This window comes from Erpetoichthys calabaricus, chromosome 5 (genome assembly GCF_900747795.2).
Source record: "Erpetoichthys calabaricus chromosome 5, fErpCal1.3, whole genome shotgun sequence".
Taxonomy (NCBI): Eukaryota; Metazoa; Chordata; class Cladistia; order Polypteriformes; family Polypteridae; genus Erpetoichthys; species Erpetoichthys calabaricus.
In genome coordinates, this window is record NC_041398.2 from 26972649 (window position 1) to 27044737 (window position 72089).

A 72089-nucleotide genomic window follows, 5' to 3' on the forward strand; every position below is an offset into this window, starting at 1 on the left:
TTATGAATAGTTAATGATCAAATTTAACATGTAATCGACTGCACTGTGCTTTTCAGCAACATTATACTAACTGTGAGATTCAATAATCATCAATTGCCATACCATTAAAAGGTTTGCTTATTTTTTGTACTCATTGATAAAAGTGATGCATTTTCAGATCGATCAATATACCTGGAGCAACATTAAATTGATTCCCTTCCCTTTAAATCAGAATGACAAAATATATTTGCAATAATTAATAGCAAACTGTTCCACATGGCATAATGGAGTGATTACATATTGTCATATTACTTTGTAGGACATAGTTAAGATGGTGCAGGAAGTGTTTCTACAAATGTTGTGAATTTCCCCTTGGGATTAATAAAGTATCTATCTATCTATCTATCTATCTATCTATCTATCTATCTATCTATCTATCTATCTATCTATCTATCTATCTATCTATCTATCTATCTATCTATCTATCTATCTATCTATCTAAATGGAGTAGATTATGGGCAAGGCTAATTGCTATGGGAATATCATAAATGAAATAAAAGAATTCCATACCTGTATTAATTTCATAAAGCAGAATCTTATCAGCTCCTTATCTAGAAAATCCCCACTGAAGTAACCATCCACTTGGATTTGCCTAAAAAGATCCATCCAAAACTGAAGATTCTGTTTTCTTAGTATGCCCCACCAAAATTCAATACGCTGATTTGTTCTGCTTTGACCATATATAAAACTATTTTCTGCAGCATAAAAAATCAGTGTGATTTCTTCTTAGAAATGTTTGCATGTTTTCAACATACACATTTTCAACCCCAAGATCAGCTCGAACAAGGCATGGACAGCCATTCCTTTTTTTAACTGCTTGTGCAAAATAATTTGCAGTTATTCCAGCCTTTCCACTGTTACTTGCTTCCAACCATATAATAAACCTTGAAAAGCCATCAATGCAACCATTTATGAAAATACCATAGGGTTTTAATTTATCATTGGAGTCTATGTGCCATGTATTGTTAGGCCCCTTACTAGAAAACTGACGGCGTCTTAAACAACGACGTTTACGCTGTTCAACTCCTTCTGGGTCTAGTGTCTTTAGTAGAAGTCTTATACTTTCAGAGTCAGTAACAAACCCTTTTGCTAAGCATTTTGCATGCATCCATTTATATCCAAGGAGTCTTCCTGATTTATTGATTTCCTGTTGAAGAAACAGAGCTAAGTCTAGAGAATCTGTCTTGTGTTTCCGTCTGTACAAGTTTAAGCACTGCAGATTTCTTTGCAAAGTTCGAAGGGAAACAATTATTCCATGATTGTGGGCCAAACACAATAAAATGTCCTTTTGTTCTAGTCCAAGATCAAAGTACATTCTTATTATGCTATTTAACATCGTCTGTGCTGAATCCACAATGTATATATGAATAAATAGCTTGAAAACAGAAGCAAAGAGAAAATAATTTAAATGATTTGATATAATTTCCCCTGTTTATTCATTTAAAATATTATAGTTTATTTTAGTGTAACATGCAAAAAACATCAAATAGACAGTACAGGAAAAAATAAAGCTTCAATGTATTGCCACTGTATGCTGAAGACTAATATTAATAATTATTTTAATTTACTCTTGATGCCACTGAGAAACATTTGCTAAAAGAAACTCTAACGCTTACCTTCAATAATATAACACAAGATACTCACTTAAAATGAGTACAATATATTTAAAAATATGATTAACAACAAAGTGATACGAAATTACATTTAGCCTAAAATGTATTTCAGCTGATAAAAACAATTAAGTACTGTGTTTATTGCAATATGAAAATACTGTACTTCCCTGCACACAGATTAAATTGTTTCATAATTATGAATAATAGTTTATATATTTTCTGTATTAAATCGTGCTTGTTTTACACCTCGTCATCTGCTTGATGCCTATTGACACTGGTCTATAATCGATTGTGTAATCGGTGTAAATATGATACGTTTTTCGTTAAAAAAAGTCACACATTCATTCATCCATCCATTTTCAGACTGCGCGTGTTCTGATAGCGCTGCGGGGACCGAGGTAGTGCAGAATCGGCAAACGGATCAATTCGGAACTTGTTGGGGTGTCAGCACATCTCAGGGCACTGTCACACAAGGACACCTACTCTCACTCATTCAGAGTATAACAAAAGAGCATCGCCTGTAAATTTTACTTGTTAATGTACAGTAAAGCGTTTAACCCAAAAATGTTGTATATATTACATTTCGTAAAACTGATTTATCCAAAACTTAGTGCAATTTATCTATATTTAACCGCTGTAAAAAGGTATAGATTTGGTACATTTGTTTACAGGCAAAGGTTACACAAACCGGTGGCAAAACCAAAGACGTATTATTCTGTGTAAGTATTTCATAAACGTCCGAGTTATTTATTCATGCCTTATTACGAGGATTGGTTTTGGCTCTGATCAAATTAACTGTTGGACTACAAGCTGGTTCAGAGTGAACTGACAGAGTTATCCAGCTTATACGTTGCATCTTCTATACATAGTTCTACAGTTTGCAGTTTTATTTACAATAATGTTTGTTGCATTGTCGGGACTTCTTTGAATCAAATCGTGAAATCTCAACACACATTACGGTCAAACAGTAGTTAAAGATGAGCACGTTGCCGCTCCTTTTAAACATTATCTTTACTGAAACGATTAAAAAATGCGTTATCTTTACTAGTAGGTTTTTGGAACAGACACCTTACACTCGAACCGTTGTTTTAACCGAGCTGTATGTCATCAGTATCTCTATCAACCTATATTATCATTGAAATATATGATTTAGGTTTAATTGATGTTTCGAGTTAAAGATTACCTCTGCCTTGCAGATGCCTGCGTTGTGAACGTGAGCTTTGTCCTCAGAAGACGGATGTGCGAGTACACGAGTCGCTGCTAGTCAGCAATGTGCAGATACTACAAGCCTCCTGCAATGGCTTCTTTTGCGAAATAACGCAATCGTTATTGCAAAATAATGCAATACTTTTGCGATATAACGAAATTATTATTGTGAAATAACGCAATTCTTTTGCGATATAACGCAATTATTATTGCGATATAACGCAATTCTTTTGTGAAATAACGCAATATATTTTTTTTTTTGAGTGGCGGGAATACGCTTCCGTAGAAAGTCTTCTCCTTAAAGGAAAAATAAAAACAGAATAAATGAGAAATAAAGGAAAAAACATTTAGCTTTCTTTATTTAAGGAAAAAAATATATGTTTAGCTTTGATTAAACATAGAAAATAGAAGCGTTTTATAGTTATTTGGGTCAAACATTCAGTTTCTAGCATAGGACGTGCAGGTCTTTATGTGGTAGGCCGTGCAGGAAGTAACCAGTGCACGCAAGTTTTATTTGGTTTATTATGAGGTTTTGTTCAGGTGTCAGTTAACTTGGTTAAGTTGTTTTGTGGACATATTTACTGAAACACCACCTGTTGAGTTTCTCTGGGACACTTGTGACTTTCACTGCTGTTGGTTGATTCCCATAGTTCCTAAGATGATCATACAGTTTTCCAATTATAGGTTTTTTTGTGTCTTCCTGGTTGTGTCATCTGTTTGGCATCTTAGCCAGCAGGTAACTGTCTCTAGTCTGTCCCATATGAGGAAGAGGTGTTAGTGAGGCCATCTGGGTACCTACTTTGCAGTCTGTGTCTGGATGTCAATGACTCATTGCAGTAAAAGGGACACTATGCTGTAACAACGGTGCCGTCCTTTGGATAAGCAGTTAAACCTGCAGTCCTGATTGTGGTCATAAAAAGATCCCTGGACATTCGAAAACATTAGATGTATCCTGATGTCCTGGCTAAACTGCTCATCACGACCTTGTCTATTCTGGCCACGTAATCACCCCCAATCTCAAACTTTGTAACTGTGTCTCTCACTCCTTCATCACCGTGATGCCATTGCATCATCCAGGTGAGTGTTACAACAACAACAACAACATTTATTTATATAGCACATTTTCATACAAAAAGTAGCTCAAAGTGCTTTACATAATGAAGAGAAGAAAAATAAAAGACAAAATAAGAAATTAAAATAAGACAACATTAGTTAACATAGAAAGGAGTAAGGTCCGATGGCCAGGGTGGACAGAAAAAAACAAAAAAAAACTCCAGAAGGCCGGAGAAAAAAATAAAATCTGTAGGGGTTCCAGGCCACAAGACCGCCCAGTCCCCTCTGGGCATTCTACCTAACATAAATGAAATAGTCCTCTTTGTAGTTCGGGTTTTTCACGGAGTCACTTGATGCTGATGGTCGTACAGACTTCTGGCTTTTAATCCATCCATCATTGTTGGAACATCATGGTGCTTTGGGTAGATGGTGGTGGCGAACGCCACCACCAACAGGACACCGGAAAAGGAAACAGAAGAGAGAGTAGGGGTTAGTACAGATTTTGAATGAATAGTTATTATAATGAATTAGATATACAGAGTATCAGGATTAAATTACAGTGAAGTTATGAGATGGCCATGTTAAAATTATGTGTTTTCAGTAGTTTTTTAAAGTGCTCCACTGTATTAGCCTGGCGAATTCCTACTGGCAGGCTATTCCAGATTTTAGGTGCATAACAGCAGAAGGCCGCCTCACCACTTCTTTTAAGTTTTGCTCTTGGAATTCTAAGGAGACACTCAGTTGAGGATCTGAGGTTACGATTTGGAATATAAGGTGTCAGACATTCCGATATATAAGATGGAGCGAGATTATTTAAGGCTTTATAAACCATAAGCAGAATTTTAAAGTCAATTCTGAATGACACAGGTAACCAGTGTAGTGACATCAAAACTGGAGAAATGTGTTCGGATTTTCTTTTCCTGGTAAGGATTCTAGCAGCTGCATTCTGCACTAGTTACACATTGGCGGTGGCTGAAGTGGCCTCCCACTTTTAATGGTGTAGAAGAAAAAGAGAGCCACATTAGACAATTTAGGGAATTTCATTATTTTACATCAATGGATTCAAGGTTTTATTAATGGTCTTTAATAAATGAGTGCTTTGAGTAGTGAACAACTCTCTGCCTGTATAAAAAAGGGAAACAATGAACCTTTATAAATAAAGGATTAATTAACAAAAACATCAAATAAGACCAAAACTCTAAACAAAGCATAATAAAAAAGGCAAACAGGATTCACCTAAAAGACAAATTCACAGCAAACTAGTCCTAATACACAGTCCAGAAATCAGACTCCTTAGAAAGGAGAAAGAAAGTTAAAGAAACAAGTACATTTCAACAGAACACAAGATTTACATTTATCCACAATATATGAATGATTCCCAGAGGAATTTTATACCCAGATGGAGGGTTCAAGAGTTGGGATATCAGGGTGGACCCGCCTCCTGGGGCCCAACCTACAAAAAACAAGGAACATAAGCACAAATGAAGGGATAGAACATAACACACATCACAATAAATACACGGAAATATGAAACAATATAAGAATTCATCACTTAAAACCCAGAAAAGATTTTAGCTTACTAACACAGGAAATACCCAAAAATATCCTAAAAAATCATTATTCATCATGTTTTTAACAATTAATTTACCTACTCTTTAGATATATACTGCTCGAAATAATTGAAGGAACCAAGTCATTCAAGCTTCAGAAAAATCAGTCTGTCCAATTAGGAAGCATAAGTGATTGTGAATCAACTTCACCTGCTTTGGTGCAAATGAAGTGACAACAGGTTAACAGGACAGGCCACAGCAATATAACTGCCCAAAATAAGAAGGGCTTTGCAAATGGTGGCCACAGACAATTGCTTTCTCTTTATCCTTCCTGACTGATTTTCATCTACAGTTTTGCATTTTGCTAGTGTCCTTGTCACTACTAGTAACATGAGGCTGTACCTGTAGCCGATTCAGGTGGACTACTACCAGAGCCCTACATAATGACCTCCAGCTGGCTACTGGTGTGCATGTTTATCCAAACCGTCAGAAACAGACTCCATGAGGGTGGCAAGAATGCCCGACATCCTGTAGTCAGACCTGTGCTCACAGCCCATCACCATGCAGCTCGATTGGCATTCACCATAGAATACCACAATTAGTAGCTCTGCCATCGGTGCACAAGATGAGAGCAGGTTAACACTGAGCACATGTGACAGATGTGAAAGAGGCTGGAGATGCCGTGGTGAATTTAGCCTGCAACATTATCCACATGACTAGCTTTGCGGTTGGTCAGTGATGGTCATGGGAGGCATATCCTTAGAGAATCGCACAGACTTGCTAGGCTATGGACTGCTGTTAAATACCGGAATAAAACTCTCAGAGCTACTGTCAGACCTTACATTGTTGCCATGGGCCCTGGGATTCTCCTGGTGCAGGACAATGCTCGGCCTCATGTGGCCAAAGTGTATAGGCAGTTAGTGGATTATAAAGGCTTTGATGCCATTGACTGTCCCGTATGTTCCCCAGACCTGAATCCAATTAAGAACCTCTAGGACGTTACGTATCAGTGCATCCAACACTGCAAAGTAGCACCATAGCTCACTGCTGCCCTGATCCAGGTCTGGAAGGAGATTCCCCAGGACACCATCCACTGTCTCATCAGGAGCAGGCGAAGTCATTGTCAGGAGTACAAAAAGGCACATGCAGGCCACACACGTGACTGAGTCACATTATTAGTTGCTGTGATGAAAGTCAAAGAAGTTGGATCAGCCTGTAATTTCAATTTTTGACTTTGATTTTCAGTCCTCAATGTGGTTGTGATTTTGGTTTCTACTGACTGTTGTTACATTCTCCCCGTGTCTCTGTGGGTTTCCTCCGTGTACTCCGGTTTCCTCCCACAGTCCAAAGACATGCAGGTTAGGTACATTGGCGATCCTAAATTGTCCCTGGTGTGTGCTTGGTGTGTGCTTGGTGTATGTGTGGGTGCGTGCCCTGCGATGGGCTGGCACCCTGCCTGGGGTTTGTTTCCTGCCTTGTGCCCTGTGCTGGCTGGGATTGGCTCCAGCAGACCCCCGTGACTCTGTAGTTAGGATATAGTGGGTTGGATAATGGATGGATGGATGGATGACTGTTGTTACATCACTTTGTTCTCCAGTATTACTCAGGAAAGATTTTTCTCTCAAATATTTCGTTCATTAAGATCCAATGTGTGATTTAAGCATTCCCTTAATTTTGTTGGGCAATGAACAATCTTGGTAATTTAAAAAACATAAAATTCTGATTACAATTTAGGGGAGAAAATTTTCTTTAATCACCTCACTGGATAATGACACTTCTATGATACATTTTGGTAAATATCAAGCCTTATATAAACCATACACTAATTCCTGTGATATCACAATTTTATTTTTGTTCTCGTTGGATTTAAACAAATGTCCAACCTAATAACAACAACAATAACATTTATTTATAAAAACCTTTAAACTGGGAGAAACTTGAGTAGTTCATTTAATTTAGAATAAAAATAAACCCTTAAACACTGGAAGGAAAATGCCTTAAAATATACCTCAATAAGAACACACAAACCAAGCTAAATGAAGAATTGCAAAATCTTAAACTCTAAGCATGGAAACAACACTTAGAGCACTTAAAATGACATGAACAACGCAAGAAGTTCGAAACACAGTGAACTTTGAGTGTCAAAGGCTAAAATTCAATTTATGTAATCAGAGGGTGTTCTTTTTATTTCTAAAGTTTCACATACTATATAATTACGCAGTAGTTACAGCAGGTTATGGCAAGCTAGCAGTTCATGAGTTGTAGGGACCAAAGCATCGACTGTTTTACCAAATGAATAAAATAGGTGGACCCTAATCCAGGTTTTACATAAAAATAGGCAAAGTAACAAATATAAAAAAGGTCTGGGGGTGCTATGATCAGAACATTTATTTTGCATTATCTACTTGTATTCCTTGACTTCTACAGCTGTACAGTTTTATTTTTTTTTTTGTTTTGATTTGATATACTTTATTAATCCCTGATGGGAAATGGTCTTTTCACATGACCTTTAGGTGTCAGAGCACAGGGCCAGCCATTGTACACCACCTGTGGAGCAATTTTCACTTCATGGGCCCAACAGAGTAGGATCCCTCCTGGCAGTGTTGGGACTGAACCAGCATCCTTCCAGATACCAGAGCAGATCCTCTATTAATCTTGGACTTGCTGACTCTTTGGTGCCAAGTTTTTTTTTAAGTTAAAGACTGCATTCAGAGAGTTAGTTTATGTGTTTCTTTATTGTTCCTTCATCAAATGAATATGATCTTGGAGCATCTTTGTACAGCTGCAGAAATTCTAAAGTGACCAAAAACCTTAAACTCACTCATTTCTTTCGGTAAACATAGACAGGAAAACTTTGCAAAAGTAAAATCTTACTTTTGCTCAGAGCTATTGCTTGCATACTGTATATCCTGAAAGTTATAGAAAGCCTCCACGAATCAGCGCTCCGGCAGAGAGTGGGGTGTTTCCATTCAATGGCATGCTCCTCCCCATCAAAGCAGAAATCACACCCTACATTAACTCTACTTTCGCGCCACTTTTGCACACTGGCATTTGGCGCTTCTTAAGGTAAGCAGCTGTTTTCTTTTTTCCTTGCCACGATTCTTATCTGAAATTCAGAGACTGTTTTTTAAATATACCCGGCCAGAAGAACATTCAACATGAACATTAGGAAAGTGAAAGTGTACATAAATAGTAAGATGAAAAGTTAAAAAACGTAGAAGAATAAAGAAAGGAAAGGAGTGTCAACCAGATTCAATAAGTAACCTAGAGCTGATAACAGAGGGTTATGTGCTAAATCATTCATCCAGTCTTATATAGTGACTTTCATCATCTAATAACACTTCATCTAAGCTGTCATGCACACTTAGTACTGCTTATGTTTGTTGGCTGGGTCTCTCCCTTATGTGATGAGAGGCTAAGAGCAGTGGAGTCTGTGGTGCTTTAAGCTAGACATCAAAATATACTGTACATCGTATGAGGGTTGTTATATAAGAATCAAATAGGGGGAATATGAATCTGAAGAAGAGCAGAAGTTGCTTCTTTGAAGAATTTCTTTTATCTTGCCTTATGCTTTATGATTTAAAAAAATATCAATTTAAATATGTCAATTTAGACTATTAAAAAGTTGTAGACTCTGGGTAATTAGAAAAAATCTTTGAAAGTTCCTTACATGCTTCTCAGTATTTTGGAGAGCAGGCTTTTTCAAATTAATTTTCATAACACCCACGTAGACAAGTGGCCATGGGCACTGAGGCAGGGCTGCCTTTTGGAGGCAGGAAACGAGTACATAAAATAGGATAGCCCTGCTTTTACTTTGAAATCTAGAGAAATTAATGATAATTGATACAGTAATAATAAAACAACTATAAGATAAATAAGAAAGTGAATATAGTAAATGTGGTTTATTTAGACTATAAATCCACAAATAAGACAAACAATAATTAGGGCAACACTGTTTAGTACTGCTGCGGTGGGTTGGCACCCTACCCGGGATTGGTTCCTGCCTTTTGCCCTGTGTTGGCTGGGATTGGCTCCAGCAGACCCCCGTGACACTGTGTTCAGATTCAGCGGGTTGGAAAATGGATGGATGGATGGATGGATGGATGGATGGATGGATGGATGGATGTTTAGTACTGTAGCTTCATATCATCTGGAATCTGCATTTGATTTCTGGTCCAGTCATAGTCAGTATGGAAATTTTAAGTTTTTTTATGTGTCTAAGTATATTTTTTACTTATTGACAATTTGATTTCACTTTGATTTCACTATCTATCTATCTATCTATCTATCTATCTATCTATCTATCTATCTATCTATCTATCTATCTATCTATCTATCTATCTATTATATAGTGCCTTTCATATCTATCTATCTATCTATCTATCTATCTATCTATCTATCTATCTATCTATCTATCTATCTATCTATCTATCTTTCTATCTATCTATCTATCTATCTATCTATTATATAGTGCCTTTCATATCTATCTATCTATCTATCTATCTATCTTTATATAGTGCCTTTCATATCTATCTATCTATCTATCTATCTATCTATCTATCTATCTATCTATCTATCTATCTATCTATCTATCTATCTATATAGTGCTCTATCTATCTATCTATCTATCTATCTATCTATCTATCTATCTATCTATCTATCTATCTATCTATCTATCTATCTATCTATCTATCTATCTATCTATTATATAGTGCTCTATCTATCTATCTATCTATCTATCTATCTATCTATCTATCTATCTATCTATCTATCTATCTATCTATCTATCTATCTTATCTATCTATCTATCTATCATATAGTGCTTTTCACTTCACTTTCACTTCTATCTATTTAAGTGCCTTTTCATCATTCCTGCTATTGTTATCTACCATAGTATGACTGAACTTGCTCTTTGATGGACTGGCATGTCTTGAAGATTTGTTTCTTTCCTGGTGTTACTGGGATAGGTTCCTGTTTTTAAAATGGGCTATGATTTACTCTGTTTTAATGTTTCCCTTACCTGTCTACTTCTCTCTTTGTTTTAGTGTTCTGCCCATTTGGAACCTGCACTATGCCTAAGTCTTTGAAAAATCTTACCAATGTCCCTACCAAGCTGAAACGTAACACAAAGCCAATAAATTATAACGACTACATCATGTATCATGGAACCACCAAGAGAAAAGCTCAAAAAATCAAAAAGCAAGGCTTCAAGCGCTCCAAAACTGGCATGTTAGGCCCAGGGGTCTATGTTAGCCGAGACATACGGAAGGCTAGCAGATATCCAACACGTGCCAAACCGGAGAACCGAGTTGTCCTCGAGCTCCTTGTCAATGTGGGAAAGGTCAAGGTGATTAACAAGCAGGGGCACCCAATGCAGAAGAATTGGCACAAGCATGGGTATGACACAGCCTGGGTGCCACCTAAATGTGGAATGGTAAAAAGTGGTCTGCAGGAAGACTGCATCTGGGACCCCAAAAAAATCGAGGTTCTGGATATTTTAGAGTCCGATGAGTTAAGTGGAGTTATTTTGATGAGGAAGATGATGAAGATGATGATTATGAGGAGGAGGATGACAAAGAATGGTGTGAGGAATGAAGATGAAGACTACTAAAGGTGTGCTTGTAAAATATAAAAAATAAAGTTTCTGTCAGCAGTAAATTTGTGTTTGTTTTATTCCTACATGGCTGAGTCAGAAATCTGAAGTTCATACAGGAAGCCACAATAATAAATAAACACGTCTTAGGAAGTTGACGGTGTGGGGGGTAGGAATCTGGTGGAGTGGGGGAGGACATTTGATTTAATTTCATATAATTAAATACTGCTTCACTAAAAATCTTTGTTCGGAAAACACCCCAGTACTCAGATGATCCTAGGAAATGAAAGACATACCACTGTTATCTTTTTTGTTGAAAGTAGAGTAAATTATTATGCAGGCAGAGAGGGGTTCCCAAACTTTTTCATATGACTGTATTTTTATACATTTGTACCCAGTTTGTCCAATTTAAATCATAGTAGATGGAGACTACCATAGAGGAGCATGCCAAGACATGAAACAACTCTGTAGGTTGCACCAGTCATCATTTAACATACTCACCCATCTTCACTTGCACTGGGTTAATTTGAAATTGTCAGCTAACATAACTGCCACAACATTTTGTTGTGGGAGACCAACCAGAGTACCTGGAGAAAAATCCAAATGACCGAAAACTCCACCCCAGTCCCCTGGTTTGCAATTCACAGTACCTCGTGTCTGTACACAAACTGTATATAAATGTCACATACCATAACATGATCAAATCTAATTAATTCAAATAAATTCAGCTTAATTTATTTTTGTATAGTGCTCAGTGTAGGCATAGAGCACAAGTTGACAGTTAGATATACAAATACACACTTTAGAAACTTTTCATTTTAATTTAATTTCATTTAATATACATTTAATCCTGCTCAGGGTTATGTGAGGCTGGTGTCTAACCTGTCAGCACTACACAAAAGGGCAGAAACCAAATGTGGGCAGTGCAGTAGGGCATTGTAAGGCACAGCCCCATACACTCACATACCTGTTAAAAAAGATAACATGCACCTCTTTAGCATGTGGAAAACGAACAGAACACCGGGACAAACATCACACGTGGGAACAGCATGCAGCCATCACACAAATACTGACATGGTGTTAAGTCAATCTCAGGTCTCTAGACTTATGACATAGTATCACTAACCACTGTATCACCCTTCTGTACTGTATAAATGTATAAGCAAATATAACATTCTCAAATTCACTTCATCTAGTTTTTGAGTTTAAGGGATCAGGCCTTTTCCCTAAAATACCGATGACCAGGAAGTAAGTAGCCCAGGACACTTCATCAGTCCAATACTGGTAAAATAATATGCAGAAGTAGATTAAATAAAATATAAACCACCATACAATATATCATAAAGCAAAATTTTACATTAAATCATGTTGAATACAATTTTTTTTATTAAAACAAGATTAAAAAAAAGAACCTTAAATAAAACAGAAAACATGCAATAATATACTCAACATCACAGAGCATTTAGCATTTAATAACATTCAATAAAACTCAAATCCCCAATACAATCATCAATCATCATCATCATCATCCTTAAGACCACATTATCCCATTTAGGGCCACTGGGGGCCATAGCTTTTCCTGGGCAACACCAGGTCAATGGCAGGAAGCCCCTTTGGACAGGGCATCAGTCCACCTCAAGGACAACTTGCACTTGCACTGGGGTTAATTTGAAATCGCCAATCAGCCTAATCTGCTTTGGGAAGAAAAACCAAAGAAAAAACCCACAGAGACACAGAGACCATGCAGATTCCACACAGACAACAACTGAATGCAGGATTTCAGCACTGGACACTGGATCTGTGGGAGTAGTGTTTTCTCAATTTCCTGCCTTATCCCTAAAAATGTGCTTTTTAGGTTAAATAGGAAACTGGCACCATGTGAATGAGTCTGTGCCCTTTGACAGACTGGTAACTTAGTCCAGGGGCTATTTCTTACCTCATATTCAGCACTTCTGAGTTAAGCTTCGCCTCCAACAGACCAAGAATTGGACAAAGCAAACATAGAAAATGGATGGATTGATGGCATCAATATCTAGATCTTACACTTTGTTCTTCCACACAGTTTTTGTTTCCTCCTTGAGGCTAAGTATATTATTAAATTATTAATTTCAAACATGTTCTGTAGATGCTCTTGTCTGTTCAAGGTTCAGGATCAGTGGATTGTAAGGAACACAATGACCTGTATTCTGTCCTTGCCTAATAGTGTGCCTGTAAGTTTATTTAGCAACTGAGTGAGAGCCTGAGTCTATACACAAGTGTGCCCTATCAGTTAGAACATCTTGAAGTCAATTTTGACTCAGTTTGGTGTTTGAAATCAGTAATTTGTTCAGGATGAACCTTTGTGACTACATTTTCCATTATCGAACAGTTACAGAAATGTAAACATCTCATATTTGTACACTTCTAAAAAATATTACTCTCCCATTTCTTTCTGGTCAGTTTGAACCCACCATATACTTTAGTTGGTTTTGCCATCCATTTAGGGAACTTTGTTTACAACCCACAGAAACATCCTAAATGTCATCTTTCCATCTCAGAAATGTGGAGGCTTTTAGCAAAGCTCTTCTTCTTCCTCTTCTTCTTTTCCTGCCTTTCATTATTATTTCTGATATTCTATCTTTTGTGTTATCTAGCACAGTATGACTGAAACCTGCTCTTTGATGGATTGTCATGCCATGCAGCTTTGCTTCTTTCCTGCCATCGGTTCCTCTTTTTAAACTGGTTGTGATTTATTCTGAGTTAATGTTTCCCCTACCTGTTTCTTCTCTTTCTTTGTTTTAGTGTTCTGCCTATTTGGAACCTGCATCATGCCTAGCTACAGTATTTGAAAAATCTCACCTATGTCCCCCCCAAAATAAGCACATAAAATCAAAAAGGAAGGCTTTAAATGCTCCCATACTGACATGTTAGGCTCAGGGGCCTATGTTAGCTGGGACATCTGGAAAGCTAGCAGGTATCCAATACGTGCCAGACCAGAAAACGCAAGCTGTCCTTAGGTTTGATGTCACAGGGGGAAAGGTGAAGGTGATTGACAAAGCAGGGCCATCCAATGCAGAAAAATTGGCACAAGTATGGGGACGACATAACCTGGGGTTCTGCCCAACTGTGGAATAGCACGCAGTGGCCTGCAGGAAGACTGTGTCTGGGATCCCAAACAAAACACGGTTCTTTCTATTATGGATTCCAATTTGAGTGGCATCTCTGATAAAGAAGATGAAAACTACTGAAAGTCTGCTAGTGTATTTAAAAAATAAAGAATTACATATCATTAGTAATGAGGGTGTTTGCTTTCTTATTTTACAGTGAGTCAGACCTCTGAGGTTTACACAGGAAGCCATTATAATAAACACATTAAAGGAAGTTGGGGGATTGGGGTTTGAGCAGAGAGGAATGTAGCTGCTCAAAGGGAGGTAACATCTCTGACTTCCTTCCGACTCCACTGATGTTCTCTTTGTGACTCACTTTTCCACTTCCTGCATTACTTCAAAAAGAACATTTTTAATCGCATTTGTTGTTTGTTCTTAATTGATGCTTCTCAAACGGAAGTGACAACTATCTGTAATTCACATGAACCTTACAATATAAAACAAATCGCACACCAAATGCAACTACAATATACAGTACACATATATAAAATATGCCAGGAGAACTTGTTACAGGGGACATAGCAGCTGAGATTCAAACCAGGCCTCAGTGGTGGAGTGATGGCTTATTGTGCAGTCTTGTTATTATTATTATTACTAACTTTATCATTCATTAACTATTGAGTCCATATGCTCCCTTAATCACTTTTTCAATTCTCGCTTAATAATGGAATTTATTAATGATTTTACTAGTTTCTGTTCAACTCTCCGGTTTAAAGTCAATATTTCTACCGTTGCTCTAACTATTTTAGATATCAGTCCATCTATCAGCCTTCCATGGACTTAAAATCTCTGTCTGTTACAAGCAAACGGACTCACACAGTCACCTTCTCTATAGCTCCTTCTATCCCTGGCATGCTAAAAACTCTAACCTGTTTCACTGTTCTTTAGACTCTACCGCCTCTGTAGTGATGGCGTTCTCTTCTGTAATGAAACACTCAGAATGAGGAGCTCCTTCATTGATAACAGGATACCTTCCTCATATTTTAGACATGGCCCACAATCAAGGCAGGTGCAGATCTCTTAACATACACTGTAAGAGGAGCTCCAATGATGAAACCAGCTTGCCTCTTGTCCTCTCATTCCATCCTATCACTTTCTCTGACCCACAGGTCATCCAACAAAAGTTCCTTATTTTGCAAAGTAATCCTTCCACAGGAGCATTTTTTCCTAACCCTTCCTTGATCTTCTTCTGTCAACCACCCAACCTCCACAAACTTCTTGTCCACAGCTCACTTAAGAGAGGACAGACACATTCCTCACCTGGCACTTTGAGCTATAATACACTCACCAGCAAATATGCCACTAACAATACCCCTTGTATCTGGTCCCTCTGAAAAATTCAATATTAATCAACAGCCCTGTTGCCAGTCTAAAAACTTATTTACTGCATTTCTTGTAGGACAAACCCAGCCATCTGCATATGTGAAACAAGGAGGCAGCTAGCAGAATGGTTCATGGAGTACAGGTGGGCTGTTAAAAATTAAAGACTTTACAAGCCTACTGTAGAACATGGCCCTTGATCATGGCCACACTGATATCTCTGTTTGTGTTCTTTCACTGGACCTTAAAGACACTTTTCCTAGAAAAGGAGAGGAAGCTCAGCTCATTCGCAGCCTGTGATCATGTATTTTTCCATGTGTTAATGACTGACTTTTTATTCTCTCCCTTTATCATCTCTAATCACAGCTTTTTACACCCAAATTCACTATTTCGTCTTTATCTGTCCTGGCTTTGTTGCCTACTTCTCCACCTATATTTGTTACCTGCTTCTTCCTGTTCAGTTCCAAATGTGATGAAGGCTTTACCACCAAAATGTGTCTTTACCTTCTTTCCTTTTCATTGTGGGCATAATCTTTAACCTTTCCATTTCCATGACTAACTACCACAAACATTCAGAATTATTATTTATTAGTACTTATTACGGCATAGTGGATAGTGCTGCTGCATCACAGATCCACTGTCCTGCATTCAAATCCTGCCTGTGGAAGTTGTATATTTTCCTTGTGTTTTTGCATGTTTTTTACCAGATAATCCAGTTGTCTCTCTCAGTCATAGTGATGTGCAGGCAAGGTTAATTAGTTATTGTATATTTATCCCACCGTGGGTGTGTTCATAAGTGGGTCCTATAATGGACCAGTACCTGTTAGAACATTTGAACAATCTAGATGAGAACAGGCCATTCACCCCAACAAAGCTCACCAGTCCTATCCACTTAATTCTTCCAAAATAAAATCAAGCCAAGTTTTGAAAATCCCTAATGTCTTACTGTCTACCACACTACTTGGTAGCTTATTCCATGTGTTTGTGATTCTCTATATAAAGAAAAACATCCTAATGTTTGTGTGAAATTTACCCTGAATAAGTTTCCAACTGTGTCCCCATGTTTTTGATGAACTCATTTTAAAGTAACAGTCTCGATCCTCTGTACTAATTTCCTTCATATTTTTAAACACTTCCATCGTGCCTTCCCTTAATATCCTTTTGCTTAAACTGAAAGGCTCAGGTCTTTTAATCTTTCCTTATAATTCAATCCCCTGTAGCCCTGGAATAAGCCTAGTCGCTCTTCTCTGGAACTTTTCTAGTGCTACTATGTCCTTTTTTGTAGTCTGGAGACCAAAACTGCACACAGAACTCCAGATGAGGCCTCACCAGTTCGTTATAAAGCTTGAGCAGAACTTCACTTGTACTCTACACATAGCGGTATATAATCTAACATTCTGCTAGCCTTATCAATAGCTTCTGAACACTGTCTGGTAGTTGATAGTGACAAGTCAACTACTACTCCTAAATTCTTCTCGTAAGGTGTCCTTTCCATTTTCAAACCTGTGTATACACATTGTGAATTCCAGTATGCTGTCCAGTTCCCTCTCTAATGATTCAATGGATTCTAGATTATCTGTCAATCCACCTAGCCCAGGGGTAGGCAACGTCGGTCCTGGTGAGCCGCAGTGGCTACAGGTTTTCATTCAACCCAATTGCTTAATTAGAAACCAATCATTGCCAATCTCAGACCTTATTTAATTTTATGGCTTGTTAGTCTGTGCAATGTAAGGCTCTTATATCGTAGATTTTTTTCCTTTCCAAGGATATCATCCAAATGATTTGAAGCCTAAAACAGATCATTTTCAGTCTGTCACATTTTTCTATTAAGTGTTTTATTAAATCAAACAGTGCATGATGAACACACACAGATGTAATTGGAAAAAAGCTAGCTGGAGAACTGCTGGCTGCTTTGTCTTTTACATCTTATTGCTAATAAGGAGCAATTAAAACACTGAATGCAGCAGTTTAAGATTGAAATAAGCAATTAAGGTTGGAGAACCTTAACAAGCGAGACCACTAAAATGAAGCATTAAAATGTCACTTAAGCAATATGTGCTTCATCAGCAATAATTGAGTTCTCATTAAGGAACTGGGTTGGAACAAAAACCTGCACATACTGCGGCTCACCAGGACCGACGTTGCCTACCCCTGACCTAGCCTGGTATCATCTGCAAACTTATTTGCAAACTGTTATGCAGGCATGTATGTGTGTGTGTACATATGATGGTGTAGGTCAATGTTGTAGCCTCACACCACTAGGGCCCTGAAGAAAAATTCCATTTTGTACATTCTCCCTATGCCTGTAGGTGTTTTCTGTGGTGCTTTCGTTACATTTCAGTGAGGGTTTCTTCCATGGCTCAGGCATTTACTTGGTTTATTTACTCTTTGTGCTCTTTTCAATTATTATTTTTTATAGTATGCTATAAATTCTGCTTTTTGGTTTATTATTTATTTAATATTTATTATTTATGTATTATTTTACAGTGTTATATGTTGTATTATGGGCGGCACGGTGGCGCAGTGGGTAGTGCTGCTGCCTCGCAGTTGGGAGACCTGGGGACCTGGGCTCGCTTCCAGGGTCCTCCCTGCGTGGAGTTTGCATGTTCTCCACGTGTCTGCGTGGGTTTCCTCTGGGTGCTCCGGTTTCCTCCCATAGTCCAAAGACATGCAGATTAGGTGGATTGGCGATTCTAAATTGGCCCTAGTGTGTGCTTGGTGTGTTTGTGTGTGTACTGCGGTGGGTTGGCACCCTGCCCGGGATTGGTTCCTGCCTTGTGCCCTGTGTTGGCTCCAGCAGACCCCCGTGACCCTGTGTTTGGATTCAGCGGGTTGGAAAATGGATGGATGTTGTATTATGTTAAGATTATATGTATTTACTTTCTTTATTCTTTAACTTGCCTGCTATATGTACAGCCTAAGAAGGCAGACCCTCTAATTATGCTGGGAAACTAGCCCTGGTAGTATTTAAGCAAAAGCTGGTGATGGATTAGTAGTTTTGTTCTTTGCATTTTCAGTATTGACGCTAATTTTTGATTTTGTACTTCTTTTTGGATTTTCTTACTCTCTATTCTGCTGTTTTCTGTCATTAATGGATATGTTTGCTTTTTTTTTTTACCTTTTTTAAACTGTTTAAACTCAACATTCAGCCACAACATTGAAACCACCTGCCTTATACTGTGTAAGCCCCCCATGTGCCACCAAAACAGCTGTGAAGTGTCAAGGCATAGAGTCCACAAGATATTCCTAAGGTGTCCTTTGGTATGTGGTATCAAGATATTAGCAGCCAATACTTTTAAGTCTTGTAACTTGTGAGGTGGGGCCTTCATGAATCAGACTTCTTTTTTCCAGCATATCCCATCAGAGGCTCAGTCAAATTGAGATCTGAGGAATTTGGAGGCCAAGTCAACACCTGGAACTCTTTGTCATGTTCCTCAACCCTTGTAGTGTGGCAGAGTGCATTAACTTGCTTAAAGAGTCCACTGCCATCATGCCATCTTCCCATAATGCTTTCTGCTACCACCTTCTTCCATTGCTGCATCATCTAGTTCTACCACTCACTGGTCCATTGTAGGTGCTTTCAGCAATGGACGGGGTCAGCATAGGCAGTCTCCGTTGGGATATACTGTGTCTTCTGACACCTTTCTCTCATGGTCAGCATTACATTTTTCTATTGGATTGGATCAGATGGGCCAGCCTACGCTTCCCACGTTCATCAGTAAGCCTTGGGTGTCCATGACCCTGTCTCTGATTCACTGGTTGCCCTTCCTTGGACCAATTTTGGTAGGTACTAACCACTGCATACTGTGGACACTCCACAAGACCTGTCGTTTTGGAGATGCCCTGACCCAGTCGTCTAGCCTTCACAATTTGGCCCTATTCAAAGTTGGTCAGGATCTTATGTTGCTCCAATTTTCCTGCTTCAAACACATCACCTTCAAGAACTGATTGTTCATTTGCTGCCTAATCTATTCCACTCCTTGACAGGTGCCACTGTAATGAGAAAACCATTGTTACTCACTTCACCTGTCAGTCATTTTAATGTTGTGGCTGATTACTTTATAAAGAAACACTGTTTTTTTTCCTTCAAACAAGAAGGCATTTCTGAACATTTGCTAGATGGGCCTATGGAGACAAGAAACCAGTTAAAGCTAGGCTGCCATGGGTGAGGCCTGTGAAGTTGGCTCAGACTGGTATAAAGAGGAGTTTTGTTTTTTTAATTTATTGAGTTATTTTTTTTGTGTGTCAGGGAATCACAGCAGATTAGGTTGGCTTGAGACATTGACATAGTTTCAGTGTGCCACTCAGGATTGATTATTTCCTTTAGGCATCTGTTTCACCAAATCCTTAAAAATGGATTATACAACAAACATCCCTGAATAATTCTACCTGATCTGGCACTAATATAAATGGAAAAAACCCAGTTATAAATCATGATGGCACAGCAAATTTAAAGCCAAAATAGTGCAATTTGAGCACCAGAATGACAGTATTTAGAATTCACCTTAGCTATAGGCAACTAAAAATCACCTAATGGAAAATTTTTCAAAAGTGTCTCATATTCATAGGGAGTCCTTCTGGCTTCAATGCACGTCTGCATATAGAATCCTATACAATGTTGTCCATATAAAGAGAGCAAAATTAGTGAGGACTGAGATCTGACTGCCATCTAGTGGAAATATGAAATGCTGCATGTTTTAGTAGAAGATAACAGTGAACTTTTTACAGAACTGCAAGTGAGGAGAGTGTTACAGTATTTTGTGCCGGGCTTTCCTTAGATAGAACACTTTTCTGAGTGTTTTACATGTTCTCCACTCAACTTATTGGTCCCCTTCCTTTGCCAAGCTGCATTCTTTCCTTGTTTCTCAGACTCCAAATTGGTCATTGTGTTTTTATATTTTCTGCACAACTGCTGTGATGTCTGTTTGCCTAGAAAACATTTTCTATTAGAAAATGGAGTAAATGACAATTAGAGCAGAGTAACAAACTGACAAGATAAGGGAAACAAAGAGTAAATGTTGCATGCAAATCTTATCGATAAACAGAAGCTTATACACAGATATGGTCAAAAAGATGCTGTTAAAAACTGGGAGACCTGTTTTGTCAAGTTAGAACCTATTTTGTTCTTTATATAATTTTTGTCAGACATATTTTTATGAGATATTAAAATTTTGAATTAATTCTGAATTTTTAAGCTTCATGTTCAAGTGTTGTAGTTGTATTCCCATTTTTTACAATTTAATTTTTTTTCAGTGTCAACCCCCCAATTTCAAAATAAGACTAGCTGTGCTACCTGTCTAAGACGGATTGAAATCTTAGTGATCAAAGTAGACCTCAATGTTAATGTTTACAGTGCACCATGTAATGCATATGTCTTTGTTGTGTGACACTTGGGATGGGATCCATTTTAATAACATGTTAATGTTGTGAGGTGCTATCTATTGAAAAGACAAATGCAATTAATTTTATTACCAAAAATGTTTGTGATGCACCATCCTTTTGAAGGACAGAGACATAGCACTCCGAAAGACACACAGACAGACACAAAAACATTCATCCTTTCATCTAGATGGATAATGGGTTGCTGAGAGTTGTTATCTGGTTGCTAAGAACTGCCTTCAAAGAAGCACCATGACTCAAAACACGCAGTTTCGCTTATCGATTCCAGCTCAGCACCAGTAGACCTTTGTCCACACTTTTGGATTTGACCTGTGAAAAAGTGCAGTTAAGTGATTTAAGTTCTCACATTCTGGTTTATGATTTATAGCTTTCTCTGTCTTAGCGTTTTGGCTCCTGTTGAATAATGTTGTGGCAGTAAACAACACCTAGTAATTTGTGTCCAAACACGGCAATGGTGTAGCCTTGTGATTTTCACATCAAATCTCATTTTCTTGAAAAGCCTTTTTGTATTTAGTTTTTGTTAATATACATGAGCAGCTCCTTTTCTGTTTCTCTCTCAGTGTTTTAATCAGCAGACTACTTGAAGGGGGCAGTTAAAGATGACAATTCACTCTGAGAAGCAGGACATTTGCAAATTAGAAATTTGTCAGGAACTTCAGTGAGTGCAACTGGTCAACTTTGCAGACGTTTCAAGCTGTACACTGCCTGAGGTGTGTTCTTTAAAAAAAGAAAGTAGTATAGAAATGATATTGTCAAATGATATGCGATTTCGGAGGGAAAGCCACAGCTGTCTAAAACCACCTACCCTCTATGTCATTACAAGGACACTTCGATGGGACACATGACTTGTTATTATTTAGACTCTTCTCAAACAAAACTTTTTGTATATGTTCTTGTTTTTTACATAGCAACGTACACTGTTCTGTGAATATTGGTTTATTAAGTATTTAGGGCACACTTGCTGCTTCTTCAGTCAATGAATGTGAATTAGGGTGTCCTGCAGTGGCCTGGAGTCTGTCCAGCTTCAATCCTGCCTTGACTTTAATACAATTGGAGAAGGCTTAATCTCTACTGTCCTTCATAATAGGAAAGCAAGTAGATAATAAATAATAATAATTAAAAAATTTTTTTATTATTTCTTGAGAAAATATTTCTTTTGTTTTTTTTGTAGAATCTATGCTACAACCCCTATGTGCTAAATAGAATGACACAGGCAGAGTGACACGCAACAGCGAGAAAGCATCCTTAGACATAAAGTGTGGCGGGAAACACAGCATGGGAGGTGCCAAACATAAGAACATAAACAATGGATAGAAGTAATTTTTAAAGAAATAAAATGTGGAAAAAATTGCAAATACATTTAGCCTGCAGGAGATCCTGATGTTTCTGGTATTGTATTCACAGATTTAAAAAGTGTGTCCTAAATTAGCCAACACAAAGTGTAGCTTCTCAGTGGACCTCAAATGATCTTGAAACAATAGAAAGTGTCACGCATGCACATCTGAGAAACAAGACTCATCCCAGGTATGTAATTCCTCACCGGGGCGAGAGGGGAGCTGCCGCTAACAAGGTTGTCTCTGAAGTCTTCTTCTTTAGCCCAGAGAAGACGTCTCTTCGGGGCAACTGACTATGCTCCTTCTGGCAGGATCGGTATAAAAGGGAGATGCCCTGAATGTCTGAGTCTCATTTGGACCCAAACCTCTGAGAAGGATGGAGCTCTCCAAACCTTTTGAAAGCATTTATAGCTACAGCCATTGAGGCAATTTCCATTTATTTAAGCATTGAGCACCTGTTTACTTTGTTTGCATGCAGAATAGAGGGGCGACCTGGTTGGCACCCCAACGCTTCGTAAGAGCTACGAGTCTGTTCGAACTGTTCACAAAAGACTTAATTGAAATAATTTAAATAATCAACCTCAAGTGTAATAATAAGTCAGAAATCTCCCAACAATTCAATACAAAATTATAAAATGACTAGACAAAAAGCCCGTTTCGACAACGTAAGATGAAACAGGCACGAGTTTGTGTCAGTAGTGTATGAAGAACAAATGATTAGTAAGAAATAAATAAGAAAGTGATGTAAGTAATGATAATTAACTAAGAGGTTTGGGATATGTATGATTTTATCATGGCAAAAAATACTGTACACTTAAAAAAGACATGCTATCTATGACAACGTTTTTTGTTTGTATACTGGAGGCCTGTCAGTATGCAACTAAAGTTGTAAAACCTCTCTGTAGACTGCATTTTTTGTGAAGACACTCTCACTGTTTGGTAGTAATTTCCCTTGATGTGGCCCATCTTTAACTTGCACCTTCACATCACTCGCCCGCTGAAAGTACTTAATAATAATATGTTCTTACGTATTATTTTGAGTGTGAGGGTTGGCTGTGATCGGGGCTAATATCCTATGCCTGGGCGGAAGGATTTGGGATTTCAGAATAATAATCCCGAAATGCGTAGGCTAAATCCGCCGCCTGTCACAATGAAGCAAATTTTCTCTTTAGAGGCATTTGTATAAGTTGGAAGTGAGATGAACTTTGAAATGTTTAAGTCATGAATGTATTTGTTGAAGACAGTTGTATAATGCGTAGGGTAAATCCGCCGCCTGCTGCGATGTTGGTGTTGGATGCGCAGAAGGCGACTGCGTATTCGGCTTCGGACGGACATTCGTCGGATGAAGCAAATTTTCTCTTTGGAGACATTTGTATAAGTTGGAAGTGAGACGAACTTTGAAATGTTTAAGTCATGAATGTTCCTGTTGAAAACAGTTGTATAATGCGTAGGCTAAATCCGCCGCCTGCTGCAATGTTGGGCTTGGATTTCGGTCTCGTAAGGTTTTTTGGGCAGTGGCGCAGAAGGCGATTGTGCATTCAGCTTCGGACTGACGTCAGTGAGTGCACAGAAGGCGACTGCGCATTCGGCTTCGGTCGGACGTGCGTGAGTGAGTGAGTGAGGAGGCAGGCGAATTATGTATTAAGATAATATAAGAATCTAAATAATTTTCAGAAAGGAAAAGGCAAATTATAAGATTAAATGTCAATAAAAACAGATGTATGGAAAAGTTCTTATGAAGTTAGACAATGCTGCCCCTTAAAGAAATAGACGGCACCAATCTTAATAAATAAATAATCAGATACCTTTTACCAAATTTTACAGCATTTATCCTTATTATTTTGAAATTTGTACGCAGTTAAAGATGTTTTCTACTATGGAACCAGTAAAATGCTAATAAAATACTCCTCCAGTCATGCCTTGTACTCCCCTTTACTGATTATCTCTCCAGACTGTCTAAATATTTTCATTTTCAGACTGTGTGCTTTTAAAGTATGCTTCTTAAGAATTACATTGGCCCCCAAAGGAGTCATGGTCCATTGGCAGTATTGGCACTGTAAGAGCCAATTTTAGAAACTTAAAGTTTTGAGTTAAACTCATATTAATGTTTGCTTTATTTGAATAGAATATAATTTCTTCTATAGTCATAGACAATGGTAAAGTCTTTTTTCTCCCTATAAGTTAGTAAGAGATAGAATCTTCTTGCTATAATTGAGAAACAGTGTGATATTAGGTTTAGTTGTGTTTAGAACATGTCCCAGTAATCAGGGACTTGAAAGACCCATTTTCAAGTTAGAAATGGGATAAGCATACAGTTTTCTGACCGCTTTGAAATGGTTCAGAAACGCTTTGAAATGGTTCAGAAACGCTTTGAAATGGTTCAGAAATTATAAGTGACTAGTAACGATTTAAGATGTAACAAGATTAAGCTTAGAACTAAATTTTTTCTTATTATAATTTTTCCTTTTTGCTATTTTTAATTTTCTTTTTTGTGTGAACTGTTTTACTTTCAAACTTAACTAAACTTATAAAAACGAAGATATTTTGTCTGTGGAATCATTTCTGCGCGTCAGGCTTTTGTTGAATCCCATTTTTTAAGTTGGAGCTGCTGAATTTTGGAAACTTTGGGAAAACGCAGCTACATTTTCGTCAGAAAACTTGCCATCTTGAAAGCCCCGAACTTGAACTGGAATCTACCATCCGAGGATAGAGGACGCTTCTTCTCCTGAGCTTGTCAACGAAAGAAAAAGAACTGAATCACCCTGAGGTACTGTGCTGTTATCTTCTATCTCTGCGCTATCGTAATGAAAGCAAGGTCGCCGCACCTGAACTTGAGAAGATTTTAAGAGACTGTGATATTGTAAAAGACTTTGTGGATGATCGCTTTTGCTTTTGCCTGAGTTTTGAAGCCTCTCTATAAGAAAGTAACTGCTTTGTTGGAACGTACCGATTGTGACGTTTGTTGCTGAGAAGTGAACCAGCTGTCATTCATTTGAGCTGCTGTCATGGCAATCAATGTCTAAGCATAATTCCAGTGAAATCAGTAGTGAATTGAGTACAGACTCGAAGCCAGAAAATGTAATCGGAGACCTTAAAGGTCACATAAGTCAGAGGAAAGATAAACTTTCTGTGCTTATAGCTGAAATAGAAAGTCTTAAAGATACTCCAGAAAATCATTCAGAAGTAGCTGAAAGACTTGAAAATTTTTACGAGACACACAGATAGAAGAGTTGAATCAAAGGCTAATATCAATGCTGAGCAAAGAAGGCGCGATTAAGAAACAGAAAACGACATTCGCTGAAAACTCTAAGAATTGGAACGAATTTATTACTGTTACAAAGCTATGGCTGAAAGATGCAAATAGACTGTTATCACATAAATCCGACGAGCAGCTAGTTAACCAGTTCGAAGATATGCAATTGCAAGAACGGAAACGCTCAAAGTCAAAGGAGCGAAAGGCTACTTTGCAATTAAAGCGCGCTTTAGATATTAAATATGACTCTTTAACCCAGAAAAGCGCTGCAGCAGCGTCATCACCTTCTACGGCAGTTTTGGTTGAACAATCGACACTTGATAGAATCCTACGAAGGTTGTATGAACTCAAGTCGGAAAGGCAGGAACGACAGAATCAAGCTGAATATCAGAAAGCAGTCATTGAAATGGCCAAATCGCTAACAACAAAACACAACTACTACTCCACCAGCTCCAGTTCAGCGTGTTGAAGTACCACACAGACAGGTCCCTTTATTTTCAGGTGACCCAATGACTTACACGAAATTTATCAGAGCCTTCAATCACGCTATAGGTAATGTACTAACAGACCCACAAGATAAATTAGATTATTTGATTCAATATACTAGAGGATCAGCTCAAGAAATGATTAATGGTTGTACACTATTGCCACCAGATGAAGGTTATAAAAAGGCTAGAGAACAACTTGAAAGTTACTATGGCAACCAAGCGTTTGTAGTAGACGCACACATAAGTAAAGCATTGAAGTGGCCTCAAATGAAACAAAAAGATGGGGAGGCCTTGAGAGACTATGCAACCTTTCTCAATAACTGTATGGACTCCATGACTAAAGCTAAAAATCGAGCAGCATTTAATAGCAATTTAAATATCCGTACTATACTTTCAAAGCTCCCATATTCTCTACAAAATAAGTGGGGGGATATAGCTTATGAAATTGAAGAAGAAGAAAAAAGAGAGATAGAAATTTGCGACTTAACTATCTTTTTACATAAACAGGCTAAGATATTTATGCATCATATTTACGGCAGCAAAGAGAAAAAGGAAAAGACTGACAATGTTAGGTCGTCTCCTCATAAGTATGGTCAGAGATCAGGAAGTACTTACACTACAAGTATAACTGATACTGCCGAAAAGGGAACTCAAGAAATCTCTGTCAAAAAGTCTGCTAATGATATATGTGCATTTAAAAAGCCTTGTGTATTCTGCAATGGCCAGCATACTCTTGCTGAATGTAGTAAAATCAAAGAACTGCCACATAAAGAAAGAATTGACTTTTTGAAATCTAAAGGTTTATGTTTTCGCTGTCTCAAACAGGGGCACCTTGGTAAGAACTGTAAAGAAAGAATGAAATGTCAGACATGTTCTTTTCAGCCCCCAGACATCCTGCACATCAAAAAAGACAGTGCAGCAACATCTAAAGCTGCAGCCAATGTGGTAACATCTACTGAAAAGGAAACAGAGACTGGAACTTGTGCCTTTACTGGGGCCGGAGAAGAGTGTGCGCTATAAGTAGTTCCTGTTAAGGTAAAATCTAAGAAAGGCGAAAGGTATGTAGAAACATATGCCTTTATAGACCAAGGCAGTACAGTAACAATTTGCACTGAAAGGCTCCAGAAACAATTAAATCTTCAAGGGAGAAGTATTTCTCAAAACTATGAATAACTATGATGATGATTCAAAAGTGCTAACACAAAGTTCTGTCTTATCAGATTTACAAGTCTGTGTTCTCAATGATGATGAATATATTAATTTGCCAAAGGTCTTTACAAAGGTCTCCATTCCATTGGACAGAGAAAATATTCCACTACAAGAAGATATCGATAAGTGGGCATATCTTAAAGAGGTACGTCTAACTTGTATTGACTCTGAAGTTGATCTTTTAATAGGAATGAACTATCCAGAAATCCTCGAGCAGTCACGATTCATACCTAGTCAAGGAGGTGGACCCTATGCTACGAAGATTGCACTTGGATGGGTGGACGGCGGACCATACAAAGAGATAGACGACCTCACAAAACAAAGTGGTAAGATGCCCAAACATTCAATTAATCGTGTGTCAATAACAGAGATTGAGGATATGTTGCTGCAACAGTATAACACAGATTTTCCAGAACGCAGCTGTGAAGAAAAGGAGGAGATGTCACAGGAGGACATCAAGTTCATGCGCATAGCCTCAGAATCTGCAAGTCTGAACAGCCGAAGACTCCAGAGATACATTTCCTGAGGAAGCTGTTAACACCGTTCTCAATAACTTCTACGTGGATGACTGCTTAAGGTCAGTGACAACAGAAGAACAAGCTATAAAGCTGGCAAAGGACCTCCAAGCTCTATGCCTCAAAGGGGGTTTTCACTTGACTAAGTGGGTGAGTAACAACAGAGAAGTTTTATTGTCTATACCAGAAGAAGACAGAGCTCATGAACAAAAGGACTTAGACTTGAGCCACAGTCTCCTTCCCACAGAGCGTGCCCTGGGTGTCCAGTGGTGCACACAAACGGACAGTTTCAAATTTCAGATTAAGTTACAAAACAAGCCCGCTACAAGGCGTGGTATTCTGTCTGTTAGCTCAGTTTATGATCCACTTGGTTTTCTAGCACCAGCCCTACTGCCAGCAAAACTTATTCTAAGAGACTTATGCAAATAGAAATTTGGGTGGGATGAAGAAGTAGAAGTCAAACACATTCAGAAATGGAAAAAATGGATGGATGATTTGCAGTTACTTACAGACTATAAAGTGAACAGATGCTTCAAACCTACCGGGTTTGGAACCATAAAGACAGCACAAATGCACCATTTGGCAGATGCTAGTGAAGATGGATATGGCACTGTCACTTACCTTGTCTTAACCAATGAAGAGGGCAAAAAGCATTGTTAATTCCTGATGGGCAAGTCAAGAGTTGCACCATTGAAGCAGGTCACGATTCCAAGATTGGAGCTGACTGCAGCCGTTGTGGCAGTTCAAATGGACAAAATGCTTAAAGGTGAGCTTCAAATGCCCTTAGAAGAATCTACATTTTGGACTGACAGCACCACGGTGCTAAAATACATTTCAAATGAAAGCACTCGGTTCAATACCTTTGTTGCCAACAGAATCTCCGTGATCAGAGATCATTCACAGCCTTCACAGTGGAGGTATGTCACATCTGCCCTAAAACCGGCTGATCAAGCATCCAGAGGGCTAAGCATAGAAAACTTTCTCAAAAGCACCACATGGTCGCAAGGTCCAAGTTTCTTATTGAAGCCCGAACGGGAGTGGCCAAAAAGACCAGATCAACCAAACGATTCACTCACTGAAGATGATCCAGAAGTTAAAACTTGTGCAGTTAACATGACAAAAATAGAGGAAGCAACCGAGCCCATCAACAAACTAATCACCTATTTTTCAGAATGGCATCGCTTGAAGAAAGCAATGGCTTGGATCCTCAAGTTTAAAGACTTAATGCTGAACTTAAGAAATAAAAGAAAAACATTCCAACTAGAAGTCAGTCAGACTAAAAGTAATCCAGAAGAACAAAAATCACTCATTGCAAAGCACATGAAAAAGAATAAACTGACTTTAAAATCAAATCCAATTTCTCTAGACGATTTAGTTAAAGCCAAAACAGAGCTTATCCGCCTCAGTCAACAGCAAGAATTACCAGAAGAATTAAAGGCTTTAAAGAAAAAGACTTGTGTTAAAAAGAACAGTCAAATCTATAAACTGGGTGGCACGGTGGCGCAGTGGGTAGCGCTGCTGCCTCGCAGTTGGGAGACCTGGGGACCTGGGTTCGATTCCCGGGTCCTCCCTGCGTGGAGTTTGCATGTTCTCCCCGTGTCTGCGTGGGTTTCCTCCGGGCGCTCCGGTTTCTATCCAAAGACATGCAGGTTAGGTGGATTGGCGATTCTAAATTGGCCCTAGTGTGTGCTTGGTGTGTTTGTGTGTGTCCTGCGGTGGGTTGGCGCCCTGCCCAGGATTGTTTCCTGCCTTGTGCCCTGTGTTGGCTGGGATTGGCTCCAGCAGACCCCCGTGACCCTGTGTTCGGATTCAGCGGGTTGGATAATGGATGGATGGAAATCTATAAACTTGACCCAAACGATTTGGAACCACTCACACCCAATCACTTGTTGTTACTGAAGACAAAACCTAAATTACCACCAGAACTCGTTTCAGAAAATGAACCATACCCAAGAAGACGCTGGAAACAAATTCAATACATGACTGATTTGTTTTGGAAAAGATGGACTAAAGAGTATTTGCCAATACTTCAAGAACATCAAAAATGTCTTGCACCAAGAAGAAATTTTGAACCAGGGGATGTTGTTTTAATTGTAGATAAAGCTACACCTCGCAATTCCTGGGTAATGGGTCAAGTCATCAAGACAATGCCAGATGCCAAAGGTGCAGTCAGAAGAGTTTGTGTGCAGACCAAAACCAGCACACTGGACAGACCCATGAACAAACTGTGCCTGCTTCAAGAAACAGCCAATGTTTGAAATATGAAATTTTTAAAATGTTTGTTTGCAGTGTAATTGCTAGTGATTTGAAAACAATAGTTAATATAAAGTTAACTGGCTCATATTGAAGTAAAGTATAGTAATTGTCTCTGCTCCTGCATAGCCAATTAGGGGCCAGAAATGTAAGAGCCAATTTTAGAAACTTAAAGTTTTGAGTTAAACTCATATTAATGTTTGCTTTATTTGAATAGAATATAATTTCTTCTATAGTCATAGACAATGGTAAAGTCTTTTTTCTCCCTATAAGTTAGTAAGAGATAGAATCTTCTTGCTATAATTGAGAAACAGTGTGATATTAGGTTTAGTTGTGTTTAGAACATGTCCCAGTAATCAGGGACTTGAAAGACCCATTTTCAAGTTAGAAATGGGATAAGCATACAGTTTTCTGACCGCTTTGAAATGGTTCAGAAATTATAAGTGACTAGTAACGATTTAAGATGTAACAAGATTAAGCTTAGAACTAAATTTTTTCTTATTATAATTTTTCCTTTTTGCTATTTTTAATTTTCTTTTTTGTGTGAACTGTTTTACTTTCAAACTTAACTAAACTTATAAAAACGAAGATATTTTGTCTGTGGAATCATTTCTGCGCGTCAGGCTTTTGTTGAATCCCATTTTTTAAGTTGGAGCTGCTGAATTTTGGAAACTTTGGGAAAACGCAGCTACAGGCACAATCCCAAATTTTTAGATATGCTCATTTAAGGTGTAGTTACACATCTAGGTATGGCTAGTCTTTTTGGAGGTCTGTTTTAAGGTATACCCAGGTGCTTGTGGAGCATTTTGAATGTTGTCATACTGTTGTCACAATGTAGTGCCTGGTCATGTTGGGGTTTTTCATACTCAGAAAAAATGTTTAATTTGCAGGTCCCTGCCAACAGGACAGCCAAGAATCCTGCTGACTACACCACTGTAAGAACATTACAGAAAGTGTTAGGGCATTGGGGCACCCTTAGGCCACCCAATATAACCAAAAAGCTGAAAATTCAAAGAAAATGTATGTAAAATGCAAAGCAAATCTTCTTTAGACATTAGTCTCATTTAGTGGACTGCCCAAGATAACTGCAGTTATATGGCAAATGGGGAGAAAGAGGCAGGTCCAGGTAGAAGGGACCAGAAGTGACGTTGGAGAAGGAGAGCTGTCAATCTTCTTGTTTGCTAAAGAAGGAAAAGAGAGACCATTATCACACAGTGCCAATCCCTGGATTAGCAGAGAACAACCAACATCAAAGCCCTTAAAATGTCCCCTTTGCACACACAACAATGTTTATGTACTCACTTTTCATTTCTCTTTGTAGAATGGAGAAAAGCTGTTGTTATTTCCACCCTGCTGTCGACTCCACTACCTTGGTCCAGGAAGATTACAACCCCACAAGACCATGGATCTGGTGTCATTTGGGCAGAAAACAAGGCAGAGAGAGAACTGAGTTTTTGCAGCATGATAACATACATTTAATGCTAGAGGGCACCAAAGCATAAAAGATTATTCTGTTATTTGACAAAAATAGTGTGTCAATTAAATGGGGTCTCCTGGCTTGAACCCCAACACACCTCTTTCTTTTCATACAGTGCATTGACAAAAATGAACTCTGAAGGCAAATTAATTAAAAAGTATGAGGCAGTGCTACAGAGTTATTGTCTGCATGTTTTATTTATGCCCCTGTTGGCTTTCTTTTTTTTCAAGTGTTATTCCATATCCTAAATCTATGTTCTTTGGGAGATTTGTGAATCTGAATTGGCCTTGTGTAAGTGAGTATTTGTGTGAGCATGTCATACATACATTTTGGAAGACTAGTGGCCACAACAGTTACCGCGTGTTTAAATTGTTTATTTGTTATTACATCAACAAGCTGCTGGGTGATTCCCATTACAGATTCAATGTGTGGCACTGGGTGAGTCACTCATCTGCACTGGGCTCCACTTTCTAAAAAAAATAGGAGAGACATTTTACTATAGTGACTAGTAAGTTGCATTACATGACCAACAGCCACTAATTAAAATTAAATAAAATACCACTACCAACACACATATTTCTAGCAATAATGAAATACTAACTTAACTATAGCTGAACACAAAAAAATATTTTTAATTTCAGAATATTTGACACATGCAATTTATATATTAAGTAAAGACAAAAAAGTCTCAGTGTTCTGTTAAAGTGCTTCTTTAGAAGAAGCCAGTGGTTGTGTAGTGAGAACTCTTTTAGCATCTTCAAACTCTCACATACCCTGTTTGAGTCTGTGTAGCCTGCATCTCTTGCTGTTGGTGTTCATCACATTTCTTTGTTCTTTGCCTTTGCACAATTATGCCACATTGTGTGTCACTGATGTTGATGGCTAATGTGTGAGGCATATAGTATGTGTTAAATGTGATGACTTCTTTCACTTTTCCTTGATGAGCTTTTGTTCATTATGTTCTATTTCATTACCATCACATATGCTACCTCACTCGGCTATCCACAATTCTTAACTCAGCAGTCAAGTTACAGTTTCATCTAAAGTTATTTTATTTGTTTAAATAGAAAATATTTCAAAGCTTAAAATATAATTAAAAATTACTGAAGTTTCTACATAGGATAAAATAAAATTATATATGTAAGTAGATTAGTACTAGAACCACTTCATATTTTTTCAGTACTGTATCCACCAAGTGCTTCAAATCATTTTGTTCTCACTAATGGCCCATCAGCTCGGCATCTTGATAATGCCCCCTTATTTTCGTATCACCATAAACTGTAAGGCTTTCTCCCACCACAGGAACTTTGTTTTCTTTAACCAATGAGTTCCAGGTGCTATCTTCTTGGAGCTCTTAAATTAATTTTTAAGATGAAATACAGTAAAGTATGTATATTACATTATACAGATACATTTTTAACTTAATTTAAATAATGTATACTGTTATTACTTAAACGTCTGGGCACAGTGGACCGTGCTAGCGATGAGCTGGCGCCCCGTTCAGGAATTGTTCCTGCCTTGCACTCTATTCTTGCTGGGGCTGATGTGACCCTGGGTGAATAGATGGATGGAATAGTTAAACATGTACTATGAAGATATTTCAATGTTCCTTAAAGGTTTTGAAGAATCGGCATTCTAAGCATATAGATGGCTTGACTTTTATTAAAGAGCTGACTGTGTGGCGATTGGTTACTTGGAGAAAGAAAAGGAAGGACAGGAATTGGAGGTTAGTACGTTTGAAAGAGACAGTACTGCTGCAATAAATTATTTCATTGAGGGTCGCGCACGGCACAGCAAGCATCTTGAGGGAGGCAGGAACATTCTCTGGACAGGGCGCCAGCACGTCACTATCACTGTGCTACCATTTTTCCATGTTTAATACATGGTTTAATTCATTTCATCATGAAAATTATATCAAGCATACATCTTAGTATTTAAATTGTTCAGACAGCTGTAATATCATGAATGTAATGTATTCTGTGTCCTGTCGGTGAGAAAGTCCGTTTAAGAAGCAAGTAATGATTCACACACATAGAGCACATACTGTAGAAGAACACATAGAATAGCATTTAACGTGCTACTTTAGTTATGATGGGATTTGAGAAACTAGTAAATCAAAAGATTTTAAGATGAAGTTTAATGACAAAATAAACTACGTGATTAAAATGGAAATTTCAAGATTAAAGTTGACATTTCGAGCTTTTTTTCCACTGTGTCCCTATATTTTTTTCTTTTCTCTGTACCCTAATAATCTTTCATTTGACACTCAGACGGTGGGCTACGACTCGCCTTTTCACGGCGACTTTGGTATTTGGCAACTGCTTAAATTCACAAATAGTAAATTTTTCATTACCTCCACTTGGCATTAGCTGAAATTCTTCTTTTTTCTCCGTGCTTTTGCCATTATCTTTTCACAGAACGCAAAACATAAGGGGCTATTTATATTGATTTGCATATTCAAAGAGGCATAATTCTGGGAGGAGTCTAGGAGGGGCGGTAGGCACGTGCACGAGTGTTACATTTCATGCAGACCGGGATTTATGTAGTGGAAGTGAGTGGAAGTTGGCTTATGCATGGTTTTGTGCATCTGAATGTTTTTTCTATGTATGCAAATTTCGACTTTTGTCCATATGCCATGTTTTAGTGTGAATTCTATGCACTCCGTTATGCATAAGGCCCCAGGAAATTAAATACAAAATAAATGCAAAAACAAAAGCCAGCAATCAGTCTGTTATGAAATGGTGTTTCCTCCAAGGCAAAATGGGCAGGGCCTCAAAAACAACATAGGAAGCTGGTTAGAAACCTACGTGGTCTAACCAGCACAGGCAACACCGACTTCAGCCAGTCCTCAAAGCATGTGCTGCCTGCTGCTGAAGCAGGCCCAAAATGAGGAGTTGGCAAAAACAACTGTAATTGTTTGAAAGTAAAGCAAAAACCACACAAAAGGAAGAATAACCCTCAACTTGTATTTAAAGAGCAAACAAAGAATCTTTAACAATTAAGGTTTTGTTTGCAAAAAATATAAAAATATAAAGAAAAGTTCAAAAGAGCAGAAAAGAAATGCAAAGGAGTTGCCTAAAGGCAATCAACGGAAAACAAATTCCAAATCACAGTCTAGTAATCGAAATCCTTAATACGAAGAAAAAAATACAGTGGAACCTGGGTTTGCGAGTAACTTGGTTTATGAGTGTTTTGCAAGACGAGCTAAAATTTTTAATAAATTTTGACTTGATAAACGAGCGAGGTCTTGCAATACGAGTAGTATGTAAATTCTTTGTCTGCTGAGCGTCATGTGATCACAACTGAGCTGATGGTTCTTCTCTCTCTCTCTCTCGCTGCGGGATTGTGGGCAATCGTCTCCTATTCTCTGTCTGAGTCGGCGTGCCTCACTCATATAGTCAACATCCGTACGAGCGTATACTGTTTACTACAGCATTGTGACTGTGTGTGTGTGTGTGTGTGCGTGTGCGTGTGTGCTGTGACGTGCGAGTCCCCGTCTTGCACCCCAAAACACGAAGCTGAGTCTCAGTACTTTAGCAACACCAGCTTTATTCAGCTTGAAACAGCAACAGTGGGGTTATTTATTGTAGCAGGATCTGCTACTCTCCTATACACAGACACAGCAGTCTGTCAGGGTTTGGGCTAGGTTAGTGGCCAAGTAATACTGTGCCCTGCAGTTATAATTTTCCTTGTATCACCCATCAACGGCAGGCGCTGATAGCATGACCGTGATCTTTTCGGATTCAATTTTATGGCGAACTGCTACAGCACTGGGAGACTGCGATTGCTTTGGGACGCTCTTCCGCGTGTCGTCCCGTTGGGTGGAATCCCAAAAGAAACTCACTCACACCAGCCATGATTCTTTTCAAAGGTAAAGTGCAAGTTAATTTGTTTTATGTATTTTTACTTTATATTTTGTATTAATCATTTTTATATGAATAGTTTTGGGTTGTGGAACGAATCATCTGAGTTTCCATTATTTCTTATGGGGAAATTCACTCTGATACACGAGTGCTTTGGACTGCGAGCACGTTTCCGGAAAGAATTATGCTCGCAAACCGAGGTTCCACTGTAATTAAAAAAAGTACAAAAAAAACAGAAAATCCAACACCAAAGACAGTAATGTTTAAATGACAAATGGTTCCCACAGCTGAATGTTCTTAGCCAGTTTAAACAGCTTGAGAGAATTCTCAGAAGTGGTAATGTTGGAGTGGTCTCAGTTATTAGGGCTCCACTCACAAATAACATGGAACAGAACTACAGTAATCCCTCGCTACTTCGCGGCTCACTTTTCGCGGATTCACGACTTCGCGGGTTTTTAAATACAAGTGATTGCCCGCCTATCGTGGAAGTTATGTTCCAGACCCATCAGCAACAGGAGAAAATCCGCGATATAGAAAGACCATATAAATAAACATTTTTATAGTTTAAGCCTTAAAATACCCATCCCACATGCTTTAAACACATGTAAACTTATAAAACACACTTTGTTAACACATATGATATGTGGATGACGGGCTAAGGATATGAGTAACATCTCACTATTATAAAACATTTTAACTTCACGCAAGACAAGACAGTGAGACAGGAAAATTGGTGATGTACAGGCTTAAAATTATTGACATGCAGAGCGACAAGCAGCACAAAGCCAGCACAAAGTCCACTTCTCCTTAGTAGTGATGCGTCGTTCGCGAACGAGCCGGCTCTAAGAGCCGATGCTTTGAAGCGAACGAGAGGAGCCGATGCCCGTCGAGCAGAGCCGAAGCTTCAGCGGCTCCTGCTCAGCTCTGCTGAAAATCCATTCGGCAGGGGCGGGACTTTATTTATATGGACACACAGAACACTGGCTCATAATGCCGGCGCGTTCACGAACGACACATCGGACTAGGATCGTACCATTATGTGAAAGAAGAAAGGGGGGCAGACGCTCCGAAGACAGCGAGTGTTGGTACAGGCCATGTACGGTCTGTGTACCTGTCGCTGCGACAGACGAGGAGCCAGATTTAAATGCAAGTGCATCGTGAAGAAAAAAAGAAGAGTGAAGAATTGAGTGAAAGCCGAAAAAAAAGCAGCATCTGGCTGCATTTCAGTGATAATGGAGACTGCAAAGCTAAGTGCAGAATTTGTAATATGAAAATATCCGTTAGAGCAGGGTCAACAACAAACCTGCACATACATATAAGAACCACCCACCCATCCATGCAACTGGAGGAGAGCGTGCCCTCTCTCCTGCCATCCACTGACCCTGGAAAAGAGCCAAGTACTTCTGCTGCAGCATCCACTGTCTTACCAAAAACTGCAGGTATAACACGGTCTTCAGTTCAAACCAAAATAAGCACATTTATTCCAAAACAAATGATGCCAAACAAACAAATAACTGTAGATGAGGAGCTGGCTAAAATGATAGCTAGCGACTTTTAACCATTTTCCATTGTGGAGGACAGAGGATTTACAACTTTTGTACAGGCCTTAACCCCCATGTATGTTCTCCCTAGCAGAAAAACTTTGTCCCAAACAATTATTCCATAACTATATATCTGAGGATGGAGTACAACACTGTGCTTTCAGAAACCACTGCTCTGGAAAAAAAGTAGCATTTAATAACAAAAGAGCTGTGGATGAGGCATTTCAAAGAATAAGTGCAGCAGCTGCAAGATGCAACCCCAGCAGCCTGTCTGCTCCTCCATCAGAGGGCCAAGAGGAAGAAATTGGAGTAGGGCCGTGTTCACAGGAACCACAAGCTTCTGCTGTGTGGAGGCTCTTTGATGAAAGAGCAACAGGAGACACTGCAAGGAGAAATCCCACAGCTGATGCTATGCTGGAGTTGAGGTCCTACCTTGAGGAGCCCCTCATCCAAAGAGCTGAAGACCCATTGAGCTGGTGGGAGGCCAAGGCTGCAGTCTACCCACGCCTGGTTAAGGCAATGGTAGGAATAATTTGCATTGTCGCTACATCGGTCCCCTCAGAAAGAGTCTTCTCAAAAACAGGACAAATAATCACGGAGAGGAGAAATCGCATCAGCCCATCTAAGCTGTGGCATCTGGCATTTCTGAATGCCAACCTGGCCTAAAAACTTTTATTCAAAGAGTCATAGTGTGGTGTTGTTGTTGAGTTTGGCCTTTATTTAATTTGTTTGTTGTGTTTGCTGTGGTTTTGTGTTAAGTTGTTCATTTAAAGCTTTTATTAAAATGTTAAACAATAGTAACTGTGTATTTATTGTAATGAAAAAATGCATAAAATACGTAATGTCTGAAAACAATGAATAAGAAATTGCTTAGGCTATACACAAACCATTCATAATTGCTTAATTAGGCTAAAATATAAGCATCCAAGTGATACTAAAGGAAGAGCCATTCGGGAGCCGTAAGAGCCGGCTCTTTAAAGGGAGCCGATCCAAAAGAGCTGAAGCTTTGAAAAGAGCCGGAGTTCCCATCACTACTCCTTAGCGTTCATTCAGCTCCCCACCCCCTTGACAATGCGAAGTGGCAGGAGCGTACTGTGCTTCCGGGGAGGGGGGGTTTGAGCGAAGGTGCGTTCAGCTCTCACACACACACACACACACACACGCTCCTCCTTCCGAACGTGCAGAGCGACAAGCAGGCATTTTGGCAGAAGCAGCACAAAGTCCATTTCTGCTCAGCGTGAGTTTAGCTGCCCCCCTTCACAAAGCGAGTGCAGACACATTGACGTCTGATCGCTGCGTGCAGTGTGCAGTGTTGGTCTGAGGTGTTTAAGAATGTAGAAAGTGTTTAAGAGCATAGGAAGTGTTTATAAGAGCGTGGGAAAGGATAACAAGAAAGTGAGAAAGGTTTATAAGAGTGTGGGAAGGGTTTATAAAGCCCTAAAATATGTATAAATAATAAAATAAATATAGGTCGCTACTTCGCGGATTTTCACCTATCGCGGGGGGGGTTGAGGGGGCTCTGGAACGTAAACCCCGCGATAGGTGAGGGATTACTGTACATTTAAAGGAAAAGTACGCAATTATAAAAATCACATTTGAAAGCAACAAAAATAACATAGATACATTAAATGTATTAATTTAAATCAAACAAGAACAATGATAAAACATAAAACACATAATTTCAACCAGATATATAACATGGTTGCAATATTAACTGTAGTCTCTTCATATACAAAGCTGCATCATTAGGTGTCCCCAGCCTCCTAGGCTCTATATAAAGGGGACTGGGCAGAAAACAAAGAAAACTAATACATATAACATAATACATAACTGTAGAATAATCAGTTAACAGCATATTACATTAATTAAACATAAAAAAGAATGTAATCAAAAGGAGAATTAATACCCTAATTTGCAAAATAATATATCAAAAAGAACAAAAAGATGAAATACACTAAAAACACACTTGAGCCAGAGTAGAGATCATTGCAGAAATATAAAACTAACATGCAACCTTTATAAGTAAAGTTTAGACACTGCCATATTCTGGGACAGACCCAGGAAGGTGGGGCCCCTGAGTATGAACCATTGTACAGCCCACAATGGAGTTATGAGGGAACCACAGAAATCACAAAAAAATCTAGCATATACTGTAATATCAAAGGTTGGGAATTGACTAAATTTCCAAGGCACTACACAAGAGCAGTAAGTGGCTTCAAAAACAGAAACAGCATCAGAGATTGTAGTGATATACACAGAGAGGTAAGGGGTATGCAATGGCAAAGTGTGGAATTACAGTAATCCCTCCTCCATCGCGGGGGTTGCGTTCCAGAGCCACCTGCGAAATAAGAAAATCCGCGAAGTAGAAACCATATGTTTATATGGTTATTTTTATATTGTCATTCTTGGGTCACAGATTTGCGCAGAAACACAGGAGGTTGTAGAGAGACAGGAACGTTATTCAAACACTGCAAACAAACATTTGTCTCTTTTTCAAAAGTTTAAACTGTGCTCCATGACAAGACAGAGATGACAGTTCTGTCTCACAATTAAAAGAATGTAAACATATCTTCCTCTTCAAAGGAGTGTGCGTCAGGAGAGAGAGGAAAGCAAACAAATCAATAGGGCTGTTTGGCTTTTAAGTATGCGAAGCACCGCCGGTACAAAGCTGTTGAAGGTCACACCCCCTCTGTCAGGAGCAGGGAGAGAGAGACAGAGAGAGAGACAGAGAAAAACAAAGTCAAAAATCAATACGTGCCCTTTGAGCTTTTAAAGTATGCGAAGCACCGTGCAGCATGTCGCTTCATGAAGCAGCTGCACAGAAGGTAGCCAATGTGAAGATAATCTTTCAGCATTTTTAGACGAGCGTCCGTATCGTCTAGGTGTGCGAACAGCCCCCCTGCTCACACCCCCTACGTCAGGATCAGAGAAAGTCAGCGCAAGAGAGAGAGAAAAGTAAACTGGGTAGCTTCTCAGCCATCTGCCAATAGCGTCCCTTGTATGAAATCAACTTGGCAAACCAACTGAGGAAGCATGTACCAGAAATTAAAAGACCCATTGTCCTCAGAAATCCGCGAACCAGCAAAAAATCCGCGATATATATTTAAATATGCTTACATATAAAATCCGCGATATATATTTAAATATGCTTGCATATGAAATCCGCAATAGAGTGAAGCCGCGAAAGGCGAAGCGCGATATAGCGAGGGATCGCTGTATACTTCATAGTCCGATCCTTACGCTACTAATTTTGAGAGAGAGACACAAAGAGAAGAAGAGAGGAACATGAAAATATTTAAAATTATTCTGGCACCTAATTATTTCCACAATATCAGTTTACTTTCTTTTTATTTTGTGCCCAATGGGTTTGGGCATTCAAGAACAGACATATTGCATGCCCTGGCAGGCTATAAGTCGGAACTAATGGTGGAAAATCTGCTGTCTTACTGTTATCTTTAAAAGAAGAAAAGGCTAATGAGTAAACCCTATAGAAATTTGGAGTATGAAATCCTAATCTGCTGCACCCAGATTTGTTCCTGCAACAGCACTGCCACCAAGAAATATAGGCTCTTGCCTTTCACCAGCGGAGTAGAGAGAAAAAGCCTGCTACATGAGCTAAAGCTAGTCTTTCATATTGGTTGAGGCCAGGTTCGCTTCACAGCGATGGCTGAACACAAAGAGAAGCAATCTAACGGTTATAAGAAATGTTCTACTGGCATAGAGCAAAATGCCAGAGGTTGCCTTTGAAAGTGGGAGAGGCCACTGCTTCTCATTGGACAGGTACCGTCCGCTCAAAAAAAAACAGAAGGAAAAGAAAGAGACCAGTACTCTAGGCCAGAACCATGATGTCTAGTCTATCAGACAACATACAGGAAACAGGCAATACACAAGACAGCAGTAATCAACAGTGAACTACTGAAGCTGAATGTGTACATCGCTGCACTCCAAGAGATCTGGCTGTTAGACTCTGGCACTCTACGTGAAAAAAACTTGAAAGAGTGTAGAGGGAACCACGAAATATGGTGTTAGCTTTTGCCATCAGGCAAACACACTATGGAGAATAACAGAGTATTGTGTGAATGGCAGAAACAGAATTTTATTCTTGCGACTACACACAATAGATGGTCCTGTCAGCCTCATCAGTGTATATGCCCCCACTCGCTACTCTCAACCGGAAAGTTAAGGATGAGTTCTACAATCAGCTCCAAAGAGCCATTGAGAGTATCCCAGCCAGGAGCAGTTGTTGCTACAGGGAAACTTTATTGTCAGAGTGGGACTGGATCATGAATCCTAGCCAAGCTTCCTTAGATAGTTGGAGTTGGCTGAATTAACAAAAACAGGGTGAGTTCTGCACACTTCACAACCAGTGCATTAACCAACAACCCTTCTTCCAGACAAAGCCATAACAAAAAGGTCTACTGGACAAATCCTTGCTCTAAGTACTGGCATCAGCTTAAAGTTATAACTTGTAGTGCTTAGGTTGGATGTGAGCACTGAAATGGAAGACCTACTTGAAAGCTGACCTGTGAGTTTACAGTGCTCATTTCTCCATGGAAGTGTACTTTCAGCTGAAGAGAAAAAGAAAATGTGCTCCTGCTCACCCATTATTGAAGCCAACTGCAGTTCCAAACATATTTGAAATGTAGCGCTCATGGTGAATGTCACTGCTTCACATTGCAGTTACTTGACTCATACTTCAGTGATTGTAATATGACTCACAGTCAAAAAAGGTAGTCTGCATTGTTTAAGTTTGCAAGAACTTTTTTATACTGTTCATATTGTCAAATGGTAATTCCATCTCTAGTTGAGGGCAATTATTTACTACCTTTCCTTTCACCCTCAGGGTAGAAGAATGTCAACGTCAGGAACAGTAGTATCAACTCCGCTTCCGACCACTTGAACTGGACTGGCATAAAAAGATGTCAAAAAAAGGAAGGCAGTCTCATCTTGGACTTACTTGTGTCTAGAAAGACATACTGTGCAGTGCTGGCTGTATTAGATTGCTTTGTTGACTTTTTTTCCATTTTCCATCCAAAGTCCCAGATCTTTATTGTTGTCTGCTCTCTTATTTTATAGTTTATATAGAGAGAAATCCTACATTTACTTGTTCTTATCATATTTAGTACACTTAATATTAGACATTTTAAAATTTTTATTTAAATAATTTTCTCATGTGCAAATTTTACTTTTACTTAATTTCCAGAAAGACATCTCTACGTTCTACGTTCACACATGTATGGCTGTTTTATACAAAACTGGCCTCACCTGCTTCCTCCAAATGATGCAGGACACCACTTGCACTGTTTTCCACTTTAATTTGGCAGTAAAGTCTACACTAAAAGTAAAATGCATCCTTTCTGCATTGTTTTAACCTCCTTTATTTCCTTACAAAAAAGGAATGGATTGTTTGATTTTCATTTCTGGCTGCATTTCTCAATAACATGGAAGATGGCAAATGTTAGCACAGCTACTCAGGGATTCAGTGTTCTAGGTTGCATGTCTCTCTCAGACTAGTGACAGTACTATATTAGTATTAGACAATGAATACAGGTACAACACCACCTAATTTAATCAACATCAGATGATAGGAAAAATACACATTAGACCTGTTCTTATAGTTTGCAGCAGATAAGGCTGTAAATACTCAAAGAACAATTTTCCTGCTATATCCTCAAATAATAATAATAATTCATTACATTTATATAGCGCTTTTCTCAGTACTCAGAGCGCTATCCACACAGGGAGGAACCGGGAAGCGAACCCACAATCTTCCCCAGTCTCCTGACTGCAAAGCAGCAGCACTACCACTGCGCCACCTGTGAGGACTGGTAAGTTAGCTGACAACTCTCAAATGGTCTTGTATGGATTTTGGAGTGGGTTTGTGAGTGATTAGGCCCTGGAATGGACAGACACACTATCCAAGTCTGATTATTGCATTGTGCATGATGATGTCCAAATAGGGCTTAGTCCCAATGACCCTGAATGGGATCAAATACACCTGAGAATGTTATGTTAACCAATGCTGATTTAAACTCATCCACCTTTGCCAGCTCTACTTCCTGCATCCTCACCATTCATCTGACCTCCCCATCATTCTCACACATGTATTATGTCTTGTTCCTACTGACCTTCATTCCTCTCCTCTCCAGAGCATATCTCCACCTCTCCAGGGTCTCCTCAACCTACTTCCTACTCTTGCTACAGATGTCATCCGCAAACATTATACTCCACAAGGACTCCTGTGTAATCTCCTATGTCAAACTGTCTATCCTCATTACAAATAAGAAAGGGCTCAGAGCCGATCCCTGATGTAATCCCACCTCCACCTTAAACATCTCCATCACTCCTACTGCAGACCTCACCACCGTCACACTTTCCTCATACATATCCTGTACCACTGTTACATACTTCTCTGCCACTCCCAACTTCCTCATACAATACCACAACTCCTAGGCACTCTGTCAAATGCTTGTTCTAAGTCCACAAAGACGCAATGTAACTCCTTCTGGCCTTCTCTATACTTCTCCTGCGACACCTTCAGAGCAAACTTCACATCTGTGGTGCTTTTTCCCAGCATGAAACCATCCTGCTGCTCACTAATCATCACCTCCCTTCTTAACTTAGCTTCCACAATTCTTTCCCATAACTGCATGCTGTGGCTGATCAATTTTATCCCCCTGTAGTTACTACAGTTCTGTACATCACCCTTATTTATAAAAATCAGTAGTACATTTCTTCTCCACTCCTCAGACATCTTCTCACTTTCCAAGAGTGCATTAAAGAATCTAGTTAAAACCTCCACTGCCATCTCTCCTAAACACTCCATGCTTCCACATGCACGTCAACTGGACCAACAACCTTCCCATTCTTCATCCTCTTCATCCTTTTCATAGCTGTTCTTATTTCCTCCTTGCTAATCCATTAGACTTCCTGGTTCACTATCTCCAAACCTTCACACCTTCAATTTCCAGCTTCATAATCACACTCTTTTCACCTCCAAAACACTCTTGACATACTGTTCCTTCAAGAAAACCCCTACACCATTTCTCCTCCTATCCACACCATGATAGGACAATTTGAACCCACCTTTGATCCACATGGCCTTACTCCCCTTCCATTTAGTCTCTTGCACACACAATATATCAACCTTCCTTCTCTCCATCATATGAGTTAACTCTCTCCATTTACCAGTCATACTGCCAACATTCAAAGTTCCTACCCCCACTTCCACTCTCCTTACCTTCCTTCTCTCCTCTTGCTTCTGGACACACCTTCCCCATCTTCTTCTCCTTCAGCCAATAGTAGCCCAATATCACAGTACTGATGGCGGCCATTGTTAACCTGGTCCTCGACCAGTCCGGTATGGAAATCTGTATTGTTGTCTGCATAATTTCCCATTGGGATTAATAAAGTATCTATCTATCTATCTATCTATTGATCTGGCAAAATTTTACACAGGATGTCCTCTCCCCATTTATCCAGGCTTGGGAGCGGCATGAAGAAACACACTGGATTGTGCATCCCTTGTGGCTGGGTTACATGTACAGTGCCTGCTGACTTATTAAATATGAGAGAAGACTGAAGGGCAATGCAAATGCACAGGTTCTCATGTTTCTAAAAAATAACCGGATCCGTTTTTTATAGACAACACCTTTCGTCAATTAGCCACAATTCAGTTGCCTGGAGAAAGAAAAACTGGAAAAACCACAAGAGAGCATTCTCATTTGTTTTCCTTGTTTATTTCAATGCTTCAGTGCTGACTCATTAAATACTATAGGAGAGAAGATGAAAGGGCAGTGTAAATTCAGAGTTCTCATGTTTCTAACTTCACTGGGTCTGTTTTTTTTTTCAGACAACACCTCTTCATCAGTTAGCCAAAAGACAGTTGCCCGGAGAAAGAAGAATGGGGAAAACCACAAGTAAACCTTCTAATTTGTTTTCCTTGTTTATTTAAAAGCTTCAGTAAGTTGATACACACCACTGTCACTAATGGTGTTGGAATATTTCTAGGAGCAACTGTCCATTGACTTCTAATTAATGTCTGTAAGATATTTGAAGAATCTCTGTTTTACATTCCATCCAGGAAATATAAACTATGAAGAGATCTCAACAATTTAAACACAAAGTTAATTCATTGGTGAAAGTCTACATTAAATAACTTTCACTTTCTGTTTGTGGTTTATGGTAAAGGGTGTACTTCTCCACAAAAGGTTAGCAAAACAATCTGTAATGACTAAAACAAAGAACTAAAAAGAAAGAAAACTTCTTACTTGGAAGTTACAGTCACAGTGAAACACTATAAACACATATTGCCATTAGTAGGATCATCCAAATAAGATTTGAAAGAAATAGAAATTTAAATGAAAATGAAAGAAATGGTTTTACCCATTCATACACAATAAAAACCCATAAATCAAATCCAGAGTAATGAGAGCCAAAGCGTCACATGTCAGGAACCAGTCCCAGACCTGTCTCCAATCCATCACAAGGCACATATCCATATGCTGTACATGTTCCCATTTTGCAAAGTGTAAATTATATTGCAGGATTTAAGGCCTTAACTGTGAATGTTTTAATGGACCAAATTAAGCACAAAAGTTAGAATGATAAATATATGGCCATTTGTCAAAAACACATTTACTTAACAGTTTGTCGATCTGTTCAGTACAAGTAAAACAAAAAATGTTAGCTTGTGATAGGGACATATCACACATCACTGTGAATTTATATTTAGCACTGTACTTCTTGCCAGCAAGTCATTGCCTCTGCTTTTAATCTGTTGTGGTTCTCCAGATTCCAACTAGTGTGGCAATGGCAAATAGTCTTTTTAAGAATAGCAAGCCATCTCAAACAGCCATGCAAAAGGGCCCATTCTTCCACTTGGCTCTGGCACTACAATATACTAAGATAGATAGATAGATAGATAGATAGATAGATAGATAGATAGATAGATAGATAGATAGATAGATAGATAGATAGATAGATAGATAGATAGATAGATAGATAGATAGATAGATAGATAGATAGATAGATAGATAGATAGATAGATAGATACTTTATTAATCCCAGAGGGAAATTCACATACTCCAGCAGCAAAAAATATTAAATTAAAGAGTAATAAAAAAAAATGCAGCTAAAAAACAGACAATAACTTGAATAATGTTCGACGTTTACCCCCTCTGGTGGAATTGAAGAGTCGCATAGTTTGGGGGAGGAATGATCTTCTCAGTCTGTCAGTGGAGCAGGACAGTGACAGCAGTCTGTTGCTGAAACTGCTCCTCTGTCTGGAGATGACACTGTTTAATGGATGTAGTGGATTCTCCATAATTGATAGGAGCCTGCTGAGTGCCCGTTGCTCTGCTACGGATGTCAAACCGTCCAGCTCTATGCCAACAATAGAGCCTGCCTTCCTCACCAGTTTGTCCAGGCGTGAGGCATCCTTCTTCTTAATGCTGCCTCCCCAGCACACCACTGCGTAGAAGAGGGCACTCGCCACAACCATCTGATAGAACATCTGCAGCATCTTACTGCAGATGTTGAAGGATGCCAGTCTTCTAAGGAAGTACAGGCGGCTCTGTCCTTTCTTGCACAGAGAATCAGTATTGGCAGTCCAGTCCAATTTATCGTCCAGCTGCACTCCCAGGTATTTATAGGTCTGCACCCTCTGCACACAGTCACCTCTGATGATCACGGGGTCCATGAGGGGCCTGGGTCTCCTAAAATCCACCACCAGTTCCTTGGTTTTGCTGGTGTTCAGTTGTAGGTGGTTTAAGTCGCACCATTTAACAAAGTCCTTGATGAGGTTTCTATACTCCTCCTCCTGTCCACTCCTGATGCAGCCCACGATAGCAGTGTCGTCAGCAAACTTTTGCACGTGGCAGGACTCCGAGTTATATTGGAAGTCTGATGTATATAGGCTGAACAGGACCGGAGAAAGTACAGTCCCCTGCGGCGCTCCTGTGTTGCTGACCACAATGTCAGATCTGCAATTCCCGAGACGCACATACTGAGGTCTGTTTGTAAGATAGTCCACAATCCATGCCACCAGGTATGAATCTACTCCCATCTCTGTCATCTTGTCCCTAAGGAGCAGAGGTTGGATGGTGTTGAAGGCGCTAGAGAAGTCTAGAAACATAATTCTTACAGCGCCATTGCCTCTGTCCAAGTGGGAGAGGGATCTGTGTAGCATATAGATGATGGCATCTTCCGCTCCCATCTTCTCCTGGTATGCGAACTGCAGAGAGTCGAGGGCGTGTTGGACCTGTGGCCTCAGGTGGTGAAGCAGCAGCCGCTCCATGGTCTTCATCACATGTGATGTTAGAGCGACAGGCCGGAAGTCATTCAGCTCACCAGGACGTGATACCTTTGGGACTGGGGTGATGCAAGATGTTTTCCAAAGCCTCGGGACTTTCCCCTGTTCCAGGCTCAGGTTGAAGATGCGCTGTAGAGGACCCCCCAGCTCTGATGCACAGACCTTCAGCAGTCATGGTGATACTCCATCTGGACCTGCTGCTTTGCTGGCACGAAGTTTCCTCAGCTCTCTGCTCACTTGAGCTGCTGTAATTGTGGGTGGGGATGTCTCTCCTATGTTGGTATCAGCAGAAGGATGTGTACAGAGTGCAGTACTCCGAGGTGAGAGTGGGTTAGGGTGGTCAAACCTGTTAAAGAAGATGTTCATTTGGTTTGCTCTCTTCACGTCTCTCTCGATGGTGGTACCCCGCTTTGAGCTGCAGCCAGTGATGATCTTCATCCCATCCCACACTTCCTTCATGCTGTTGTTCTGCAACTTCTGCTCCAGCTTTCTCCTGTACTGCTCTTTCGCCGCCCTGAGCTGGACTCGGAGTTCCTTCTGCACGCGCTTGAGCTCATGCTGATCACCTTCTTTAAAGGCCCTTTTCTTTTGGTTCAAAAGGCCCTTGATGTCACTTGTAATCCATGGCTTGTTGTTAGCATAGCAGCGTACAGTTCTTACTGGAACTACAATGTCCATACAGAAGTTGATGTAGTCAGTAGTGCAGTCAACAACCTCCTCAATGTTCTCACTATGTGATCCCTGCAGGATATCCCAGTCTGTAGTTCCAAAACATTGCCTCAGAGCATTCTCAGCCTCCGGGGTCCACTTCCTGAATGATCGTGTGGTTGTAGGTAGGACTCTCACTTTTGGTTTGTAGTGAGGCTGAAGCAGAACCAAGTTATGATCTCCTTTCCCAAGCGCAGGCAGCGGGGTGGCACTGTATGCGTCTTTAACGTTTGCATACAGTAAATCAATAGTCTTATTTCCCCGGGTGTTGCAGTCCACATACTGGGAGAATGCAGGTAAATGTTTTGTCTAGCGTCACATGGTTAAAGTCTCCAGCGATTAGCACAAGTGCCTCGGGGTGCTGCGTTTGTAACTTAGCAACAGCAGAATGGATGATGTCACTCGCTATCTCCACGTCCGCCCGAGGAGGTATGTACACGATGACAACAATGACGTGTCCAAACTCTCTGGGCAAGTAATAGGGACGCAGACTTACGGCCAACAGTTCGATGTCCCTGCAGCAAGTGGAGATTTTGACTTTAACATGTCCAGAGTTACACCACTGTGTATTAACATAGAGAGCGAGTCCTCCTACTTTGTGCTTCCCACAGGTACTTGCGTCTCTGTCCGCTCTAACTGTGCTAAACCCGGGTAGCTACACATTAGCATCTGGGATGGTGTTAGTTAGCCACGTTTCGCAGAAACACAACAAACAACTCCAGTCCCTCTATTCCTTGTTCAGGTTTTCCTTTATAACTTCTAGGACACAATGTCCTAATTACCATCTGTGGAGTGCTGAATGCGAGGCAGCTGACATAATTAAAGAATCAGCTTGGCTCCACACTGAACATCTCATGGCTGTATCCATAAAAAACTGAGTGCTCCTGCGAATCCACAAACTCCTCTTATCACAGGGCATCTGTACCCTGTGATATGCTGGTGTCTTTTCTAGCATATATTTAAGCCTTTGTAGTGTCTTAAGATCTTTTCCTCTGTCATTAAAGAAGAAAGTCATGGAAGCCAGATGAAAATGCAGAACAAATCTTTATTTGTGCACAGTATACACAAACGTCTCTGTTCATGGAGAGAGCAAGTAATTAATAAATACGTCCCCTTTTATACTTTCTATCTAATGCTTCATGTCCTCTGACTCTTAATATACATGACTTTGTCACTTTTAGCTAATCAAATAAAGCCACAATCAATTTCTGACTTCTGTCAACTCTTCCATTAATGTGAATTCAATGATAGATGTGTTTTATGGACTGTAATATTAATCTTAGTACCATTTCATTGGAGGGGTGTTTTTACTTTCCCATTACAACAACAACAACATTTATATCTATAGAACATTTTCATACAAATGATGTAGCTCAAAGTGCTTTACATGATGAAGAAAGAGAAAAAAAGACAAAATAAATAAGAATTAAAATAAGGGAATACTAATTAATATAGCTGCAGTGGGCTGGCGTCCTGCTTGGGGTTTGTTCCTGCCTTGTGCCCTGTGCTGGCTGGGATTGGCTCCAGCAGACCCCCGTGACCCTGTGTTAGAATATAGCGGGTTGGAAAATGACTGACTGACTAATTAATATAGAATAAAAGTAAGGTCCGATGGCCAGGGAGGACAGAAAAAAAAAAAAACTCCAGACGGCTGGAGAAAAAAATAAAATCTGCAGGGGTTCCAGGCCACAAGACCGCCCAGGCCCTTCTAGGTATTCTACCTAACATCAATGACCTCACAATCAGTCCTCATGATATTCAGGGTTCACATGGAAGAACTTGATGATCGCAGATCGCCACCACAGAAAACCAGAAAAAGAACAGAAGAGAAAGTAGGGGTTAGTACGGATTATGGAGCCACCAGGAATGATATTGATAATTAAATGCATATACATCAGGATTAAACTAAAATGAAGCTGTGAGAAAGCCATGTTAAAATAATAATAAACATTACTTATTTACCTCATTCTTACTTTGGAAAGTAAAGCTAGTGGCTTTCTCTAAGAAGAGGAAGACCTCATGTGCTTAATCTTCAAGCGTCATTTAGTTAACCCTTTAGGTACCTTCAGTCTTTTTCCTTATATTTTAATAATTCATTTTTACAACCTTATTTGATACATACTGTAATAATGTATAAAGGATTTTATATAGTAACTAAAAATTCCATACCTCCTGCTCACAACTTCAGGGTGTTTGTACTTGGAAAGTGGTTTCTTAAAATTGAAGAATGGGTAGACAGATGAGACTGGGCGGTCTCGTGGCCTGGAACCCCTACAGATTTTATTTTTTTCTCCAGCCTTCTGGAGTTTTTTTTTGTTTTTTTCTGTCCACCCTGGCCATCGGACCTTACTCCTTTCTATGTTAACTAATGTTGTCTTATTTTAATTTCTTATTTTGTCTTTTACTTTTCTTCTCTTCATTATGTAAAGCACTTTGAACTACTTTTTGTATGAAAATGTGCTATATAAATAAATGTTGTTGTTGTTGTTGTAATGTTAAGATAATTAATTTGCTATAGTGTAATAATCAAGCATACTAGTCATTTACAAATACATAAAAATACCTAAGTACCTAATGTAGTCAATGCCTTTCTATTACAGTTTTCCATAAATACACTGTATAAGTGAGAAGGTCGTTTCAGTAGCAAAAGGAGCACATTGTGAGGTTTACAAATGAGAAAACATTATTTAGCTGTGCAGTATCTCAACTCTTTGTCCATATACACCACTACAGTTCGCACTTGGCTTTCACAATTCCACAAGTGTTTTCAAATAGACATTCCAGTAGTCTACAAATCAAATTTTATAGTAAAATATCAATTTTCTGTCCTTGAACACTTGCATGGAATATTATTCATCTTTCTCACATTGTAACATAGTCTCTATAAATTTGTCTCACCTTGTAAATAATTTTCCTTCACTCACTAACACACCCCTTATCATTCTTACAATTACTGTACATACTTTGCTTACTGTACTGAAGTAGATGTTCTCATTTAAATCTGTAAAAGTTCTTCCATACATTCCTTGACAGTGCTTGTCTTTTAAAATATTTATGTACTCTGTATATCTCCAGAATGGACACATTAAAGGATAAGTTTGGTATTTTTCAAGTCAAAGTTATTGTAAGAAATTGTGTTCTGAAATTAATCGCTTTAAATAAATTTAAAAAATATATATTTTGCCCACACTGATGTTTTACAATGTAGTCTATGAGGCATGGAGGAAAGCTTAAAAATTTACCAAAAACGTCCGCTTTTAAACTAAGGCAGTTGTCAAGCATTGTTCGATGTATTTGGTAAGTTTTTCAGCTTTTCCTCTATGCTCCTTAGACTACATTGTAAAGCACCAGTGCAGGAAAGATTTTTTTTTTTAATTTATAGAAAGCAATTAACTTTAGAACACAATTTCAAGTGGCAAATGCTATATAACATTTTGTGAAGAAATAACTTCAACCTGAAAAATACCAAACTTATCCTTTAAGTACCTTAAGCTTTCTGTGGTGGGTTATTGTCACTTTATTCCATGGATGTTTCTCATTGGTTGTTCATCTCTGGAAGCTTCTAGTGCCATTATGTTCTTTTGATTCCTCAGTTACCAGAAAATATACCCAGTACTCCAAATTCTTCATAACTGTCTCTCTGCCTCTTCAGCTCATGTTCTTGAATTTTCTGATTCACTTTTCCTTAATTTTCTGGGTTTCTAAAACAGCAACAGTCAGTATGTATCTGGGGCTTTTGCTACAATGGAAACTGGCTAGTGTTGCTCAGGCTTAGTCCACACTAAAATGGATACATTTGAAAAACTGTTTTTTATTTAAAAAAACTCTGTCCACATTGTCCACTTTAGCATTTTAAGATCATTTTCTAAAGGTTTGTCATACATTCTAAAATAACAAAAATGCATAAATCTTGCTCATTGGACAAGTAGAGCTTATTAGACAAGACATAATTTGCTTACAGGGCAACTCCAAAGAAATTTGAAATGCTGAAAGAACAAGTGATCTTCCTTGTCTGGACAGACAATGAGGAACAACTGCTTTTAAAGAATAAAAGTGAGTATAAAGTTCCATAAGCCATGAAAAATATACACAGCTGGAGTTAGTATGCTTACTCAGGAGGAGCAGTTTGGCAAGTGGGGCAAATCACATATTGACAGACCAGAGAAGATGATGTCATGATAGACAAGTGATGGGAGGACTCCTTGGTTCTTCAAGTGTCGTGATCGACAAGCAGGGGAGGGGGGATTCCACCTTGATGATTCAAGCATCACAATCAACAAGCTGCATGACTTTGAATACACAATGGGCGGTCGGAAAATCGAGAGTACACCTTATGAGAAGTCATAGTGGATTCTAAGCTATCGACTCAGTGTTCAGAAGCCATTAAGAAGGCTAACAGAATGTCAGGTTATATAGCGCCTTGATGTGTGGAGTACAAGTCACAGGAGATTCTGCTCAACCATTATAACACACTGGTGAGGCCTCATCTGGAGCACTGTGTGCAGTTTTGGTCTCCAGGCTACAAAAAGGACATAGCAGCACTAGAAAAGGTCCAGAGAAGAGCGATTAGGCTGATTCCAGGGCTACAGGGGTTGAATTATGAGGAAAGATTAAAAGAGCTGAGCCTTTACAGTTTAAGCAAAAGAAGATTAAGTGGAGACCTGACTGAAGTGTTTAAAATTATGAAGGGAATTAGTCCAGTGGATCAAGAGGGTGACTTTAAAATGAGTTCTTCAAGAACACAGGGACATAGTTGGAAACTTGTTAAGGGTAAATTTCACACAAACATTAGGATGTTTTTCTTTACACAAAGAACGATAGACACTTGGAATAAGCCACCAAGTAGTGTGGTAGACAGTAAGACATTGGGGACTTTCAAAACTCGACTTGATGTTTTTTTGGAAGAAATAAGTGGATAGGACTGGCGAGCTTTGTTTGGCCGAATGGCCTGTTCTTGTCTAGAGTGTTCTAATGTGTTCTACATTGACTTGCTTGCTTGATAATCTGACAAAACACGTTACAAGTGAGGAACTGGGGGTTTTAAATTCCACATCTAGAATTTTAAGGTAAGTACAGCGATATATGATTTAGGAAAGGATAATCCACATAGTAAAGATGAACCACAAAGGGATCAGGATAAACTGAAGTCAGTGTCTGACCACATGAAAATAACAATTTAGCGTTTTTCAAAAAGCTCCATTTTCCATATCCTGCCTAACAAGCCTAAAGCTTTCAAATGGCATACTTTTTTGCACGTTTTCAAAATGACTACAAAAACCCTATTTCAGCTTGACCAGAAGGCCAAAACAAACCGAAGAAAGGTGTGTTTTCAAATCTTTCCATGTTAGTTTTGGGCTAGGTCTAAGTCACTGGACCTTCCTGTATCTCCCAGAAATATAAAGAAAAAGCTATACAGTTGAACTGTACCCTTGTGTTTTAAGTCCGTCAAATATATAGAAACGTAGTGATAATATTGCTCTTTCTAACACTTCAACATTTAGCCTTCTTTTCATTTGAGGTGGTGCTCCATGTATTGACATTACACCGTATAGGTTCATTTTGAAATCTTGAAGTTGTCTATTGATTTAAAATGTACTATAATCAACACAGAGAAGTTGATGGCCTCAACGTGTTAGAGGAATTCAGTTGGCATCTCTGTAGGCTTCCCTTTGCACTGTTGAATATGGAATGTTGAGAGGGGCTGATTCCAAGAAAGTGGCCGTCTGGCACCTTCATATTCACCCATCTTTGTGTGTGAAAATGAAAAGTTTAATTATTTTGTTACCATACTGTATCTCACTGTCAAATCATAACAAGTTATATACTGTAAGTTCTCACTGTATTTGTTGCCCTTCCTATTTCCAGTAAATGTGAAAGAGAATCTGAAGAAAGCTTTAATGACATTGCATTCCTTTTCATGCAGGGATTTCCAAAAGGTGAAGTCCCCATCTGCGTCTTATGCTGAAACAAAATCACACCCTTCAGGAAGAACACTACCTTCCTGCCACTCTGGATCTAGACATATCATGAGGTAGGTTGCTTCTTTCTTCTTTTCGTCCAGTGAGTTTCGATTGACTTGGACCTTGGCTTAAGCATGATATTGTTATGTGTGGTGAGCTCTGTGCTGTGGCTGTAATTGAGTTATTCTTCATTACTCAGTGAGGAGCACTATACAAAAATAACTTGAAAAAACTGAACTGCGTTACACTGACAACTGTATGTATCATGCATAATATTTTAGAATAGTTGCCACAAATTCACCTGGGTATTCCAACATTCAGTAATGTACGTAAAGTAACTGGCTCGAAGGAGGTCTCATGTAGGAGTACATTTTACTTGGTATTGTTAAGTGTCTCCAATTACAGCATAATGACTCAGTAATTTTGTGCCTGCCTACAGTGTAATTAATTACTAAGCATTTCCTACAGTGAAACTCAGGCAATCATACTGCATGGGCACAATACTGTATGGATCAAGAATGACAAATGTGTACTTACCAATAGTTTTTCAAGTCAAACATGTTATGCACGTTATTAGAGAGTAAATACAGTGCATTGTGAAAGTCAATATAAATATATATCTCATCCACAGTATGCTCTTTATTTCACTACAATGCTTTAACCTTTAATATGGCCATGTGTGGAGTCTTTTGTTTATAATTGTCTGGGTATTATGCCAAGCCTTTGAGAACAGTATAATAAGAAATGAAGAAATATTGTTTTTTATGTACAGTATATACATATTTTTTAATAAAGCTTGGTTTTAAATGTTAACTAAGTTAGCAAATATGAACAGCTCTGCATTACAATGTACTTTAATATGTAAAGAGTTTGTGATCTGATACAGGTTTATTTTTTTAAATTTACATATTTATTGCACAATATTGCTATAAAATAAATAACTGCATTACTTAAAGCAGAACAGGGTTAACACTCACTTCTCCTTGCTAGAAAGTTTTTTTATTAAAGATCTCTGTATCTACTTTAATAAAATATGAGTGAAATTTGTTTCTTCCACAGTATGTGTACCATAACAAGAAATGCAACAATTATGTACAGTATGCCTGCATTTTATATGAATTCACCAATGTACTGTATAATTTTTATGTGTATATAGTATATATATATATATATATATATATATATATATATATATATATATATATATATATGTATATGTATTAGACCTGGGAAAATGAACACATTAATTTTTGCCATTAATGTGGTCTGTTTTAAAGCATTAAAAAATACTGTCGCGTCTAGAGGTGACAACAATGCAAACCTCAGACAGTGCTTTCGTCAGGGCGACATACTCATGTAATTTTTTTTTAACTTTGCAAAACAAATTTTAGCTACTTGTGAAAGTTACTGTTTTTTTTATTCAGTTTTATTCTCTCAGTCATGTTCACACGGTACAATGAACTTGCCTCTCCCTCTTTGAACTGCAGCTGCATCAGTAGTGGGGATGGAATAGCAGGCTTCTTGCTACTTGTGCTGATCGACACATTTACAAAACTAAAGACACTGATGAGAAGAGATGTGAAGGAATTTAAGGTGGCCCAGGATTACAACTTTTTTCATAGACTTCAGGGATTCCATTGTTAATTTTTTGGCATATTTTCTAATTTATGCAAAGAACACAACAATCCAAGTAATGCACAGTGTCAGTTTTGAAGCAGGACAGCAGCTACAGGCATCTTTTTTATTGTACCAGGAGCAAGGTATAGATAGTGCAGTGTTTTCCAACCATTCTTTTCTGTGGTGCCATATATGTACTACTTGAATCTAAGCTCAAATTAAGTCAGACTGGGACGAGTCAAGTCAAGTCTGCAAGCTCTTTTTTAGGAGAGAGGGCTTTTTCTAACAGCTTGTTATAAGATGGCTTCAGATGAATTGGTATGAGCACAATGACTGTGCTAGCCAGGAAGTTAACTAAGTTGAGTTTGCTTTATTAATGAAAAATTACTACAAAAAAATGAAAAATAAGAAAAGGAAAATTAGCAAGGTCTTCTGCTTTGGTCAATTCTAATTTACTCACACAAATCTTTCATTTGTGTGACTTTATACTATTCATTTCTGTACATTTTAATTTTTTACACAGCCCTCAATACTACCCTTTGTTTGAGCATTAAAACAATTGTGACAAGAACAGGTCATCCATCCTTCTCACGAGATTGTCCAGAATAACATCACATAGCAGTTTGAAGGTCCTGAACATCCTGCTGTACACCACTCTACTTGGTAATTTTTTCCATGTGTCTATGGTCTGTTTTGCACTACTATCATGTATTTCTATGTTATAATTAATGGATTTAATGGATCCAAGAGATTTGTAAGAGGATCAACTACACAAACAGAGGGTAAGATCTCAAAACAAAAAATATAAGGGGCGAAAGAAAATATTTTGCATAAGACAAAAATAGTAAATGATAAGAATGTATAAGAGGAAAACAAACACAAAAGAATTAAATAAAAAAATATATTAAAAAGCAAATAAAATGAGGAAAAAATTAATTAAAAATTAAACTTAAATAAAATGTCAAGAAAATAATTTTAATAATTGAGGCAATAATACAATTTAAAGTGGAAAAATGAAAAGAGGAGAACAACACACATTCATATAAACATAGGCAAGGGAAGTACAGTATAAATAAATTATTGTGAATTTATGTTCTTTATACTCTGTAGTAATTCCTCCCTTACTTCTCTTTTCTTAATTTCAGTGTCCAGTTTGGAACATAAAACATGGGTGCTGGCTGTCTAAGCTTATCCAGTTTAATACTTCAACTTAATAGTGGGACTTGTCCAGGAAATAACCAAGTGTATCAGATGTTCCATGGTACAACCAAGACAAATGCTGATATAATAATGAGGAGTGGCTTCAAGCGCTCCCATACAGGAATGCTTGGTCCCGGGGTCTATATTAGCCGAGATATTCGAAAGGCCAGCAGGTACCCAATATACTCACGAAAAAAAGAAAAAGTTGTCCTTGAGCTTGAAGTCAACGTGGGAAGGGTTAAGAAGATTGACAGGATAAATCACCCAATGCAGTTCACATGGCATACACATGGGTATGACACAGCTTGGGTTCCTCCCTTTTGTGGAATGGTGCCGAGTGGCCTGGAGGAAGACTGTGTCTGGGACCCGAAAAGAATAAGGGTTATAAGAAAACGGCGTCCTTTGTATTGAGGCTGTTGTGAGTGAGCTCAAAATCTTCGGTGTAAACAAACCATGCTGATTTATAAGATAATAAATAAAGAATAATTAAAGAAATACTAAATAGCCAACTCTGTGTGTATAATTTATAGAGCATAAGGAATCTGACAAACAAGAAGAGATCATTCAGTCCATTAGGATGAATTGTTTTGCTAACAGTTAAGTTGACCTAATATTCAACCATATACTTCTTAAAGCATGTCAAGGTTTCTGCTTCATCTACATTACTTACAGTAGATAGATAGATAGTGTGACAGATAGAGGTCTCCGTGACCCCTTGAACCCTCAGACTAGACGTCAGACACCAGGTAAAAGTCCAAATAATGATTTATTAATAATAATGATTGTGCACAAAGCACCCTCCTCTCCACAATACTCAATAATTAATCGATAATAAACACAATAATCCTCCACACTCCCAGACACTTTGCCCCCCTTCCTCCCAGCTCAGCTCAAATGTCTGGGCTTACCCAGAGTCCTTTTATAGCCCCTGACCCGGAAGTGGCTCCTGGCCAAACCCCCAAGTCCTTATCCCTTCCGGGTCAGGTTAAACAGTCCTTTTCATCCCGGGAGCACGTCGCTTCCTCCAGTCACGTGACTGTGACGCACTCCCGGGTTATAGGGCATGCAAGAGCCCACTAGCCCCCCTACAGCGACTCCTGGCGGCCCCCAAGGTATCCAGCAGGGCTGTGTCACAACACTACAAAGTCCATGAGGCCCTGCTGGAACTCGGGGCACGAATATGCTGTCCGGAGGGCTCCTCCTAGCGGCCTGGGGGTGGCGACTGGAGTCCATAGCCGGTCGTCCATCACAGTCCCTCCCCCTTAGCGACGACCAGTGGGGCGGAGCGTTGATTCCCGCGAGGGACGTCCTCCTCCAGGAGGACGCGAGAACCGGGCCACGTGTGGCGTAGTTGTCCCCGGAGGACAGGGGAGCGGTGGGATAACAGATACACCGTTCCCCCAAGGTTCGCTGGGGGATCTAGACAGCGGAACCACGGCCCGGATCTCGCGTCCTCCTGGAGGAGGACGTCCCTCGCGGGAATCAACGCTCTGCCCCACTGGTTGTCGCTAAGGGGGAGGGACTGTGATGGACGACCGGCTATGGACTCCGGTCGCCACCCCCAGGCCGCTAGGAGGAGCCCTCTGGACAGCATATTCGTGCCCCGAGTTCCAGCAGGGCCTCATGGACTTTGTAGTGTTGTGACACAGCCCTGCTGGATACCTTGGGGGCCGCCAGGAGTCGCTGTAGGGGGGCTAGTGGGCTCTTGCATGCCCTATAACCCGGGAGTGCGTCACAGTCATGTGACTGGAGGAAGCGACGTGCTCCCGGGATGAAGTGGAGGACTGTTTGCCCTGACCCGGAAGGAAATGGACTTGTGGGTTGTGCTTAGAACCACTTCCGGGTCAGGAGCTATAAAAGGACTATGGGTAGCCCAGACATTTGAGCTGAGCTGGGAGGAAGGGTGGCGAAGTGTCTGGGAGTGTGGAGGATTATTGTGTTTATTATTATTATTATTATTATTGAGTATTGTGGAGAGGAGGGTGCTTTGTGCACAATTATTATTATATAATAAATCATTATTTGGACTTTTACCTGGTGTCTGACGTCTAGTCTGAGGGTTAAAGGACTCACGGAGACCTCTAATCTGTCACAATAGATAGATAGATAGATAGATAGATAGATAGATAGATAGATAGATAGATAGATAGATAGATAGATAGATAGATAGATAGATAGATAGATAGATAGATAGATAGATAGATAGATAGATTCTTTATTAATCCCCAAGGGGAAATTCACATACTCCAGCAGCAGCATACTGATAAAAACAATAAAAAACAATATTAATTAAAACATGATAAAAATGCAGTGCAAGTTAAAAAATGCAAGGTGGAGAGTGCGAGGCAGGTGTAACAGTCTATAATCTTGTATAATGTTAACGTTTACCCCCCCAGGTGGAATTGAAGAGTCGCATAGTGTGGGGGAATAACGATCTCCTCAGTCTGTCAGTGGAGCAGGACAGTGACAGCAGTCTGTCGCTGAAGCTGCTCCTCTGTCTGGAGATGATACTGTTCAGTGGATGCAGTGGATTCTCCATGATTGACAGGAGCCTGCTCAGCGCCCGTCGCTCTGCCACAGATGTCAAACTGCCCAGCTCCATGCCTACAATAGAGCCTGCCTTCTTCACCAGTTTGTCCAGGCGTGAGGTATCCCTCTTCTTTATACTGCCTCCCCAGCACACCACTGCATAGAAGAGGGTGCTCGCCACAACCGTCTGATAGAACATCTGCAGCATCTTATTGCAGATGTTGAAGGACAACAGCCTTCTAAGGAAGTATAGCCAGCTCTGTCGAATTTGCACAGAGCATCAGTATTGGCAGTCCAGTCCAATTTATCATCCAGCTGCACTCCCAGGTATTTATAGGTCTGCACCCTCTGCACACAGTCACCTCTGACAATCACAGGGTCCAGGAGGGGCCTTGGTCTCCTAAAATCCACCACCAGCTCCTTGGTTTTGCTGGTGTTCAGGTGTAGGTGGTTTGAGTCGCACCATTTAACAAAGTCCTGACTCTTCTTCCTGCACACTCCTGATGCAGCCCATGATAGCAGTGTCATTAGCGAACTTTTGCACGTGGCAGGACGCCGAGTTCTATTGGAAGTCCGATGTATATAGGCTGAACAGGATGAGAGAAAGCACAGTCCCATGCGGTGCTCCTGACCACTATGTCAGACCTGTAGTTCCCGAGACGCACATACTGAGGTCTGTTTGTAAGATAGTCCACAATCCATGCCACCAGGTATAAATATACTCCCATCTCTGTCAGCTTGTCACTAAGGAGCAGAGGTTGGATGGTGTTGAAGGTGCTAGAGAAGTCCAGAAACATAATTCTTACAGCACCACTGCCTCTGTCCAAATGGAAGAGGGACTGGTGTAACATATAGATGATGGCATCCTCCGCTTCCACCTTCTCCTGGTATGCGAACTGCAGAGGGTCAAGGGCGTGGAGGACCTGTGGCCTCAGGTGGTGAAGCAGCAGCCACTCCATGGTCTTCATCATATGTGACATCAGAGCAACAGGCCGGAAGTCATTCAGCTCACCAGGACGTGATACCTTTGGGACTGGGGTGATGCAAGATGTTTTCCAAAGCCTCAGGACTCTCCTCTGTTCCAGGCTCAGGTTGAAGTTGTGCTGTAGAGGACTTCCCAGCTTCAATGCACAGGCCTTCAGCGATATTCCATCTGGACCCACTGCTTTGCTGGCATGAAGTCTCCTCAGCTCTCTGCTTACCTGGGCTGCTGTAATTGTGGGTGGGGGGGAAACTCTCTCCTATGCTGGTATCAGCAGAAGGATGGGTGGAGGATGCAGTACTCTAAAGTGAGATTGGGCTAGGGTGGTCAAACCTGTTAAAAGGTTTGCTTGAAAATTTTGCTTCAGATTCCCACAATGCTTTCTGTAAAAAAGTTGTTTCCTGGCTTCAGTATTAAATACACTTCCCTTTAAATGCCACTGATGTCCTTGAGTATGTAATTCACTCTTAACTGGAAAGAATTCTGCTGGTACCACTGAATCAATGCCTTTGATAATTTTGAAGACCTGGATTAGTTTCTCACATAGTCTCCTCTGCTCAAAGCTAAATAAGACTAATTCTTTGAGTCTTGCACTGTAGGACATGTCCTTACATCTTAGGATGCACCTGGTTGCTCTCATCTGCACAGCTTCAGCTGCTGCTGTTTTTCTTGTACTGTGGTGTCCAGAATTACACACAATATGCCAGATGTGATGTCACTAATGGATTATACAGTTTAAGCATAACATCCCTCAATTTATACTTAAAAGTTTTTATGATATAAGTTAATATTTTGTTTGAGTTTTTATTTGCTTCTCACTTAGATGATGAAATGTTTGTGTCCTCCTAAAACCTTAAATCTTTTTCAGAGATTGCTTCCTGTATGACAGTGTCTCCTATTTTGTATTTATAATTGATGTTCCTTTTGCCCACATGTAGCACTTTGCAGTTTTCTACATTAAAGTGCATTTTCCAGGTGTTCGCCCAGATCTGAAGGTTGTTCAGGTCTTTTTTAATTTTTTTTGCTGCATTCTTAGTGTCTGCTATTCCTCCAATTTTTGTGTCATCTGCGAAACCCTTCCACAGGGGATGCACACACCAGTGTGTTTATTTGTGCTGGTCCCAAGCCGGATAAATGGGGAGGGTTACAGCAGGAAGGGCATCCAGTGAAAAATTTTGCCAGATCAATATACACACAACAATACAGATTTCCATACTGGACCAGTCGAGGCTCGGATTGACAATGGCTACCACCACCACTGTTAGCCAGAGGCAGAGGGAGAACAGGAAGGTAAAGACAGTGGAAATGAGGGTAGGAACTTTGAATGTTGGCTGTATGATTGGTAAGGGGAGAGAGTTGATATATTGTGCGTGCAAGAGACCAGATGGAAGGGAAGTATTTCTCTACCGTGGTGTGGATGGGGGAAGAAAGGTGGTAGGAATTATCATGAAGGAACAGTATGTCAAGAGTGTTTTGAAGGTGAACATAGTGTCGGACAGAGATTATGAAGCTGGAAATTGAAGGTGTGATGATGAATGTTATTAGTGCATATGCCCCACAAGTTGGGTGTGCAATGGATAAGAAGGAAAATTTCTGGGGTGAGTTTGATGAAGTGGTGGAGAATGTATCCAAGGGAGAGAGAGTGGTGATTGAAGTGGATTTCAGTGGCCATTCTGGTGAAGAGAACAGAGGAGATGAGGAGGTAATGGGTAGATATGGTGTCAAAGAGAGGAATGCAGAAGGTCAGATGGTAGTGAATTTTGCAAAAAGGATGGACATGGCTATGGTGAGTACGTATTTTAAAAAGAGAGAGGAACACAGAGTGACATACAAGTTGAAGAAGATGCAGAGAGGTAGATTAGATCCTATGTAGGAGGGTCAGTCTGAAGGAAGTTGGAGACTGAAAGGTGGTGGCAGGAGAAAGCAAAGTTAGGCAGCATAGGACATCAAGAAGAGGAAGAGTATAAGGACAGAGACAAGGATCACACGGCGGAAGTTGAAAAAGGAAGACTGTAAGGTTGAGTTGAGGGAGGAGGTAAGACAGGCGCTGGGTGACAGTGTAGAGCTACCAGCTAGCTGGGCAACTACAGCAGAAGTAGTAAGGGAGACAGCTAGAAAGGTGCTGGGTGTGATATCTCGACAGAGGAAGGAGGGTAAGGAAACTTGGTGGTTGAATGGGGAGGTACAGCAGAATATACAGAGGAAGAGATTGTTGAAGAAGAAGGGGCATAGTCAGAGAGATGCTGAAAGCAGACAGGAGTACAAGGAGATAAGGTGTAAGGTGAAGAGAGTGGTTGCAAAGGCTAAAGAAAAGCTGTATGATAAGTTGTATGAGAGGTTAGACGCTAAGGAGGGAGAAAAGGACCTTTACCAATTGGCTAGACAGAGGGACCAAGCTGGGAAAGATGTTCAGCAGGTTAGGATGATAAAGGATAAAGATGGAAACATACTCACAAGTGTGAAGAGTGCTGAGCAGATGGAAAGAGTACTTTGAGAGGCTGATGAATGAAGAAAATGAAAGACAGCGAATGCTGGATGATGGGGAGATAGTGAATCAGGAAGTTGAACAGATTAGTAAGGAGGAAGTAAGGATTACTATGAAGAAAATGAAGAATGGAAAGGCTGTTGGTCCAGGTGACATATCTGTGGAATCATGGAAGTGTTTAGGAGAAATGGCAGTGGAGTTTTTAAACAGACTGAGGAACGGAGAAGAAGTGTACTGGTGCTGATTTTTAAGAATAGGGGGGATGTGCAAAACTGTAGTAACTACAGAAGGATACATTTGATGAGCCACAGCATAAAGTTTTGGGAAAGAGTAGTGGAACCTAGGTTAAGAAGTGAGGTGATGATTCGTGAGCAGCAGTATGTTTTCATGCTGGGAATGAAAAAGAAAAAGAATTTAATAGAAATGCAACAAAATAAAGGAATACTCAAGAACGTTAAATTAATTTTGGCCAAAAGAAAAAATAAAATTTAAGATATATGTTTTGTGTTAAGAAAACTTAAGACCAAAAGACCACAGATCAGCTAACCACAATAAGTTTTTAGTAAAGTATTGGGACTACACAATAATATTAAAGAAAGGAAATAAAGTTATTAGAAAACAAGAAATTGTGTCTATTATATTAAATGCAAACATTGTAACAATTTTTATGTTGGAGAAACTAAGAATGCGTTAAAAGAAATTTTCAGACATCTTTCTAATATTAGGCTTAACAAAAACAAAACACTATTAGTTCAACATTTTGTAAATTTAGGAATAAAATATATTACACTAGGAATACTGGAAATGGACAGTGAATGGTCAGGTAAAAAAAAAGAAATAAAAAGAAGGGCAGTGGAGCCATAGATTGAATACTTTGGTACCACATGGATTTAATTTTGAGAATAGGCTAAAAAGGAAGTTATATAAAAAGATGAACTTAATTCCTAATCCTAACCTAAATTAATCTAATTTATAACCTAAGAGCCTAAATCTAATCTTGAATCTAAAAAAATAAGCCTAATTCAACTTAATACATAGAAATCAAATCTAACTCAAAATACAGAAGTTAAAACTCTAACCCTAACTGGAAAGTACAGAAATTAAAACATAACCCTACTTATACATTGCCTGATTCCTAAACCTAACGTTAAACACAGAAATCATAAGCCTTAATTTCACGCTAAACATAGAAATTTAAACCTAATCTTAACTAAAAATACAAAAATAAAAACTCTAAAACTACAGAACTTAAAGCCTAAACCTAACCCTAAAAATAAAAGTTAAAGCCTAATCTTAGCCTATTCCACAAAGACCAAAACCCTAAACCTTAAATACAGAAATCAAAACTTTTAATCTAATACTAAATATAAAAAGTAAAACCTAATTAAAAATACAAAAACTAAAAAATGAAGCCTAAGCCTAACGCTAAATATAAAAATTAACAGCCTAAAGCTAACCCAAAATATAAAAATTAAAATCTAATCCTAATTAAAAATACATAAACCACAAGCCTAAATCTAACCCTAAATAAAGGAATAAAAAAGTTAAAACTGAAGTCTTAGCTTAACCCTTACGATTATGGTTTCATGCCAAGAAAGAGCACCACAGATGCAATGTTTGGTCTGAGAGTGTTGAAGGAGAAGTATAGAGAAGGCCAGAAGGAGTTGCATTGTGACTTTGTTGACCTGGAGAAAGCATATGACAGGGTGCCTAGAGAGGAGATGTGGTATTGTATTAGGAAGTTGGGATTGGCAGAGATGTATGTAAGAGTTGTGCAGGATATGAATGAGGAAATTGTGACAGTGGTGATGTCTGCAGTAGGAGTGATGGATGCATTCAACTTTGAGGTTGGATTACATCAGAGATCAGCTCTGAGCCCTTTCTTGTTTGCAATGGTGATGGACAGGTTGATAGACAAGAATAGGCAGGAGTTCCTGTGGACTATGATGTTTGAGGATGACATTGCGACCTGAAGCAAGAGTAGGGAGCAGGTTGAGGAGACCCTGGAGAAATGGAGATATGCTCTAGAAAGGACAGAAATGAAGGTCAGTAGGACCAAGACATAACACATGTATGTGAATGAGGGGGATGTCAAAGGAATGGGGAGGATGCAGGAAGTAGAGTTGGCAAAGGTGGGTGATCTTAAATACTTGAGATCAACAATACATAGTAATGGTGAGTGTGGAAGAGAAGTGAAAAAGAGAGTACAGGCAGGGTGCAGTGGGTGGAGAAGATTGTCAGGAGTAATTTGTGACTGACTATGACGATGTGGGTTCCAGTCCATGCTCCCATCTTACTTGAACCCAACACCTTCAGTAATGTCACCAATGAGATGAACAGTGAGGCACAACAATGAAGCAAGGGGATGGAGCAAAAAGTGCAAAGTGCTTTTATTAAAAACAGCAAAATCAAAACAAAGTGTCCAAATAAAGAGTGCTGTGCTTCAAAAATCTTCAAATAAATAATCCAATAAAAACAGGTGAAAGGGTGGAGGTTAAAAACACAATAGAAAAATTCCTTTAAAGACCCGTGGGTAAAATAACGTCTGGAAGCAGTCTCTTTAAAACTAAAGCCAGGTGCATTCCTCTACTGGCGGTTCCCCTGCTTCTCCCAATCGGGTCCCACAACAGGGGAGTACCAGCAAATGCAGCTCCCTTCAATACTGGTCCGGTAGCCCTCCGGGCTCCAGCCGGACCAAGACTTGGGTTCCTTCCCCAGCGGCCAGGGTGCTCACGCTTGGGCTCAACCCGCCCAAAGCCTCCTCAACTTCGTTTCCTTCATTGCGGCGTGCCAACCTTCTCCTGGTCACTCCTGCTCCAAACAAGCGCTCAGCAGGAGCGACCACTACCGTCGGCCCTCAGGTGCTGGCCAAACACCCTGCTCGGGGCTCTCCTACCAGCTGCATTAAACTCTCACAAGCCTGCTCTCGCTCTCACTGACTTTCTCCGTCCTGCTTCCTGCCGTCTTCTCCATTAACCTCACATTCTTTCTCTCTCTTTTCTCTTTTCTCTCTCCCTCTCATCCGCCTCACGCTTCTATTATATGATCTGGGAACATGGATCAGGTGTGGCAATCAGCAGCTCCCGGCAACAATTACGGGAGGACTGTCCGCATCATGAATCATCCGGGAACCACTCCGGCCACACTAGCACACCCCCTCTCTAAGCCGTGAGTACGGCGACTATTTATTTAAAAAAGTGGCCTTTTTGACTTGAGTTGTGGACCCGCTACACAACACTGACGGGTACCAGCAAGAGTGAAAGGGAAGGTCTACAGGACAGTAGTGAGACCAGCTATGTTATATGGGTTGGAGACAGTGGCACTGACCAGAAAGCAGGAGACAGAGCCGGAGGTGGCAGAGTTAAAGATGCTAAGATTTGCACTGGGTGTGACGAGGATGGATAGGATTAGAAATGAGGACATTAGAGGGTCAACTCAGGTTGGATTGTTGGGAGACAAAGTCAGAGAGATTGTGTTGGTTTTGGACATGTGCAGAGGAGAGATTCTGGGTATATTGGGAGAAGGATCTTAGGGATGGACCTGCCAGGTAAGGAGAAAAGAGGAAGGTCTAAGAGAAGGTTTATGGATGTGGTGAGAGAGGACATGCAGATGGTGGGTGTGACAAAGCAAGATGCAGAGGACAGGAAGATATGGAAAAAGACTGTGGCGACCCCTAACGGGACCAACCGAAAGAAGAAGTTAGTATCATCTGTAAATTTAACAGGTTTACTAACTATAATAGAATCAATGTCAGTAATATAAATCAGAAAAAAGTAACAGTACAAGGGTCTTTCTATTAGTCTTGAGGACTTCATGCAGATTTGAATCTTCTATTTTAAAATCTAGGATCTCAGGGCTTGTTTTTATTTCTGTATGGGATGTTCCTTTTGTACTTCTTCTTTTACAAATACTTGAGTGAAATATTTGTTCAGTTTGTTTGCCATTTTATTATTATTTTCAATAATATCTCCTTTTGTATCTATGATGTTTCTTAAATTCTTGTTTACTTAGAGTGGCACTCAAATATTGCTTGCTGTTTATTTTGGTATCACTAGCAGTTTTGTTTTTAGTTTCACTTTTGTGAAATTAGAATTTTTTGGTAGTCATTTCATTTTCTGGTATAGTGATCTTTTCAGTTTCACTTTTTCAAAATGCCCTAGTTTATTCATTTCAGATTATTTTAGTGATTTTATTTTATTGGATTTGGAATATACGTATTTTGAGACTGGAGCAGAAGGCCTTTGAAGTATCACCACCTATTATTTATAGTTGTAGAGTTTTTACTTTGCCATTCTATGTTTTCTAGATGTTTCTTCATTCCCATTAAACTTGTTTTCCTCAAATTATAAGTCTTGTTATAGCATACATTTGTGTGTTTTTTGGTTTTCTCACTGTTTTGTCTTGGTAGAGTAATATATTAGAATAATATATTATTCTATTTTCCCCTTTTGTATTATTAATATGTAGCCTTTGCCAGACTGCCTCAAATCTTACAGACTTACCACTGTTTATAAGGTATTGTAGTATATAACTTCTCCCCACCTTCCCTTCTACATCTGTAACTTCAGGCAATTAGGTGATAGTAGAAGACAAGCAGGAGTTAAGTTACAATTTAAATAATGTATTATTGATAATATTCATAAATAAAAACAATATGCAAAGTACATTTGAATATTGGCAACCATACAACCTGATAATTGCTGATGTGCAGTTTCAGGCAGCACCCAGACTAGTTAGTTATTTAAAATGTCTCTAGTTAAGGCATCATTTGTGGTCACTTCCAGTTCCTCCACAATGAAGCTGTTTCCGACTCCTGAATTCAGCCTCACTTCATGCCAACCATTTCCTGTTCCCATAAACCATTGTTCTATATAAACGCCATTTTGTTAAAAGAAAACTGTCAACTGTTATTAAATCGAGTACTTTTGATCCACTTTTTTCTTGTGAAGTTTCCTTTTTTTTTGGTAATATTCCACACTCTCCTGTCTTTCCTTCACTTTTCCTAAATGCCCATTGTTGTCATAACTTAAAATTGCATTCAGAAAAAGAGGCTGATGATATTTTTCTCTCAAAAGACGCTCCATTACCACTGCCAACAATACTATTCAATGCAGGTGCTGCTTTTTTTCTCTGGTTCACACTTGACAGCTTTTTTCTATCCGTTTTCCTTGAAAATCCCCTTCTGCCATTCTTAATGACATTGAATGAATGTTGCTGCCCAAATGTGAATTGCTGTCTCTTTTCTGCAGACAATAGGACAATACCCACTGAAAAAAAATTCACAATTATAATCATATGTATTGTTTTACTACATGTGATGAAGAAGAACATCATGGACAAATATTAGAAAAACACTTATATTAGTTAGCTAAAAAACCTATATAAACTCCCTTGACATGTCATCAGAATATGTTTACAACAACTGGAGAAAGTATATGACCTTATGAAACTAAAATATATCATACCTCGAACATATGTGGACATCTTTCAATATAAAGTAAAATATACAAAATTTAAATATGTATGTTATGTTTTTAGCTGGAAAAATATAAACAGATTTCCCAATGACGTTTAGTTCATCTGTATAAATTCAGCGATTTTAGAAATATTAAGACATATTATTTCACTTAAGGGTGGAAAAATAATGGGATTGCCTGAGCATATGCTGAAAGGGATAAATGGAAGGCAGAGACATTTTCAAAATATTGACAAAATTCACCTGGGGTATATTGTTTGGTTTTATCCACTAGATGGATTTAAAGGCCATGAGTCTTTTGCACTCCTGGCATTCGTTCTTTTTATAGTTGCACCAAATACAAATTGTTTTTTCTTGTCAAAAAAGAAAAACTCTGCAGAAAATGTTTTAGATATTGTTTATGACTTTCACTCTGCCAGATGAATATCTGAAAACAAGGAATACAAGCCAGATTATGTATCCTGTTGTAACAGGCCAAATATGTTTTACATTTTTTATATATATATTTTTATCTGCTATATTTTCATGGGCAACAGAAATCACAAAGTTAAGAATACAATGAACTTTACTACATTGGGGTCCAATAATGAACAACAGCAAAAATATGTAAACAATTATGATAAACTATCCACTTTTGAATTATGCTTTTTACTTGCAGACTGGACTCTTGACCAATAAGTGAGGTCATAGGTGGATCTTCAACTGAAAAGCTTGAACACATTTAAATGCACTTCTTGTTTGTGCACTATGCTGATTTACTGGAAGAATTTATTTAGCAATATTTTAACAATAAATCTTTTCATTTATGATGTGTGGATTATTTGACTTTTTTCATGGACACTTTATCATTAGAACCAAGACAATGTGGATACTGAAAACTACAAAAGCTATCATTTAATTTCTAATGGTAAAGAAAATATGGCTAATGATTCATTCTTGCCTAGGGTAAGTCCTCTAGGACCAGTACAATTTATATATAACAATGAAGGCACTGTTGTTGCATTAAGGAAATATTTTAGGTAAGTTTACATTCATTGTGAATAATTAAACATGATCAATATGTGCACATTGGGCGTTCAGAATGTTAACTCCTGAAATGAAGCATTCCAGCATCCATTAACCTGGACACATCATTATGACAGAGAGTTCAAAGAGGAATCAAAAATAATGGTAGCATGGTGCCTTCCAATATTAAATAATTTAAAATTCCAGGTTAGTGATTTTAAGAGTGTTGTATGTACTGTTTACATGCCCGAAAAGGTCATCACAATCAATATATATATATATATATATATATATATATATATATATATATATATATATATATATATATATATATATATATATATATAGTTGATTGATTAATTGAAGGGCCAAGTTAACTTGTTGACCATTCCTATACACTTCCATGTGATGCCCCCACTCACTCTGTGTGGATTTCAAAGGCTACTCTGCAAAATCATGGTTTCATATCCATGTTTGTCTCCAGACATTTCCACCACCACCTATTCCCCTATCTAATGGATTACCCCCACAGAATGAAGTGTGCCAATAAAAAAAGAGTATCTTCAAGAACAATAACAAAAAAAGGTTTAATTATGAGTGGCACAATGAGTGCAGTAAAGTTTAGTGGCTACGCTGAAAAACAAAACTTATTTGGTTTTATTGGTGGTTATCTTAACAGGTCAGGCTCAACACTTTTTTTATGTAGTAGATGAACAGGAAGAAGATTCATATAGGAATGAATTTTGTGACAACCTCTGAAATGAAGAGAGCAGTACACTAGATTTTTGCAGTGTAAATCAAAGGTTACTGTTTATCTATTTCTGTTGCAGCCACAGTCTCTCCTGCTTCTGGTGTTTAGGTGTCAAATTATGTTGTAGGAACTACAAAACTGCTGGATTTCTGTGGTGTGCTCTTTTCCTAATCTCCCTGGCTTTAACTCTACTTCCCTGGCTGTCTACCTCTCTGGGTCTTTCCACACTACGCTAACCATCCTGCCCAAGATGATATATTGACATCCTGCTATTTATTTCATTCATTTAATGATGTTAGTTGCATGTACTGGGTTGTTGCACCTGTGTTGTGGTGTTCCTCCACTGTATCTGTCCAGTTTGCACATTACAATTATTCACGACTTATAGTTTATTTTTTGTAGACTTCAGAATTTAGTGGTTGAAGGGATTCCTGATTTTTTGTCTCTTACAATCCCTTCTGCTTTATGTTCTGCATTTTGTATTACTTATCAGGATTGACTTTTTTTTTTTTTACTTTGTAACGCTTGCACTAATAATTGGAGCAAAATTACAGCAATATAATAATAATAGTTATTAGAATAACAATTGGTCACCCTGTGCATTAGATTAAAGCTCCTTCCCAATCTGTATTTAGATTCAGAAATAATCCAACACAAATATTTGGAAATATTCCTAACATGTATTTGAAAGTCAAGTGTGAGAGAAAAGTAACTGACATTTTTAGTGGCAAAACCATAATAATATATATAATCAAGTCAAGTCAAGTCAAGTTGGGGAGCATGCACTGGTACAGTGTGTACTGCACCCACTACATGTCGAAACAGCTCGGGATCCCGGTTGGCAACCCCCCAGGGAGACACACGGTCCAATCCCACCCTCTGGAAATGACCCTCTATCTGCTTCATTCAGGTGATATGTGGGCGACCCCTTGGCCTGGTCTTGAGTCCCCAATAATGAAGATATTATGAGCTGCATCACCTTCGAGGAAACCAGCCACATGGCCGTAGTGCCGTAACTGACGCTCCCTTACAATGTAGGTAATTTGCCTCATTCGGGACTCCACGAGCAACCGCTCATTCGACACAAAGTCAAACCAACGGTACCCAAGATTTTTCCGGAGAGACACAGTACCAAAGGAATCCAGTCTTCATCTCAGGTCACTGGATAGCGTCCATGTCTCACAACCATATAGTAAGACAGGAAGCACCAGGACTCTAAAGACTTTGACCTTCGTCCTTTTGCATAGATATTGGGAGCGCCACACACCCCTTTCCAGCGACCTCATGACCCCCCCATGCTCCCCCAATCCATCTACTGACTTCACAGGAAGAGTCACCAGAGAAATGAATGTCACTGCCAAGGTAAGTAAACCTCTCAACAAGGTCAACACTCTCTCTCTCAAACAGACACACTGCTGATGGCTGTGCCTAAGAGGTCATTAAAGGCCTGGATCTTGGTTTTTATCCAGGACACTCGCAAGCCCAGACACTCAGACTCCTCACTCAGTCTCTCGAGCATCTGGATCAGAGCCTCCATTGACTCCGCGAAGATCACAGCATTGTGAGCAAAGTCAAGATCCGTGAATCTTTTTTCACCAACAGATGCCCCACAGCCGCTGGACCTCACGACCTTGCCCAACACCTAAGCCATACAAGCATTGAACAGAGTAGGAGCAAGAACACACCCCTGACGAACCCCAGAATAAACTGGGAAAAACGCAGAGGTCCTGCCTCCACTCTGCACAGCACTCACAGTACCAGTGTACAGACCGGCCATGATATCCAGCAACCTTGAGGGGATCCGGTGAACCCACAGGATGTCCCACAGGGCAGCTCGATGCAACTGATTCGAACACTTTGCGAAAATCGACAAAGGCTGCAAAGAAACTCTGCCGATATTCACGTTTGCGCTCTATGAGAACCCGCAGTGCCAGGATGCGGTCGATGGCAGACTTCTTAGGCGTAAAACCAGACTGTTCCTATTGAGGACGACCCTAGCAAGGACCTTACCCGGCACCGAGAGCAGTGTTATCCCCCTGTAGTTGCTGCAATCCAGGAGATCACCCTTCCCTTTCCAGATAGGGACAACAAGTCCCGTTTTCCAGTCAGTTGGGATGATGCCAGTCTCCCAAATGGAAGCAAAGATTGCTTGCAATACCAGGAGAACAGCCTTACCACCAGCCTGGAGAAGTTCACTCTGGATACCACAGA

At 39.3% G+C, this 72089-nt stretch overlaps 1 long non-coding RNA gene across 2 annotated transcripts; it reads right to left on the reverse strand.

Annotated features, from left to right (window-relative positions):
* Positions 1 to 4943: 4943 nt before the first annotated feature.
* Positions 4944 to 44236, reverse strand: LOC127527784 (uncharacterized). Of its 2 annotated transcripts, none has more exons than XR_007934906.1 (3): positions 5307 to 5453; positions 5148 to 5203; positions 4944 to 5033 (listed from the first exon to the last, which is right to left on the reverse strand). It is a non-coding gene; the product is annotated as an uncharacterized LOC127527784 (long non-coding RNA). The 2 variants fall into 2 exon arrangements; XR_007934905.1 differs by adding an exon at positions 44094 to 44236 and having other exon boundaries at positions 4950 to 5203; positions 5307 to 5364.
* Positions 44237 to 72089: the final 27853 nt, after the last annotated feature.